The sequence below is a fragment of the Ranitomeya variabilis genome, chromosome 4 (assembly GCF_051348905.1).
Source record: "Ranitomeya variabilis isolate aRanVar5 chromosome 4, aRanVar5.hap1, whole genome shotgun sequence".
NCBI classification, from domain to species: domain Eukaryota; kingdom Metazoa; phylum Chordata; class Amphibia; order Anura; family Dendrobatidae; genus Ranitomeya; species Ranitomeya variabilis.
The window spans coordinates 462,582,629-462,654,717 of record NC_135235.1 but is presented as its reverse complement, the minus strand read 5'-3'; the positions used below and the strand labels follow the sequence as shown (position 1 = coordinate 462,654,717).

The window sequence follows — 72,089 nt, the reverse complement described above, 5'->3', positions numbered from 1 at the left end:
TCTTATGACTATTGCTGAAAAAAGGGGGGGTTATACTGGTCAATGATATTATTTTTGAAATGTCAGAAATTTGAGTTGTTTGGCTATTATTATCACTTTTAAGGGTACCTGTCACCTCATTTTTGAGCTACTGTATGAGCTGCGGCCACTGCCTTTCGGGGCTTTGCCATCACAACCAGAGGTGTGTTGCCATCACAACCAGAGGTCTTCTCGAGACCTCTATGGTCCCTGTGGTCGGCGCTCATGGCAAGCCTGCAATTCTGCTGCATAGAGTTGATCTGACCTCTATGTAGCAGAGGTGATCGAGTAGTGGATGTTTCTAGCCTCCTATGGAGGCTATTGAAGCATGCCAAAAAAATTTAAAAAATGTGTTTAAAAATATAGAAAAAAATAAAAATACAAAAGTTCAAATCACCCCCCTTTCCCCCAATCAAAATAAAACATTAAATTTTTTTTTAACCTACATATACTTGGTATCGCCACGTTCAGAATCTCCCGATCTATCAATAAGAAAAAAAGGATTACCCTGATCGCTAAACGGCGTAGGGAGAAAAAAAATCAAATAGCCAAAATTAAACCTTTTTGTTTGCCGCGACATTGCATTAAAATGCAATAATCGGCGATCAAAAGAACGTATCTGCACAAAAGTGGTATAATTAAAAACGTCAGCTTGGCACGCAAAAAATAAGCTTTCACCCGACCCCAGATCAGGAAAAATAGAGACGCTACCGGTATCAGAAAAAAGCGCAATTTTTTTTTTTTTTTTTTTTAGCAAACTTTGGAATTTTTTTTACCACTTAGATAAAAGAGAACCTAACATGTTTGGTGTCTATGAACTCGTAATGACCTGGAGAATCATAATGGCAGGTCAGTTTTAGCATTTAGTGAACCTAGCAAAAAACCCAAACAAAAAACAAGTGTCAGATTGCACTTTTTTTGCAATTTCATCACACTTGGATTTTTTTCCCCGTTTTCTGTTTCACAACATGGTAAAAGCAATGGTGTCGTTCAAAAGTACAACTCGTTTTGCAAAAAATAAGCCCTCACATGGCCATATTGACGGAAAATTTAAAAAGTTATGGCTCTGGAAAGAAGGGGAGCGAAGAACGAAAACAGCTCCGGGGGTTAAGGGGTTAAAGACGTACTGACAGCTGCAGTTTCTTTTGATATAATTGCATATTGGGCTGACTTGACATTGCAATTGATCGCTGTACTAAACTTGGTGATGTAGTTATGTACTGATGGTGGATCTGGTAATGTAGTCACCTATCAATAGTGGTTCTGGGGATGTAGTTGTGTACGAACGGTGGTTCTGGCAATGTAGTCATGTACCGATTGTGGTATTGACGATGTAGTCGTGTACCGAAGGTAGTCCTGGTGATGTAGTCGTGTACCAATTGTGGTACTGACGATGTAGTTGTGTATAGACGGTGGATCTGGCGATGTAGTCGTGTACTGACAGTTGTTCTGGTGATATAGTTGTGTACTGATGATGGTTCTGGTGATGTAGTCATGTACCAATGGTTGTTCTCGAGATGGAATTGTGAATTGATGTTGTTTCTTGTGATGTAGTCATGAACAGTGGCATGTAAAAGTTTGGGCACCCCTGGTCAAAATTACTGTTATTGTGAACAGTTAAGCAAGTTGAAGATGAAATGATTTCTAATAAGGACTAAAGTTAAAGATGACACATTTCCTTTGTATTTTAGACAAAAGAAATAAATATATATATAAAAAAATATATATGTATTGTATATATACAGTACAGACCAAAAGTTTGGACACACCTTTTCATTTACAGATTTTTCTGTATTTTCATGACTATGAAAATTGTACATTCACACTGAAGGCATCAAAACTATGAATTAACACATGTGGAATTATATACTTAACAAAAAAGTGTGAAACAACTGAAATTATGTCTTATGTTTTAGGTTCTTCAAAGTAGTCACCTTTTGCTTTTATGACTGCTTTGCACACTCTTGGCATTCTCTTGATGAGCTTCAAGAGGTAGTCACCAGGAATAGTTTTCAATTCACAGGTGTGCCCTGTCAGGTTTAATAAGTGGGATTTCTTGCCTTAAAAATGGGGTTGGGACAATCAGTTGTGTTGTGCAGAAGTCTGGTGGATACACAGCTGATAGTCTTACTGAATGGACTGTTAGAATTTGTATTATGGAAGAAAAAAGTAGCTAACTAAAGAAAAACGAGTGGTCATCATTACTTTAAGAAATGAAGGTCAGTCAGTCCGAAAAATTGGGCAAACTTTGAAAGTGTCCCCAAGTGCAGTGGCAAAAACCATCAAGCGCTACAAAGAAACTGTCTCACATGAGGACCGCCCCAGGAAAGGAAGACCAAGAGTCACCTCTGCTTCTGAGGATAAGTTTATCCGAATCACCAGCCTCAGAAATCGCAGGTTAACAGCAGCTCAGATTAGAGACCAGGTCAATGCCACACAGAGTTCTAGCAGCAGACACATCTCTACAACAACTGTTAAGAGGAGACTTTGTGCAGCAGGCCTTCATGGTAAAATAGCTGCTAGGAAACCACTGCTAAGGACAGGCAACAAGCAGAAGAGACTTGTTTGGGCTAAAGAACACAAGGTATGGACATTAGACCAGTGGAAATGTGTGCTTTGGTCTGATCAGTCCAAATTTGAGATCTTTGGTTCCAACCACCGTGTCTTTGTGCGATGCAGAAAAGGTGAATGGATGGACTCTACATGCCTGGTTCCCACCATGAAGCATGGAGGAGATGTGATGGTGTGGGGGTGCTTTGCTGGTGACACTGTTGGGGAGTTATTCAAAATTGAAGGCATACTGAACCAGCATGGCTACTGTCATGATTCTCAATGGCGAGAGAACATAGCCCAGCATATATGAGAACTAGCTCTTGGAAGATGGAAACTATACTGACCATGAACTAAACCTGCCGCACAACTAGAAGTGGCCGGGTAGCATGCCTACGTTTTTTATCCCTAGATGCCCAGCGCCAGCCGGAGAACTACCTAATCCTAGCAGAGGAAAAGACAGTCCTGGCTCACCTCTAGAGAAATTTTCCCAAAAGGCAGACAGAGGCCCCCACATATATTGGCGGTGATTTTAGATGAAATGACAAACGTAGTATGAAAATAGGTTTAGCAAAATCGAGGTCCGCTTACTAGATAGCATGAAGACAGAAAGGGCACTTTCATGGTCAGCAGAAAACCCTATCAAAACACCATCCAGAAATTACTTTAAGACTCTAGCATTAACTCATAACACCAGAGTGGCAATTTCCGCTCACAAGAGCTTTCCAGACACAGTAACGAAACAGCAGCTGTGAACAGGAACAAAATGCAAAAACACACAAGGACAAAAGTCCAACTTAGCTAGGAGTTGTCTAGTAGCAGGAACATGCACAGAAGGCTTCTGATTACATTGTTGACCGGCATGAAACTGACAGAGGAGCAAGGTTATATAGCGACTCCCACATCCTGATAGGAGCAGGTGAACAGAGGGGATGATGCACACAAGTACAATTCCACAAGTGGCCACCGGGGGAGCCCAGAATCCAATTTCACAACAGTACCCCCCCTCAAGGAGGGGGCACCGAACCCTCACCAGAACCACCAGGGCGATCAGGATGAGCCCTATGAAAGGCACGGACAAGATCGGAGGCATGAACATCAGAGGCAGTGACCCAAGAATTATCCTCCTGACCGTATCCCTTCCATTTGACCAGATACTGGAGTTTCCGTCTGGAAACACGAGAGTCCAAGATCTTTTCCACAACGTACTCCAACTCACCCTCAACCAACACCGGAGCAGGAGGCTCAACGGAAGGCACAGCCGGTACCTCATACCTGCGCAACAATGACCGATGAAAAACATTATGAATCGAAAAGGATGCAGGGAGGTCCAAACGGAAAGACACAGGGTTAAGAATCTCCAATATCTTGTACGGGCCGATGAACCGAGGCTTAAACTTAGGAGAAGAAACCCTCATAGGGACAAAACGAGAAGACAACCACACCAAGTCCCCAACACAAAGCCGAGGACCAACACGACGACGGCGGTTGGCAAAAAGCTGAGTCTTCTCCTGGGACAACTTCAAATTGTCCACCACCTGCCCCCAAATCTGATGCAACCTCTCCACCACAGCATCCACTCCAGGACAATCCGAAGATTCCACTTGACCGGAGGAAAATCGAGGATGAAACCCCGAATTACAGAAAAACGGGGACACCAAGGTGGCAGAGCTGGCCCGATTATTGAGGGCGAACTCCGCCAAAGGCAAAAAAGCAACCCAATCATCCTGATCCGCAGACACAAAACACCTCAAATATGTCTCCAAGGTCTGATTAGTCCGCTCGGTCTGGCCATTAGTCTGAGGATGGAAAGCAGACGAAAAAGACAAATCTATGCCCATCCTAGCACAGAATGCCCGCCAAAATCTAGACACGAATTGGGTCCCTCTGTCAGAAACGATATTCTCCGGAATACCATGCAAACGAACAACATTTTGAAAAAACAGAGGAACCAACTCGGAAGAAGAAGGCAACTTAGGCAAGGGAACCAGATGGACCATCTTAGAGAAACGGTCACACACCACCCAGATGACAGACATCTTCTGAGAAACAGGCAGATCCGAAATAAAATCCATCGAGATGTGCGTCCAAGGCCTCTTCGGGATAGGCAAGGGTAACAACAATCCACTAGCCCGAGAACAACAAGGCTTGGCCCGAGCACAAACGTCACAAGACTGCACAAAGCCTCGCACATCTCGTGACAGGGAAGGCCACCAGAAGGACCTTGCCACCAAATCCCTGGTACCAAAGATTCCAGGATGACCTGCCAACGCAGAATGAACCTCAGAGATGACTCTACTGGTCCAATCATCAGGAACAAACAGTCTACCAGGTGGGCAACGATCAGGTCTATCCGCCTGAAACACCTGCAAGGCCCGCCGCAGGTCTGGAGAAACGGCAGACAATATCACTCCATCTTTAAGGATACCTGTGGGCTCAGAATTACCAGGGGAGTCAGGCTCAAAACTCCTAGAAAGGGCATCCGCCTTAACATTCTTAGAACCCGGTAGGTAAGACACCACAAAATTAAACCGAGAGAAAAACAACGACCAGCGCGCCTGTCTAGGATTCAGGCGCCTGGCAGACTCAAGGTAAATTAAATTTTTGTGGTCAGTCAATACCACCACCTGATGTCTGGCCCCCTCAAGCCAGTGACGCCACTCCTCAAAAGCCCACTTCATGGCCAAAAGCTCCCGATTCCCAATATCATAATTCCGCTCGGCGGGCGAAAATTTACGGGAAAAAAAGGCACAAGGTCTCATCACGGAGCAGTCGGAACTTCTCTGCGACAACACCGCCCCAGCTCCGATTTCAGAAGCGTCGACCTCAACCTGAAAAGGAAGAGCAACATCAGGCTGACGCAACACTGGGGCGGAAGAAAAGCGGCGCTTGAGCTCCCGAAAGGCCTCCACAGCATCAGGGGACCAATCAGCAACATCAGCACCCTTCTTAGTCAAATCAGTCAATGGTTTTACAACATCAGAAAAACCAGCAATAAATCGACGATAAAAGTTAGCAAAGCCCAAAAATTTCTGAAGACTCTTAAGAGAAGAGGGTTGCGTCCAATCACCAATAGCCTGAACCTTGACAGGATCCATCTCGATGGAAGAGGGGGAAAAAATGTATCCCAAGAAGGAAATCTTTTGAACCCCAAAAACACACTTAGAACCCTTCACACACAAGGAATTAGACCGCAAAACCTGAAAAACCCTCCTGACCTGCTGGACATGAGAGTCCCAGTCATCCGAAAAAATCAGAATATCATCCAGATACACAATCATAAATTTATCCAAATAATCGCGGAAAATGTCATGCATAAAGGACTGGAAGACTGAAGGGGCATTTGAAAGACCAAAAGGCATCACCAAATACTCAAAATGGCCCTCGGGCGTATTAAATGCGGTTTTCCACTCATCCCCCTGCTTGATTCGCACCAAATTATACGCCCCACGGAGATCAATCTTAGAGAACCACTTGGCCCCCTTTATACGAGCAAACAAATCAGTAAGCAGTGGTAACGGATATTGATATTTAACCGTGATTTTATTCAAAAGTCGATAATCAATACACGGCCTCAAAGAGCCGTCTTTCTTAGACACAAAGAAAAAACCGGCTCCTAAGGGAGATGACGAAGGACGAATATGTCCCTTTTCCAAGGACTCCTTTATATATTCTCGCATAGCCGCGTGTTCAGGCACAGACAGATTAAATAAACGACCCTTAGGGTATTTACTACCCGGGATCAAGTCTATGGCACAATCGCACTCCCGGTGCGGAGGTAGTGAACCAACCTTGGGTTCTTCAAAAACGTCACGAAAGTCAGACAAGAATTCAGGAATCTCAGAGGGAATAGATGATGAAGAACAAATCAGGGTCACAGATAGAATAAACTTAGACTGTAAAGTGCTAATTGAAACAGACTTGTCAGGCTTCTTAGTACGCTTAAAGCATGCTGATATAACATGAGTTGAATCACCACAATAGAAGCACAACCCATTTTTTCGTCTAAAATTCTGCCGCTCGCTTCTGGACAGAATTCTATCACATTGCATATTTTCTGGCGTTTTCTCAGTAGACACCGCCAAATGGTGCACAGGTTTGCGCTCCCGCAGACGCCTATCGATCTGAATAGCCATCGTCATGGACTCATTCAGACTCGCAGGCACAGGGAACCCCACCATAACATCCTTAATGGCATCAGAGAGACCTTCTCTGAAAATCGCCGCCAGGGCGCACTCATTCCACTGAGTAAGCACAGACCATTTGCGGAATTTTTGGCAGTATATTTCAGCTTCATCTTGCCCCTGAGACAAGGACATCAAGGCCTTTTCCGCCTGAAGCTCTAAATGAGGTTCCTCATAAAGCAACCCCAAGGCCAGAAAAAACGCATCCACATTGAGCAACGCAGGATCCCCTGGTGCCAATGCAAAAGCCCAGTCCTGAGGGTCGCCCCGGAGCAAGGAAATTACAATCCTGACCTGCTGTGCAGGGTCTCCGGCAGAGCGAGACTTCAGGGACAAAAACAATTTGCAATTATTTTTAAAATTTTGAAAGTGAGATCTATTCCCCGAGAAGAATTCAGGCAAAGGAATTCTAGGCTCAGACATAGGTGCATGAACAACAAAATCTTGCAAATTTTGTACCTTTGTGGCGAGATTATTCAAACCTGTAGCTACACTCTGAAGATCCATTTGAAACAGGTGAACACAGAGCCATTCAAGGATTAGAAGGAGAGAAAGAGAGGAAGGCTGCAGTATAGGCAGACTAGCAAGTGATTCAATTAAGAGCACACTCAGAACTAGAGGGAAAAAAAAAAAAAAAAAAAATTGTAGCAGACTTCTTTTTTCTCTCCTTTCTCAGCCAGTAATTTAACCCTTTTTTTTGGGCCGGTCAAACTGTCATGATTCTCAATGGCGAGAGAACATAGCCCAGCATATATGAGAACTAGCTCTTGGAAGATGGAAACTATACTGACCATGAACTAAACCTGCCGCACAACTAGAAGTGGCCGGGTAGCATGCCTACGTTTTTTATCCCTAGATGCCCAGCGCCAGCCGGAGAACTACCTAATCCTAGCAGAGGAAAAGACAGTCCTGGCTCACCTCTAGAGAAATTTTCCCAAAAGGCAGACAGAGGCCCCCACATATATTGGCGGTGATTTTAGATGAAATGACAAACGTAGTATGAAAATAGGTTTAGCAAAATCGAGGTCCGCTTACTAGATAGCATGAAGACAGAAAGGGCACTTTCATGGTCAGCAGAAAACCCTATCAAAACACCATCCAGAAATTACTTTAAGACTCTAGCATTAACTCATAACACCAGAGTGGCAATTTCCGCTCACAAGAGCTTTCCAGACACAGTAACGAAACAGCAGCTGTGAACAGGAACAAAATGCAAAAACACACAAGGACAAAAGTCCAACTTAGCTAGGAGTTGTCTAGTAGCAGGAACATGCACAGAAGGCTTCTGATTACATTGTTGACCGGCATGAAACTGACAGAGGAGCAAGGTTATATAGCAACTCCCACATCCTGATAGGAGCAGGTGAACAGAGGGGATGATGCACACAAGTACAATTCCACAAGTGGCCACCGGGGGAGCCCAGAATCCAATTTCACAACAGGCTACCACAGCATCTTGCAGCGGCATGCTATTCCATCCGGTTTGCGTTTAGTTGTACTATCATTTATTTTTCAACAGGACAATGATCCCAAACACACCTCCAGGCTGTATAAGGGCTATTTGACCAAGAAGAAGAGGGATGGGGTGCTACGCCAGATGACCTGGCCTCCACAGTCACCAGACCTGAACCCAATCCAGATGGTTTGGGGTGAGCTGGACCGCAGAGTGAAGGCAAAAGGGCCAACAAGTGCTAAGCATCTCTGGGAACTCCTTAAAGATTGTTGGAAGACTATTCTCGATGACTAGCTCATCAAGAGAATGCCAGGAGTGTGTGCAAAGCAAAAAAAGCAAAAGGTGGCTACTTTGAACATCCTAGAATATAAGACATAATTTCAGTTGTTTCACACTTTTTTGTTAAGTACACAATTCCACATGTGCTAATTCATAGTTTTGATGCCTTCAGTGTGAATGTACAAATTTCATAGTCATGAAAATACAGAAAAATCTTTAAATGAGAAGGTGTGTCCAAACTTTTGGTCTGTACTGTATATATATATATATATATATATATATATATATATATATATATATATATATATATATATATACATATATATATATACATACACTGCTCAAAAAAGTAAAGGGAACACTTAAACAACAGAATATAACTCCAAGTAAAATCAAACTTCTGTGAAATCAAACTGTTCACTTAGGAAGCAACACTGTTTGACAATCAATTTTTTCAACTTTTGAATGTTGGTTATGCTTTCACACTTGTGGTAGCATGAGACGGACTCTATAACCCGCACAAGTGGCTGAGGTAGTGCAGCTCATCCAGGATGGCACATCAATGCGAGCTGTAGCAAGAAGGTTTGCTATTTCTGTCAGCGGAGTGTCCAGAGGCTGGAGGCGCTACCAGGAGACAGGCCAGTACACCAGGAAACGTGGAAGGACCGTAGGAGGACAACAACCTAGCAGCAGGACTGCTACCTCTGCCTTTGTGCAAGGAGGAACAGGAGGAGCACTGCCAGAGCCCTGCAAAATGACCTCCAGAAGGCCACAAATGTGCATGTGTCTGCACAAACGGTTAGAAACCGACTCCATGAGGATGGTCTGAGTGCCCGACGTCCACCGATGGGGGTTGTGCTCACAGCCCAGGCAGGTCATGCAGGCACGTGGAGGTCACACACACTACTGAGCATCATTTCCTTGTCTTGAGGCATTTCCACTGAAGTTGGATCAGCCTGTAACTTCATTTTCCTTTTTGATTTTGAGCATCATTCCAACTCCAGACCTCTGTGGGATATAAGTTGTGATTTACGTTGATAATTTTTAGGTGTTATTGTTCTCAACACATTCCACTATGTAATGAATAAAGATTCGCATCTGAAATATTTAATTTTATTTAATAATTAGTGTTCCCTTTATTTTTTTGAACAGAGTGTGTGTGTATATGTGTGTATATATATATATATATATATATATATATATATATATATATATATATATATATACACACCTCTTTTACATTTTAACAATTACTAAAGAGGGAAATGGGCTGATGTAAAAGGCACCATGCATGGTTAGTACCTAGTACCACCCCTTTTTTAACATACCGTATATACTCATGTATAAGTCGAGATTTTCAGCACATATTTTTGTGCTGAAAACACCCCCCTCGGCTTATATACAAGTCATTGTCCAGAAAGCCAGAGGGGGAGGGGAGCAGCAACAGCAGCAGCTGGAGCCGGAGGCTGTGACATCATACTCACCCTCCTTGTGCCGTTGCTGAACATCCATGCATCTCCGTTGTTCAGTTGTGGCAGCTCTTCCTGTGCTGTGCGGTCACGTGGTACTGCTCATTAAGGTAATGAATATAAATGTGTCTCTACGCCCATATGTGTGGAGCGCATATTCATTACCTTAATGAGCGGTACCACAAGACCGCTCAGCTCTGTAAGAGCTGCCGCATTGGGACAATGGAGATGCAGGGATGTGCAGCGATGGCGCGAGGAGGGTGAGAATGACGGGGAGGATGGGGGGAGCCGAGTCGAGCCATGCATACATGGATGGGACGGGGAGCCCAGTAATGCATACAAAGATGGGACGGGGGAGCCAAGCCATGCATACAACGATGGGACGGGAGAGCTATGAATACAACAGGGGGAGCCACACAGACCAGGATAGGAAGAGGGGAGCCACACAGAGCAGGACAGGACAGGGGGAGCCACACAGAGTAGGACAGGGATGAGGGGTCAATGCATACCCGGCTTATACTCACGTCGATAAGATTACCCAGTTTTCCGTGGCAAAATTAGGTGACTCGGCTTATACTCGGGTCGGCTTATACTTGAGTATATACGGTATCACAGCTTGCAAATGCATTATATAGCCAGCCAAGAGACTTCAATTTTTGTTTGAGAGATTTTCATCCATTCTTCCTTGGAAAATTCTTCCAGCAACACAACCCCAAAGATTGATTTACCCCCATGCTTAACTCCTTTACCTCCATGCTTAACGCCTTTACGCCCGAGAGTGGTTTGCACATTAATGAACAGGTCAATTTTTACAATTCTGACCACTGTCACTTTATGAGGTAATAGCTCTGTAAAGCTTCAACAGATCCCAGTGATTCTGAGACTGTTTTTTTCACGACATATTGTACTTCATAATAGTGGTAAAATTTCTTCGGAATAATTTGCATTTATTTGTGAAAAAAATGGAAATTTGGCCAAAATTCGGAACATATCACAATTTTCAAACTTTGAATTTTCATGCCCTTAACCCCTTAATCCCGTATGACGTACTATCCCGTCAAGGTGACCTGGGACTTAATTTCCGGTGACGGGATAGTACGTCATACGCGATCGGCCGCGCTCACGGGGGGAGCGCGGCCGATCGCGGCCGGGTGTCAGCTGCCTATCGCAGCTGACATCCGGCACTATGTGCCAGGAGCGGTCACGGACCGCCCCCGGCACATTAACCCCCGGCACACCGCGATCAAACATGATCGCAGTGTACCGGCGGTACAGGGAAGCATCGCGCAGGGAGGGGGCTCCCTGCGGGCTTCCCTGAGACCCCCGGAGCAACGCGATGTGATCGCGTTGCTCCGAGGGTCTCCTACCTTCTTCCTCCCTGCAGGTCCCGGATCCAAGATGGCCGTGGCATCCGGGTCCTGCAGGGAGGGAGGTGGCTTACCGAGTGTCTGCTCAGAGCAGACACTTGGTAAGCCTGCAGCCCTGCACAGCAGATCGTCGATCTGACAGAGTGCTGTGCACACTGTCAGATCAATGATCTGTAATGTCCCCCCCTGGGACAAAGTAAAAAAGTAAAAAAAAATGTTTTCCACATGTGTAAAAAAAAAAAAAAAAAAAATCCTAAATAAATAATAAAAAAAATCTATATATTATTCCCATAAATACATTTCTTTATCTAAATAAAAAAACCAAAACAATAAAAGTACACATATTTAGTATCGCCGCGTCCGTAACGACCCAACCTATAAAACTGCCCCACTAGTTAACCCCTTCAGTAAACACCGTAAGAGAAAAAAAAAAAAACGAGGCAAAAAACAACGCTTTATTACCATACCGCCGAACAAAAAGAGGAAAAACACGCGATCAAAAAGACAGATATAAATAATCATGGTACCGCTGAAAACGTCATCTTGTCCCGCAAAATACGAGCCACCATATAGCAAAAAAATAAAAAAGTTATAGTCCTGAGAATAAAGCGATACCAAAATAATTATTTTTTCTATAAAATAGTTTTTATCGTATAAAAGCGCCAAAACATAAAAAAATGATATAAATGAAGTATCGCTGTAATCGTACTGACCCGTCGAATAAAACTGCTTTATCCATTTTACCAAACGCGGAACGGTATAAACGCCTCTCCCAAAAGAAATTCATGAATAGCAGGTTTTTGGTCATTCTGCCTCACAAAAATCGGAATAAAAAGTGATCAAAAACGGTCACGTGTCCGAAAATGTTACCAATAAAAACGTCAACTCGTCCCGCAAAAAACAAGACCTCACATGACTCTGTGGAGCAAAATGAGGAAAAATTATAGGTCTCAAAATGTGGAGACGCAAAAACTTTTTTGCTATAAAAAGCGTCGCTGGTTTCACACTTGCGTTTTTGTCTGCAGCGTTTTTTGCACAAAAAAACGCATGCGTTTTTTCCCTATATTTAACATTGAAAACGCATGCGTTTTTTTTGTACGCGTTTGGTCGCGTTTTCAAACGCATGCGTTTTTTTTCTGCATGTGTTCATTTTCAGAAATACAGCCTGCAGTATTTTCTTGCGTTTTTAAGCACATGCGTTTGTTTGCGTTAAAAACGCATGCGTTTTTATCGAAAAAAAAACAGAAAACACACTGAAAAGCCACCCACCACCATCAAGGTGATAAAGGGATCCAAACCCTAACCCTAAAGGTACCGTCACACTAGGCGATATCGCCAGCAATCCGTGACGTTGCAGCGACCTGGATGGCGATATCGCTGTATTTGACACGCAGCAGCGATCTGGATCCCGCTGTGAAATTGCTGGTCGCTGCTAGAAGGTCTGCACATTATTTGGTCGCTAGGTCGCCGTGTATCGCCGTGTTTGACAGCAAAAGCGACGATACCAGCGATATTTTACACTGGTAACCAGGGTAAACATCGGGTTACTAAGCGCAGGGCCGCGCTTAGTAACCCAATGTTTACCCTGGTTACCAGCGTAAAAGTTAAAAAAACAAACAGTACATACTCACCTGCGCGTCCCCCAGCCTCTGCTTCCTGACACTAAAGCGCCGGCCCTAAACTGAAAGTGAAAGCAACAGCGGTGACGTCACCGCTCTGCTGTTAGGGCCGGAGCTCAGTCAGCGTCAGGATGCAGAGGCTGGGGGACGCGCAGGTGAGCATGTACTGTTTGTTTTTTTAACTTTTACGCTGGTAACCAGGGTAAACATCGGGTTACTAAGCGCGGCCCTGCGCTTAGCAACCCGATGTTTACCCTGGTTACCCGGGGACCTCGGCATCGCTGGTCGCTGGAGAGCGGTCTGTGTGACAGCTCTCCAGCGACCACACAGCGACGCTGCAGCAATCGGCATTGCTGTCGCTATCGCTGCAGCGTCGCTTAGTGTGACGGTACCTTAACTCTACACCTAACCTCACCCCTAACCGTTTAATGAACATTTTCTGACAGTCATAGTGCCACGTATTTCAGTGCCACGTATTTCAGTGCCACGTATTTCAGTGCCACGTATTTCAGTGCCACGTATTTCAGTCACGTTTAGGGTTAGGGTTAGGGGTAGGGTTAGGGCTAGGGTTGGAGGTAAAGTTAGGGTTAGGGTTGGGGCTAAAGTTAGGGTTGGGGCTAAAGTTAGGGTTAGGGTTTGGATTACATTTACGGTTTGGATTAGGGTTGGGATTAGAATTATGGGTGTGTCAGGGCTAGGGGTGTGGTTAGGGTTACCGTTGGGATTAGGGTTAGGGGTGTGTTTGGGTTAGGGTTTCAGGTAGAATTGGGAAGTTTCCACTGTCCAGGCACATCAGGGGCTCTCCAAACGGGACGTGGCGTCCAATCTCAATTCCAGCCAATTCTGCGTTGAAAAAGTAAAACAGTGCTCCTTCCCTTCCGAGCTCTCCCGTGCGCCCAAAAAGGGGTTTACCCCAACATATGGGTTATCAGCGTACTCGGGACAAATTGAACAACAACTTCTGGGGTCCAAGTTCTCTTGTTATCCTTGGGAAAATAAAAATTTGGGGGGCTAAAAATCATTTTTGTGGGAAAAAAAAGATGTTTTATTTTCACGGCTCTGCGTTATAAACTGTAGTGAAACACTTGGGGGTTCAAAGTTCTCACAACACATCTAGATAAGTTCCTTGGGAGGTCTAGTTTCCAATATGGGGTCACTTGTGGGGGGTTTGTACTTTTTGGGTACATCAGGGGCTCTGCAAATGCAACGTGACGCCTGCAGACCAATCCATTTAAGGCTGCATTCCAAATGGCGCTCCTTCCCTTCCGAGCTCTGTCATGCGCCCAAACAGTGGTTCCCCCCCACATATGGGGTATCAGCGTACTCAGGACAAATTGGAAAACAAATTTTGGGGTCCAATTTATTCTGTTACCCTTGTAAAAATACAAAGCTGGGGGCTAAAAAATCATTTTTGAGAAAAAGAAGAAAAAAATTATTTTCACGGCTCTGCGTTATAATCTGTAGTGAAACACTTGGGGGTTCAAAGCTCTCAAAACACATCTAGATAAGTTCCTGAGGGGGTCTACTTTCCAAAATGGTGTCACTTGTGGGGGGTTTCAATGTTTAGGCACATCAGGGGCTCTCCAAACGCAACATGGCGTCCCATCTCAATTCCAGTCAATTTTGCATTGAAAAGTCAAATGGCGCTCCTTCCCTTCCAAGCTCTGCCATGCGCCCAAACAATGGTTTACACCCACATATGGGGTATCAGCGTACTCAGGACAAATTGCACAACATTTTTTGGGGTCCAATTTCTTCTCTTACCCTTGGGAAAATAAAAAATTGGGGGCGAAAAGATCACTTTTGTGAAAAAATATGATTTTTTATTTTTACAGCTCTGCATTATAAACTTCTGTGAAGCACTTGGTGGGTCAAAGTGCTCACCACACATCTAGATAAGTTCCTTAGGGGGTCTACTTTCCAAAATGATGTCACTTGTAGGGAGTTTCAATGTTTAGGCACATCAGGGGCTCTCCAAACGCAACATGGCGTCCCATCTCAATTCCAGTCAATTTTGCATTGAAAAGTCAAATGGCGCTCCTTCCCTTCCAAGCTCTGCCATGCGCCCAAACAATGGTTTACACCCACATATTGGGTATCAGCGTACTCAGGACAAATTGCACAACAGTTTTTTGGGTCCAATTTCTTCTCTTACCCTTGGGAAAATAAAAAATTGGGGGCGAAAAGATCATTTTTGTGAAAAAATATGATTTTTTATTTTTACGGCTCTGCATTATAAACTTCTGTGAAGCACTTGGTGGGTCAAAGTGCTCACCACACATCTAGATAAGTTCCTTAGGGGGTCTACTTTCCAAAATGGTGTCACTTGTAGGGGGTTTCAATGTTTAGGCACATCAGGGGCTCTCCAAACGCAACATGGCGTCCCATCTCAATTCCAGTCAATTTTGCATTGAAAAGTCAAATGGCGCTCCTTTCCTTCCGAGCTCTGCCATGCGCCCAAACAGTGGTTTACCCCCACATATGGGGTATCAGCGTACTCAGGACAAATTGTAAAACAACTTTGGGGGTCCATTTTCTCCTGTTACCCTTGGTAAAATAAAACAAATTGGAGCTGAAATAAATTTTGTGTGAAAAAAAGTTAAATGTTCATTTTTATTTAAACATTCCAAAAATTCCTGTGAAACACCTGAAGGGTTAATAAACTTCTTGAATGTGGTTTTGAGCACCTTGAGGGGTGCAGTTTTTAGAATGGTGTCACACTTGGGTATTTTCTATCATATAGACCCCTCAAAATGACTTCAAATGAGATGTGGTCCCTAAAAAAAAATGGTGTTGTAAAAATGAGAAATTGCTGGTCAACTTTTAACCCTTATAACTCCGTCACAAAAAAAAATTTTGGTTCCAAAATTGTACTGATGTAAAGTAGACATGTGGGAAATGTTACTTATTAAGTATTTTGTGTGACATATGTCTGTGATTTAAGGGCATAAAAATTCAAAGTTGGAAAATTGTGAAATTTTCAAAATTTTCGCCAAATTTCCATTTTTTTCACAAATAAACGCAAGTTATATCGAATAAATTTTACCACTAACATGAAGTACAATATATCACGAGAAAACAATGTCAGAATCGCCAAGATCCGTCAAAGCGTTCCAGAGTTATAGCCTCATAAAGGGACAGTGGTCAGAATTGTAAAAATTGACCCGGTCATTAACGTGCAAACCACCCTCGGGGCTTAAGGGGTTAAATTACAAAGATATGTCACACAAAATAGTTAATAAAAACATTTCACACACGACTACTTTACATCAGGACAATTTTGGAACTAAAATGTTCATTTTGTTAGGAAGTCATAAAGGTTAAAAGTTGACGAGCGATTTCTCACTTTTCCAACAAAATTTACAAAAAATTTTTTTTTCAGAGACCACATCACATTTGAAGTCATTTTGTGGGGTCTATTTGAAAGAAAATACCCCAAAGTGACACCATTCTGCACCCCTCAAGGAGCTCAAAACAACATTCAAGAAGTTTACTAACTCTGCATGTGCTTAACAGGAATTTTTTTGAAAAAAAAAACGAACATTCAACTTCTTTCACAAAAAATTAAATTCAGGTCCAATTTTTTATTATTACAAGGGTAACAGAAAAATGGACTCCAAAATGTGTTGCGTAATTTCTCCTGAGCATGTTGATACCCCATTTGAGGGAGAAAACCACTGCTTGGGCACACGGCAGAGATCAAAAGGGAAAGAGTGCCATTTGACTTTTTGAATGCAAAATTTGGTGGATGCCATGTCGCATTTGGAGAGCCTTTGATGTGCCTAAACAGTGAAAATCCCCAAAAAGTGACACCATTTTGGAAACTAGACCCCTTTTGGGAACTGATCTAGATGTGTGGTGAGCACATTGAACTCTCAGGTGCTTCACAGAAGTTTATAACGTTGAGCCGTAAAAGTAAAAAAAATCAAATTTTTCTCACAGATATGTTTTAGCACAAAATATTGCATTTTCATAAGGGTAACAGGACAAATTGCACCATACAATTTGTTACGCAATTTCTCCTGAGTACGCCAATATCTCATATGTGGGGGAACACTACTTTTGATGCACAGTGCAAAGCTCAGAAGGGAAGAGGCACCATATTAGATTTTGCCGGAATGGTATGAGGGTGCCATGGTACATTGGCAGAGCCCCTGAGGTGCCAGAACAACAGAAACCCCCTTTATGTCAACTCATTTTAGAAACTACGCTCCCAAATGAATTCATCTAGGGGTGCAGTGATCGTATCAACACCTCATGTGCCTCACAGAATTTTATGCCACTGAGCGGTGAAGAAAGAATAAAGTACATGTTTACCACTAAAATGTTGTTTTAGCCCCAAGTTTTTAATTTTTCTGAGGGCTAATAGGAATTTTTTTTACAACAAACTGAGGTCCATCTTTTCCTGACTGTGCCAATTCCCTACATGTAATCATGAAATATTTTTCAGGCCCAGTGCAGGCTCAGAAGGCAAAAAGTACCAGATTTTACTGTTATGGTTTGCAGGTGCCATGAACCACTGGGAGAGCCCATAAGGTGCCAAAACAGCAGAGATCCCCATAAGTGACCCCATTTCACAAACTACACCTCTCAATGAATTAATCTAGGGGTGCAGTGATCATATTGACACCATGGGTATGTCTCGAAATGTTATCCCATTGGGCAGTGAAGAAAAAATAACTACCGTACATACTTGAGTACAAGCCGAGATTTTCAGCCCAAAAAAATGGGCTGAAAGTGCCCTTCTCGGCTTATACTCGAGTCATGGTCTGTGGGTGAGGGGGAGCGATGACGGTCACATACTCACCTGCTCCTGTATGTCCCATGGTCTCCCATGAACTGTATGGAGCATTATATGTGGCACATTGTTATATGGAGCATCTAATGGGGCCATAATGAACTGTATGCAGCATTACATGTGGCACATTTTTATATGGAGGATCTTATGGGGCCATAATGAACTGTATGGAGCATTACATGTGGCACATTGTTATATGGAGCATCTTATGGGGCCATAATGAACTGTATGGAGCATTATATGTGGCACATTGTTATATGGACCATCTATGGGGCCATAATGAACAGTATGGAGCATTACATGTGGCACATTTTTATATGGAGGATCTTATGGGGCCATAATGAACTGTATGGAGCATTACATGTGGCACATTGTTATATGGAGCATCTTATGGGGCCATAATGAACTGTATGGAGCATTATATGTGGCACATTGTTATATGGACCATCTATGGGGCCATAATGAACAGTATGGAGCATTATATGTGGCACATTTTTATATGGAGCATCTTATGGGGCCATAATGAACTGTATGCAGCATTACATGTGGCACATTGTTATATGGAGCATTGTATGGGGCCATAATGAACTGTATGGAGCATTATATGTGGCACATTGTTATATGGAGCATCTATGGGGCCATAATGAACTGCATGGAGCATTACATGTGGCACATTGTTATATGGAGCATCTATGGGGCCATAATGAACTGTATGGAGCATTATATGTGGCACATTGTTATATGGAGCATCTTATGGGGCCATAATGAACTGCATGGAGCATTACATGTGGCACATTGTTATATGGAGCATCTTATGGGGCCATAATGAACAGTATAGAGCATTATATGTGTCACATTGTTATATGGAGCATCTTATGGGGCCATAATAATCTGTATGGAGCATTATATGTGGCACATTGTTATATGGAGCATCTATGAGGCCATAATGAACTGTATGGAGCATTACATGTGGCACATTGTTATATGGAACATCTATAGGGCCATAATGAACTGCATGGAGCATTACATGTGGCACTTTGTTATATGGAGCATCTTATGGGACCATAATGAACTGTATGCAGCATTACATGTGGCACATTATTATTATTATTATTATTATTATTATTATTTATTGTTATAGCGTCATTTAGTCCATGGCGCTTTACATGTAAGGAGGGGTATACATAATAAAAACAAGTACAATAATCTTGAACAATACAAGTCATAACTAGTACAGGAGGAGAGAGGACCCTACCCGCGAAGGCTCACAATCTACAAGGGATGGGTGAGAATACAGTAGGCGAGGATAGAGCTGGTCATGCAGCGGTTTGGTCGATCGGTGGTTACTGTAGGTTGTAGGCTTGTCAGAAGAGGTGGGTCTTCAGGCTCTTTTTGAAGGTTTTGATGGTAGGCGATAGTCTGAGGTGTTGTGGTAGAGGGTTCCAGAGTAGGGGTGATACACGAGAGAAATCTTGTATACGATTGTGGGAAGAGGAGATAAGAGGGGAGTAGAGAAGGAGATCTTGTGAGGATCGGATGTTGCGTGTAGGAAAGTACCGGGAGACAAGGTCACAGATGTAAGGAGGAGACAGGTTGTGGATGGCTTTGTACGTCATGGTTAGGATTTTGTACTGGAGTCTCTGGGCAATGGGGAGCCAGTGAAGGGATTGACAGAGCGGAGAGGCCAGGGAATAGCGGGGGGACAGGTGGATTAGTCGGGCAGCAGAGTTTAGAATAGATTGGAGGGGTGCAAGAGTGTTAGAGGGGAGGCCACAGAGCAGGAGGTTGCAGTAGTCAAGGCGAGAGATGATGAGGGCATGGACTAGGGTTTTTGCAGATTCTTGGTTGAGAAATGTACGGATTCGCGAAATATTTTTGAGTTGAAGTTGGCAGGAAGTGGAAAGGGCTTGGATATGTGGATTGAAGGAGAGATCAGCGTCAAGGATTACCCCGAGGCAGCGAGCTTGTGGGACTGGGGAGAGTGTGCAGCCATTTACTGTAATGGATAGGTTCGTTGGGGGGGTCGCATGAGATGGGGGAAAGATGATAAATTCTGTTTTGTCCATGTTAAGTTTCAGAAATCTAGCAGAGAAGAAGGATGAAATAGTGGACAGACATTGAGGGATTCTGGTTAGTAGGGAGGTGATATCTGGTCCAGAGATGTAGATCTGTGTGTCATCAGCATAGAGGTGATACTGAAAGCCATGAGATTCTATCAGCTGTCCCAGGCCAAAGGTGTAAATGGAGAAGAGCAGGGGCCCTAGGACTGAACCTTGTGGGACTCCGACAGATAGGGAGCGAGGTGAGGAGGTGGTGTGTGAGTGGGAGACGCTGAATGTCCGGTCTGTTAGGTATGATGAGATCCAGGATAGGGCCAAGTCTGTGATGCCAAGGGATGAGAGGGTCTGTAATAATAGGGAATGGTCCACTGTGTCAAAGGCAGCCGACAGGTCGAGGAGGAGAAGGATAGAGTAGTGTCACTTGCTCTTGGCGATTAAGAGGTCGTTGGTGACCTTAGTTAGGGCAGTTTCAGTGGAATGGTGTGACCGGAAGCCAGATTGTAAGCGGTCAAAGAGGGAGCAAGAAGAGAGATGGGAGGACAGTTCAAGGTAGACGTGTTGTTCCCGTAGTTTGGAGGCATAGGGGAGAAGTGATATAGGGCGATAGCTAGATACAGAGGATGGGTCAAGAGAAGGCTTTTTGAAGATAGATGTGATGGAGGCATGTTTAAAGCTTGAGGGGAAAACACCAGTTGTTAGTGATAGGTTGAAGAGATGGGTTAGGGTTGGGATGAAGACTGTGGTGAGGTTTGGGATGAAATGGGATGAGAGCGGGTCAAGTGCACAGGTGGTGAGATGCGATCCATTGGCACATTGTTATATGGAGCATCTTATGGGGCCATAATGAACTGTATGGAGCATTATATGTGGCACATTGTTATATGGAGCATCTATGGGGCCATAATGAACTGCATGGAGCATTACATGTGGCACATTGTTATATGGAGCATCTATGGGGCCATAATGAACTGTATGGAGCATTATATGTGGCAAATTGTTATATGGAGTATCTTATGGGGCCATAATGAACTGCATGGAGCATTATATGTGTCACATTGTTATATGGAGCATCTATGGGGCCATAATGAACTGCATGGAGCATTACATGTGGCACATTGTTATACGGAGCATCTATGGGGCCATAATGAACTGTATGGAGCATTACATGTGGCACATTGTTATATGGAGCATCTATGGGGCCATAATGAACTGTATTGAGCATTATATGTGGCACATTGTTATATGGAGCATCTTATGGGGCCATAAAGAACTATATGGAGCATTACATGTGGCACATTGTTATATGGAGCATCTATGGGGCCATAGTGAACTGTATGGAGCATTACATATGGCACATTGTTATATGGAGCATCTATGGGGCCATAATAAACTGCATGGAGCATTACATATGGACATTGTTATATGGAGCATCTTATGGGGCCGTAATGAACTGTACGGAGCATTACCTGTAGCACAGCGTTATATGGAGCATCTTATGGGGCCATAATGAACTGCATGGAGCATTACATGTGGCACATTGTTATATGGAGCATCTATGGGGCCATAATGAACTGTATGGAGCATTATATGTGGCACATTGTTATATGGAGCATCTATGGGGCCATAATGATCTGCATGGAGCATTATATGTGGCACATTGTTATTATATGGAGCATCTTATGGGGCCATAATGAACTGTATAGAGCGTTATATGTGGCACATTGTTACATGGAGCATCTATGGGGCCATAATGAACTGTATGGAGCATTATATGTGGCACATTGTTATATGGAGCATCTATTAGGCCATAGAGAACTGCATGGAGCATAACATGTGGCATTTTTATATGGAGCATCTTATGGGGCCATAAAGAACTGTATGGAGCATTATATGGGACACATTGTTATATGGAGCATCTTATTGGGCCATAATGAACTGTATGGAGCATTATATGTGGCACATTGTTATATGGAGCATCTTCTGGGGCCAAAATGAACTGTATGGAGCATTACATGTGGCACATTGTTATACGGAGCATCTATGGGGCCATAATGAACTGTATGGAGCATTACATGTGGCACATTGTTATATGGAGCATCTATTAGGCCATAGAGAACTGCATGGAGCATTACATGTGACATTTTTATATGGAGCATCTTATGGGGCCATAAAGAACTGTATGGAGCATTATATGGGGCACATTGTTATATGGAGCATCTATGGGGCCATAATGAACTGTATGGAGCATTATATGTGGCACATTGTTATATGGAGCATCTATGGGGCCATAATGAACTGTATGGAGCATTACATGTGGCACATTGTTATATGGAGCATCTATGGGGCCATAATGATCTGCATGGAGCATTATATGTGGCACATTGTTATATGGAGCATCTATGGGGCCATAATGATCTGCATGGAGCATTATATGTGGCACATTGTTATTATATGGAGCATCTTATGGGGCCATAATGAACTGTATGGAGCATTATATGTGGCACATTGTTATATGGAGCATCTTATGGGGCCAAAATGAACTGTATGGAGCATTATATGTGGCACATTTTTATATGGAGCATCTTATGGGGCCATAATCAGCATTTGAGCAGCATTATATGGGCCAAATATCTATATGGAGCATCTTATGGGGCAATAATCAGCATTTGTGCAGCATTTTATGGGGCATATTTTAATATGGAGCATCTTATGGGGCCATAATAAACTGTATGGAGCATTATCTGTGGCACATTTTTATATGGAGCATCTTATGGGGCCATAATCAGCATTTGAGCAGCATTATATGGGCCAAATATCTATATGGAGCATCTTATGGGGCCATAATAAGCATTTGTGCAGCATCTTATGGTGCCCATCATACATTTTATGGAGCATTATATGGGGTGTATTTTGAATGGAGCATCTTATGGGGTGTATTTTGTATGGAGCATCTTATGAGGCCTATCATGAACCGTATGGAGCATTATATGAGGCTCTTGATTCAATAAGGATATTCAAAAACACTTAACCTACTGATGTCTCAATTAATTTTATTTTTATTGGTATCTATTTTCATTTTTGACATTTACCGGTAGCTGCTGCATTTTCCACCCTAGGCTTATACTCGAGTCAATATGTTTTCCCAGTTTTTTGTTGCAAAATTAGGGGGTTGGCTTATACTCTGGTCGGCTTATACTCGAGTAAATAAGGTACATTTTTACACCAAAAATTTAGCTTTAGCCCCAGATTTTATATTTTCACACAAGAAGTGGGTAAAAATGGCACCAAAATTTGTCTCACAATTTCTACTGAACGTGGCAATACCTCATATGTGGCTGTACAGTGCTACTTAGCCATAGACTCGGCAGGAACGGATTGCTATTTGCCTCTTGGAACGCAAATCTTTCTAGAACAGTTTCCGGACTCCATATACAGAGCCACTAATTGCTAGAAGAGCAGAATACCCCAAGTGACAGCCTGAATACATGTGGGGATCCCTAACAAACAGGCAATCCCCACATGTATTCAGGCTGTGAAGCAGCCGCAAATCATGCAGCTGCAGAGACTCAAACCTAATCTCCGAGCGTGCCATAAATACATGAAGACCACCTGGGCATGCTCGGAAAACCCGAGTAAAGAGCACACTCGCTCATCACTAGTCCCCGGTCAAATAGGCCCAGGGCACATGGACGGATCATTTCGTCTAATGTCAGAAAAGGGTTGATGGTTGGCAATATGTTCTTTTCCTGAAATTCTGTGCTCTTTTTCCTCCACACATACCTTTGATCATTGTGGACAAAAAGTTCTACTTTAACCTCATCAGTCCACAGGATTTGTTTCCAAAATGCATCAGGCTTGGTTAAATGTACTTTAGCACACTTATTATACTGAATTTTATGTTGAGGACACAAGCTAGGTTTTCTTCTGATGAATCTTCCATAAAACATATTTGTGCAGGTGTCTCTGAAAAGTAGAACAATATACCACAACTCCACAGTCTGCTAAATCTTTCTGAAGGTCTTTTCCAGCCAAGCGGGCAATCTGATTTGCTTTTCTAGCAATCCTACAAGCAACTCTCACTGAAATTTTGCTTGGGCTTTCAGACCTTATGTTGATCTCCACTGTTCCTGTTAGCTGCCATTTCTTAATTACATTTCGAACTGAGGAAAATTTGAAAATGCTGTGCTATCTTCTTATAGCCTTCTCCTCTTTTGTGACCCTTCACCATTTTCATTTTAAAAGTGCTAGGCAGCTGTCCAGAAGAACCAATGGCTGCTGGGTTTTTTTGGCACAAGGTTAGAGGAGGCTGGGTTTTTATTACGCTGGGAGGTTTGCACCACCTGGCTTTTCCTAACGATGATAGTGAACAAGCCATAACCCTAACAGGCTAACTAAGGTCAAAAACCTTGGTCAAAATTATCTGAGCACACAAATCTCAAAAATACAAAAGGAAATGTGTTATCTTTAACCTTAAGCCTTTTAAAGATCATTTCATCTTCAACTTGCTTAACTGATTACAATAACAGTAATTTTGACCAGGGTTGCACAAACTTTTAGATGCCACTGTAGATGTGGCAGTATTTAATTTATTAGACTTGATAGTAGATCATTATAGGGTCAGTGTGCCAGACAAAAAAATATAGCCATCTGAATGAGGCCATGTCAGCTGAACAAGTATTTGACTAAACCCCCCATACAATATAGAACAAATCTCACCCAATTCTCCCATACACAGGAGCAGAATTGGCCAACAGTCTAACGACTCCTAATTTTCACTTAATATTACATGTTGTGGGAGATCAGGATCCATCAGTTTGAATTTTAGATCCCAACCTTTTTCTTATTCAGAGTCAGGTGTGACATTGGAAAAAGGTAGGAGAGGGGGAATATTCAGCTCACCAAGTGTGGATTATTTAAACCTCCATCGAATGTATGCGGTGCGCGGACTCCAGACCAGCAGCTGGGCAACAGACAAAGAAAAAAAAAAGGAGGATGTTCCAGTATCCGCCTTGATAAGTAAAATTAAAACATGACTTTACAATCTGATGTAAATACTATACGCGTGCACATATCCGTTGAGTCTCAAAGCCAGATTGTAAAGGGTCAAGAAGAGAGTTCGGAAAGATAGTAGATTTAAAGGTGTTGTCCACTACTTGGACAGCCCCTTCTCCTTCCTCATGTTTGACCCTGTTAAAATAGAAACAACTAAACTAACCTCCGGTGCCAACACCGTTCCAGTGGTGTCAGCACTCACTCGAGGCTCACGTGAGGTTATGTCATGTGAGCCCTGGGCCCAATGAGTGCCAGCTTTACTGTCCTCGCCTTCGGACGTATTAAACATCAACAGGAAGGCAGGGCTGTGGCTGCTCTCTGACTTCCTCTTGAAGCGAGACTGGTCCAATGGCAGGGAAAGTGATGCCAGCGCTGACTGGATGCAGGGCTCACATGACATAGCCAGATGCCGAAACCGCTGGAAAGGCGCTGGCACCGGAGGTTTAGATGTTTTATTTTAATGGGACCAAACCCCTTTAAGTGAGAGTAGATTTAGTGGTCTCAGAGTTTAGAGATTAAGGGGCGATTAGAACCTAGTCTGTAACTAGCACCACAGGATGTGTCCATATTTTTATTATTCGCATTTTCTTTTTAATTTATGAGATTATCACAGCATACTGTAGGTTAAATCTCGGGAAATGTTACCTCACCTAGAGTTCAGGAGAATATTTATTGCTTTAAATGACAGGAATATAAATGTAGTTTTTCCAAAACACTTTATGTTGACAACATTCCTTAGATGAGAGGAATATATACTGCTGACCTCGGGCACGTTAAGGAAGCCGAATAGAAGCCTCAGGAAAGAAGCAACCAAGCAAATACAGGCAAGTTTCTATGGGAAAAGAGGCCACAGCAAGAAGAGAAGCCCGCAGAGCAGGCCTGGGCCAAGAATTTAAGGTGAGAGCCTTCAGTATATTTGTGGGGGCTTGTCTCTCAGGAACTTTCCACTCATGTTACTTAAAAATGTTACTTAAAAAGTTATTACGGTAAGTCAAAATTTTTACCTTATTGTTAGAGTTATATTACCCCTAATAATCTTTGCCTTTTTGAGAGAATTATAGCTAGGAACAATTCTAAATTCACCAAATCCTCCTACTGAAATTCAGCCTGAATACAGGCACCAAGAATGTACTCCTCACCGGCCTGGAGCCCCCTCATCTTGATGCTGTGCAATCAGTTAAAGGGGTTGTGCCACGAGTAGTGATGAGCGAGTGTACTCGTTGCTCGGGTTTTCCCGAGCACGCTTGGGTGGTCTCCGAGTATTTCTGACTGCTCAGAGATTTAGTTTTCCTTGCCGCAGGTGCATGGTTTAGGGCTGCTAGACAGCTTGATTACATGTGGGAATTCCCTAGCAACCAGGCAACCCTCACATGTACTCAGGCTGGCTAGAAGCTGTAAATCATTCAGCTGAATCAATAAAAACACTATAAGAACACTAACAAATACTCGGGGATCACCCGAGCGTGCTCGGGAAAACCCGAGCAACGAGTATACTCGCTCATCACTAGCCACGAGCAAAACTACTTTTTAATCCACAGATCATGGAATAAAAATTGCAAAATTGATTGTGTTTAAAATGTTCCTGTGCCGAGATAATCTTATAAATGTATTTACAATTAATCAATTCACAAAGGATAGGATTACACATTGGTGTACACCACTGGTAAGTTATGGATGAAGTACAGAAAAATAAAAAAAGATAATGTGTAATTAAAATGTAACTTTTATTCCATATTTTTGACTATTGTCCTCAAAGTATTCATGATTCTGACCCTCAATACTGCATGTTGTACCAACTCAGGCGTTATTCCACTGCTAATCGCACAAGTGCGGGTTCAATTAGATGAGTGCTGCACTGTCAAAATTGCGGACAAAATTATAACTGCAATTTTTACGTATGCATTAAATTATGCATCTAATATAAGACACTGCAACAAATAATTTATCATCTAAAGATTTTTACAGTGATCATGCCCTCTATTACACCAATAACAATAACTGTACCTCTACCTATTCACCAGGGATCCTGACACAATTGTCATTGGAGCAATTTGACTAATACTTTATGGGGACAATAGTCAAAAGTCCTTTGAATTGATATCTAATCTACCACAGTTATTCACTATCAGGAATCGGTGGGTCACATTTAAATCTTTGTGACCCAATATACATCCTCATTGGATGTATGTACTGAAATTTCATATACTATTAATTTTAACATATGCAATTAAAGTTACATTTTAATTACATTCTTTTTTCTTTTTCTCTACTTTATCCATAATTGTATAAATGTACCTGTTATGTACTGTGAGAACAGGATTTATATTTATTATTATTATTTATTTATATAGCACCATTAATTCCATGGTGCTGTACATGAGAAAAGGGGTTACATACAGGGTTATAGATATCGTTAACAGTAAACAAATTTACAATGACAGACTGGTATGGAAGGGAGAGGACCCTGTCCTTGCGGACTTATATTCTTCAGGATAATGGGGAAGAGACAGGAGGTCGGGGTGCTGCAGCACTGGTGGTGGTGAGGCGGCAACTCTGGTGGTGGTGAGGCGGCAGCTCGGGTGGTTGGTGAGGCAGCAGCTCGGGTGGTTGGTGAGGCAGCAGCTCGGGTGGTTGGGGAGGCGGCAGCTCTGGCGGTGGCGATGCGGCTGCTCGGGTGGTTGGTTACGTGGCAGCAGCTCGGGTGGTTGGTGAGGCGGCAGCTTGGGTAGTTGGTGAGGCGGCAGAATGGTTATTGCAGTCTGTAGGCTTTCCTGAAGAGATGGGTTTTCAGGTTCCGTCTGAAGGATCCGAGGGTGGTGGATAATCGGACATGTCGAGGCGTGGAATTCCAGAGGATGGGGGATATTCGGGAGAAATCTTGGAGGCGGTTGTGTAAGGAACGAATAAGTGTGGAGGAGAGTAAGAGATCTTGGGAGGACCGAAGATTACGTGAGGGAAGATAATGGGAGACTAGTTCAGAGACATAGGGAGGGGACAGGTTGTGGATGGCTTTGTAGATCAGTGTTAGTAGTTTGAACTGGATTCGTTGGGGAAGTGGGAGCCAGTGGAGGGATTTGCCGAGGGGAGAAGCAGGGGAGTAGCAAGGAGAGTGGTGGATTAGCCGAGCAGCAGAGTTGAGGACAGACTGGAGTGGTGCAAGGGAGTTAGCGGGGAGGGCACAGAGGGTGTTGCAGTAATCGAGGCGGGAGATGATGAGGGCATGCACAAGAGTTTTAGTGGATTGTGGGCTGAGGAAGGGACGGATTCTGGCAATATTTTTGAGTTGGAGGCGACAGGAGGTGGCAAGAGTTTGGACGTGCGGTTTGAAGGACAGGGCAGAGTCGAGAGTTACCCCGAGGCAGATTTCAGGTGCGGTGGAGAGCGTGATGCCGTTTACCATAATAGATAGATCAGGTAGGGGGGATACGCGAGATGGGGGAAGATGATGAGTTTTGGTTTTGCCTAAATTGAGTTTTAGGAAGCGAGAGTTGAAGGAGGAGGATATGGCTGACAGACACTCCGGGATTCTGGACATCATAGAGGCGACATCTGAGCCAGAGAGGTAGATCTGAGTGTCGTCCGCATATAGGTGGTACTGGAAACCATGGGACTTTATGAGTTGTCCTAGGTCAAGGGTATAGATGGAAAAAAGTAGGAGCCCTAGGACAGAGCCTTGAGGGACTCCAACAAAGAGAGGGTCGGATGAGGAGGTAGTGTGAGAGTGGGAAACGCTAAATGTGCGGTTGGAAAGTTATGAGGCAATCCAGGACAGGGCAGGGCCTTTGATGTCGAGGGAAGAAAGAATCTGTATCAGTAGGCAGTGGTCGACTGTGTCGAAAGCAGAGGACAGGTTGAGGAGGAGGATGGAGAACCGTCTGATAGATTTGGCTGCAGACCTCTGGTTGTCATGTCAGCCCTGCAATCGTGATGGGTGTGGTTTGTAATTCGCTTCTGGCACGCTTATGTTAAATGCTGCTGTCAGAGGTTGACACCGACATTTAACATATAAACAGCCACGGCTGGATTGTGATTCCACCTGTGGCTGTTAGGGGCACATGACAACTGATGAGATCAGCTGTCAGTTGCTAGAAAAGACATGGGGTCTGCATTAAAGGGGAATACACAACCTATGATGTACCTAAATGCTGTAAAGGGGTTAACATGAAACATTTAAAAATAAAAAAATAAAAAATCACTCGCCCTGTTCTAGACTTCAGTACTAGTTGCATGAAGCTCGAGACAGGTCACGGCAGAGCAGCATCCTGTTGGTATTGTGAACCTAAATTTGTCTGTTCAGTCAATTCCTCCATGTTCAGTTAAGAGAAATTCACATTCACGAAGCCTAACAGCACGCTGCTCTGACAGCCAGTCTTGAAATCTGGAGCTGGGTGTGAGTGATGGTAGCTGCCATCTTGGAACCCTGACAGTGCAGGAGATGAATAATCGTTTTGCTAATTGAAGGTATTTGGAAAGCTATTTTTAAACTGTTTATTTTAGCACATTTCTCAGAGAACCAACCCCTCCACCACCCTTTAAAGTAAATCTAGTAACCAATTTGGATTACTAATCAACAAAGACCTTTGTACTTTACACTGCTCCAATTCAAAAGGGATGTTGGGAAAGACCCTTGTGGATTAGCCTTCCCAAACTGGTTAATGGACCTTCATACATTAATGACCCAATTATTAGCTAGGGATTGCCCCTGACCATAAGTAAAATGTATGCAACTTTAGTGGAAGCTGCAATGATTTGGATAGTGACTTGTATTTTGTAAATTAATTTTTTGATTTATGTGGATCCATGATCTAACTTCCTCTGCCAACGTATATGTGTCTGATGTAATGTGGGTAGATTCCTATAAACTGTAACTCCATAGGAACTGAGGAATGACAGACTTGTTTTATCTTAGCAAAGTAATCCTTATCGCATGTATCCCTTACTTAGCCATCAACACTAGAATATTTTTTTTTTGGGGGGGTCATATAAAATCTTATGCTCCTACATATGGCCCATGGAAGTTCTCAAGTAGGTTTGTGTTAGATCCCTTGCATTTTTTTTTTGTTTGTAATCAATTAGGATTCCATGGAAACTGGATTATTTATTGTGAGCCATAAGCACAATATTGCTTGACAGTTAAGCTAGGAACTCTTCCAATTAATGCATTCAAGAAAAACAGTCCTGACACGGCCTATAAATGTGGAAGGAAAGAAATGTATGCAGAAAGAAACTAAAATAAGGATAAATATAAATCCTGCTCTCAGTCACAATTCCAGCCAAAGTGCTCATCTACAGCCTCCCCCAGATATACGTTCTCCTCCCCTAATGGAAGAAACCGGTCTTCCTACAACGCTTCACCAGATTCTCTGGATCGATCTGTCTGTCACACCATCGGATGGACATACAGGCAACAACAAGCAAAGAAACTATACTGGTACCACATTCATGCGCTGGGCAGAGTTGGCATCCAACAGTTGGTCATAGTAGATCTAATTTATCTAGTCCACATATTTATTTGCCGTAACGTTGAGGAATAGCGATTCTAATCCTGCTGATACTTGATCTCTTGCTTGAACTAGTCTGGTACTCCTCTTGGGACTCCAATAGCGTCAATGTACATATAAGGGTAGGAATACTGGTGTCTCTGGTTTTCTGTTGCATATTCGTGGATCTTGTCTGTATTTGAAGTCACAATCTGGAGTGGTATCAGGAATTTAACAATAACACATGTACCCTCCTGTCCCATTGGCAGTCCAGGATAAAAGTCACCATTTCCGGACATCCACCACAAGTCAGCCCTAGCTATTGTCTGATTCAGGAGGGCATGGCCTCGTACCAAGTTATTGGTGGTGGTGGGACTGCAATACGAGGAACTTAAGTGCGTTAGGTCAATGGTACCTGTTAAACTCTGGAAACGTGTAATTTTTGGGATGCATGCTTACTCCATTGACCTTTTTGTTTTAAGGGTTTATTAGGAAGGCCACCAGGAACAAGTCTTTGGAAGTATTAGGTTGCAGAGTCTTGTCTGATTTAGAATAGGCTGGTCCCTGATATCTTTAAGATGAAAGTGTCTTAATCGGTCAGTGTCCCCTGGGATATTGATATCCATCACATATAGTCCTGTATCTGTAACAGAGGGGTTCTCTATGGTGAAGCTTAAGGGAAGATGGTTGTCAAGTTCAAGTATGACAGAACCGTACTGTACTGTGTAAGGAGGCTTCTACACTCTGTCTATTTTATCAGCGTTTTGTAAGTGCGATAACGTAAGAAGACCGCCTATCATGCTGCATCTGGAGCTACTGTGGAAAATACAACCCTAGCCTAGGGACTGACCCAACTAACACCTCATATGGGCTGAGGCCTGTCTTTTTTTAGTATACCTGATTGAGAAGAGTGCAAGTGGCAAGAATTCTGTCCATGGTCTGCCCGTCTCAAACCTGGCTTTCTGGATTTTCAGTTTCAGGGTCCCATTAAATCTACTTTGTGGATGGTACACAGCATGAAGACTGTTCCACTCCCGGGGTGGACATTATTTCCTGCATCACTTCTCCAGTAAAGTGGGTGCCTCTGTTACTCTCTATGGTCTCGGGCACCCAGTATCTGCAAACGACTTCTGAGATTAGTCACTTCGCTGTAGCCTTGGCGCAGGCTTTACACATGGGGTACTCTACTGCCCATTCTGAGAAGAGGTCGACACACACAAGTACATTCTTAGGCACTTAAATGTAGTCTTCCCAAAGGTGCTGGAATGGGTACAGGGGCCTCATTGTGTGTCTCATAGGCATCTTGGTTGCACATCCCACGATGTTGAGTACACAGGTCAGACAGGCTTGGACGTGTTTGACTGCAATGACACTGAACCCAGGAGTATACCAATGGCGGTGGGCAAAGTTGCTCTCACTTTCCTTTGTTTTTTCTAAGTCTGTTACACAAAGGCATTCCTGAGCCCCCTTATCTGATCATGGACTCCATCTTGGAAGGAAAGAAACTAAAATGAAGTTAAGAATATAAAGAAGATAAATATTGAAGACAAATATCTTGAATGGTATAAGTTGAATGGAGCAGTCAGATATGACATCACTTGAAGTGACAGTGTATTGTCAGAAATATGCCAGAAATCGGCCAGACTGTAAGATTGATCACTGTATTCTAATTTTACTTGCTTTTCTTTTCTTCCCCTGCTACTTAACCATACTCACATTTGCCCTCACTGTTTTCTCTCCACTAATCCTCACTCTCCTTCGCTAACCCCTCACCCCTGCACTCAAACCAAATAACTATCTCTCCCACCCCCCCACTTCACCCGCAGACCTGCTCCACAACCTAAAATATCAGCTACTAACATAATATAAGCAGTTAAACACAGACTTCAAATAAGTGCGCCTGAATCTAGGAGGCTGTAACACCCCCCCCCCCCCCCCAATACTTGTCACTGCAGATCTGCTAGGGGTGCTGCCTCCTAAGGGAGTAATTATTTTTTTTTTGTGAAATTTCACTTTTGCAATTTCACCACACGTGGAATTTTTTTAACCCACATTTTCTAGTACACTATGGTAAAATTAATGGTGTTGTTCAAAAGTACAACTAGGCCTCCAAGAGACAAGTCCTCACATGACCATATTGATGGGACAGAGGAGGAGGAAAAACAAAAAAAAAAAAAAGTTGTGGCTCTGGGAAGGGGAGTGACCCAAGGACGTGAAGGGGTTAAACGGGCATTTATTTTATTTATGCACATTTCTCAGAGAACCCCTTTAACGATCCAAAAGTTAACCATGACCTGCCACTTACTATGTGGAAGGGAGCAGTGTTGGACAACCCCTCTTCTCTTTACATGTGGGTTGATAAATATCAGTTTTGTCATGGCAAGGCCTGATGGTGCATTCATACGGCCAGGGATTGAAATTGGTTGAATCCACTTTTGTAGCTTGAATGTAGTTCATGAACTTGTGAAGGATGGGCAATCCATGCAGATCGTTAAAGGTTTGTCATTCATAGACCACTTCAATATTGTGGCGTGCTTGTCTCATTAAGAAGCCTGAAGATGATCAATTCAGTCACACAAGCTTGGACCTACCACGAATCTGAGAGCTCCATTACCATTCACATGCTTGTCCACAATGAGGCGGACACCCAAACATTATCCAGGGTGGTCTTTTAGGGCCTGTGGAGTACTCATGGCCAGCCCCTGCAGACTATAGGCACCATGAATACTCCATGCCAGAGGTAGTCATCATGGGTGTGAGTTTTTTTTCCAGGTCAATTTAAGATATATGTCAAAACTGCATTTTAAAAAGAAATTGTTACTTTTCTACACTGGGGGGAAAAAAAAAAAAAAAAAAAAAAATAAATTATAAATTTCACTTTGCATAAACATGTAATGGGAATCCCCCCCCCCCCCCCTCTGATAAATGCAAGAAAAAAAAAAATCCAAATTGCTTACTTTTTTTCAGAAGAAATTTTCAAAACCAGACAAGTTTCAGAAAACAAAATTTAATTAACGTTTGCTACATCCTGATTTGTAAAAAAAATAAAAAATAAAATTGTAAGTGCAAAAGCAGTGACATTGTGACATACAGCCAAGACATCCATGCTATCTTACAAGGGAAATGTTAAGTCACTGACTGTTAGGCCACAAATCTGATAAACCCGTTGACAATCATCTACTTTGAAACTAAATCAGTTTGAAGAAAAATAGTGAATAGTATTTCAGTGCCAACAACCACCCTGAGACAATGACCCGTTCATAAGAGACATGCAAGCGATTCATGCCAAGGATACAAGAGTTTGGTCAAGTTACTGAAACTTGTAGCACTGTTAAACACAGACTTCAAATAAGTGCTCCTGGATCTAGGAGGCTGTAACAACCCCCCAAAAAAATATGTATAATTTTTTTTTTTTTTTTTTTTTTTTTTTTTTTAATTGTGCAGTCTTAGCAGCAATGGTCAGGCTTTAGAAAGGCTCATTGTTAATAAAGCGGCTGAAGACAATAAAGGCAGAGCTGGGTTTGTCCGTTGGCACCATATGACCGGCTCCCTGGAGGAAGAGAAAGACAGATTTTAAGTTACAGAATATGACAAGATCTACATTGTTACGGTAATGGATAGATAAAATGTCATAAGGCTTCAAGAAATGGTGCTAGTCACCATCTGCAAATCCTAAAGGTACCGTCACATTAAGCGACGCTGCAGCGATAACGACAACGATGCCGATCGCTGCAGCGTCGCTGTTTGATCGCTGGAGAGCTGTCACACAGACCGCTCTCCAGCGATCAACGATGCCGAGGTCCCCTGGTAACCAGGGTAAACATCGGGTAACTAAGCGCAGGGCCGCGCTTAGTAACCCGATGTTTACCCTGGTTACCAGCGTAAAATGTAAAAAAAACAAACAGCACATACTTACATTCACGTCCCCCCCTGCGTCCACTTCCTGACTGACTGAGCGCCGTACAGTGAGAGCAGAGCGGTGACGTCACCGCTGTGCTGCTTTCACTTTCACTTTGCGGCGCTGAGTCAGAGGAGGAAGCAGACTGCAGGGGACGCAATGTGAGTATGTGCTGTTTGTTTTTTTTACATTTTACGCTGGTAACCAGGGTAAACATCGGGTTACTAAGCGCGGCCCCGCGCTTAGTTACCCGATGTTTACCCTGGTTACCAGTGTAAAATATCGCTGGTATCGTTGCATTTGGTGTCAAACACAACGATACACGCCGGTCTGACGACCAAATAAAGTTCTGGACTTTATTCAGCGACCAGCGACATCACAGCAGGATCCTGATCGCTGCTGCGTGTCAAACTAAACGATATCGCTAGCGAGGACGCTGCAACGTCACGGATCGCTAGCGATATCGTTATAAAGTCGTTTAGTGTGACGGTACCTTAAGGCTTTAATGAACAAAGCTGCAAGCAATGTTAAAGGTGAAAGACTACCCATTTAAATGGGTTACACGATTCTCACAGCTACTAGTTTTATATTCTTTAGATATGCTGTAAAGTCAAGAAATACCTCTTAAGTGTCATTAGAGAGTTTGTAGCTACATTGGCGAAACTGAAAGCCTCTTAAACCAAAGGTTAGTCATACCTTGATTGTCAGGAAGGTCAAGTTGGAAAATTCCTTCACAAATCCTCCGATCTGCTGCTGGCCTCCATCTGTATAAAACCATGGCCGGCGCTGTACCTGCAGCTAAAAAGCCAGCAGAAGAGCTGTGTCACCCAGGAGTTTTTGCACCACAAACAAACAGCATACAGCATGCAGTATTCTGTTTATGGCAGTCTGTAGTCTGACAACATGCGAAATGCCCAGCAGATAAGAATACTGTGTTACAATATGGTAGTTCTAAAATAAGTGAGGGATCAGCATCAAGATCTACAGACTGCAAGCATGGAGGTTGAAATAAAAGCACTGAACCAAAAAAAAACAAAAAAACAAAACAAAAACACATTATATACTGATGACAGGCAACATATCTGAAGGCAATGCAATGATGTCAGGATAGTCTACATCAGTGACAAGCATTTACCTTCTGCTGCAGAGAATCCACAAACCACTGATCACCCAGGAAGTTGCAGGCCATGTCCACATCACCATTATACACCAGAATACGATATTTCTAAGAAGAGCAAGATGTCAGAGAAACATACCAATAATAAAACTCACATTCAAACTTCGGATCAGAGTCCTACATAACCCAGGACCATGATCGGCTTTATGCAGCCTCCTGACACTGGTATGCTCTGTTGCCGCACTTACCATGGTACTCAGTAGCTTCAAGTAATGGTCAGCCATTGTCTCATACACACGGCCATAAGTTCGGTATACATCAAAACTGCAGAAGCAACAGAAACACATGTCATAGAAGGCTATATAGACCACTGCCTCCTGCCAAAGCCAGGTTTTGTCCCCCTTCAACAAAAACAGCTGACATTTGAATGGTCTTGGTCAGCAAGTAGTAAATTAGAATTTATTTTTTTTTCCCCCCCTCTCTATTTGCTGCATATGAGGAACGTAACACTAATGGAATCCGCAGCGTGTGCGCAAGCCCTTGCGGAATTTTCCGCAGCGGAATTGATAAATCCGCAGTGCAAAACCGCTGCGGTTTTTACTGCAGATTTATTGCGGTTTCTAGTGCAGTTTCCGCTGCGGGTTTACACCTGCAGTTTTCTATTGGAGCAGGTGTAAACCCGCACAAAGAATTGACATGCTGCGGAATATAAACCGCTGCGTTTCTGCGCGTTTTTTTCCGCAGCATGTGCACTGCAGATTTCGTTTCCCATAGGTTTACAGTGTACTGTAAACTTATGGGAAACGAGGCGGACCCGCAGTGTGTGCAAATACCCTAAAGGTGTGGTTTTGGTGCAGAAAGGTCTGCTGTGAATGCTTACCATGTGCACGTACTCTTACAATGTTATAAGGCTTTATTGTTCACCCAAGTCAGGGATGGGGAACCTCAGGCCCCAGGGCCATTTATGGCCCCCGATGACCTTTTATCAGGCCCCCGAGCAGATTCTCAGGGACCACATTCTTGGGCACGGAGGTGTATTTTGATTGCTACCAGTTCATTAATTTCTTCTTGCTCTGTTAGCACACACATACGCAGTGTTCACTACTGAACCCTGAAGGGCATGAAATAAAAGATTACGTCCTGACACCAGGGCCAGGATGTACTTTGTGGGCGGAGTTTGTACGGCCCCCAAAGGATGGTAGAAATATCCAAATGGCCCTTGGTAGGGGGGAAAAAAAACAAAAAAAAAAAAAAACGGCATTTCCCCACCCCTGACCTAAGTGATCACGAATGTTTGTGGCGTTCTTACCTGCAGACCTCCCATTTATTGACCTCAGGAGAAACATGTAGGGCATTCCTCACAAAGGGGTTATTCAGGAAGTTGCTGGAAGCCGTAGTGTTCACACATGGTGGGTCCAATTTAACAGGCTTATCCATGCCAGACAGAAGAACCAGCTTCTACATCAGAGAAGCTCAGTGAGACCTTACATCCTGATATCCGTACCCTACATGTCTAGTAAATACAGCGGCTGAATAACTCGGCTATGCAAGCCAAAACTAGGACTGGAACCTACACAGAAATTGTGAGCTTCCAGATGTTGGACCCACTCCCAAATTCTGTCAGGTTAAAGCTTCCACTAAGAGACTGTCTTTTTTACTGGGTCATCTAAGAGCAGCATAGTTTATGGGACAGATGCAAATTCCAGTGATGTGTCACTTATTAGGCTGCATTCTGTAGATTTGATTTCTAGATCACTAGAGGACTATTAACCTGCTGCCATGTAGTCCTTTCTATTGATAATTGTATAAACCCGCCCCACCACAGAAAGCTGCCAATCAGTGGTGTGGGGCGGGGTTAGAGAGCTCAGAATTGAGAGAAATTGTAGATCTACAGCAGATAAAACGGTGATTTTAGCAAAATTGCAGCAAGCAGCCCAGTAAGTGATACAGACCCTTGGGATTTTTCCCTTACATTATGCTAATGAGAATGTGATAGCCCAAAGGTAGCCCCATGGCAATCGTGTCCCAGCCTCCTGCAGATAAGCAGAAATCTGAGTTAGAAGATTAATTAGTTCAGGCATGGGCAGATCTACTACCGCCGACTCTAGGAAACCTAAGCGACTCAGAAACACGAAGAGGAATAAGTAACAATGCGTTTCTCTATAGTAAACATACAATGCACTTACTTTCTCAAAGTGCACATGCAATTTTGGTGAAATGAATCCAGGGAAATGAACAGCTATGTGATCACCTTTATCCCTGAGATAAAAGGAGAAAAGATTAGGAAATCATCATCATCTAAAGTCAGGTGTAATAGGTTATTTGTAAGCTTCCCCCATCTGGAATACAAAGGCTTAGAGTCTAGGGTAGTAAGACGCCAAGTCCTTTTATCCAGATAAACCAGTAGTAGCTAGCTTCAAGTCACAAAACAGTCATTTCTCAGGAGGGGAAGGGGCATATAGTAGAGCTATTCACATCTCTAGAATGTGCAGTGTATAAGGGCAGCCCAACTGTTCTGTCACTAGGGAAGGGGACAGTGATGAGCAAACGTGTCCAGATAACGTCTGAGCATCTGAGAGTGCTCACATATTATGTCAGGGTGCCTGCAGCTGTCAGACAGGCAATCCCACAAGTGTTGAGGCTGTCCATCATTCGCTCATCACTACTGGTGGGGGTTTCAGCGAGCACAATCTGGTCTGCCTGGGAGCTCTACACTGCACGCTGAAGCCTCCGACACCACAACTTCTCCCGGCAGTAAACAAGCAAGCTCTGCTGATCTGAGCATGCATGCTTACTAGTTGTTTAGGTGAGCTAATTGCTCAAAATTGTCAGCTACAAGTATGATCTTTTGAAATGTCTACACTTCACATCAGCAAATAAGAAAGTAGTCACTGTAAGTGCATACCTATCAGGGACACTACTTACTGGATCTCCCCTGGTGCTCCGCCAGCACAGTTCTCATACAAGTTATAGATGTTTAGACCGGTGCTGTACACATCATGCATGGCTTCTTGTACCTGCACACAATTATACGCAGTAATGGTCAGATACAGCAAAACCACATTGTGGAAGAATTAGTCAAACTAAAAGAAAAAGTCACTTCCTCTTGACAAACCAAGCTCTTCACAGCCACAATGATGGTGCTTACCCGCAGGGAGCATTCAGTGTCAGGGTTGTTGTAGAACTGACAAGTTCCCTCTTTACAGCACAATTTCTGCAGTTCCTTCCAGAGGCTGCAAGAAACAGAACAAGATGTAACGGAAGGCTGATATTACAGCTCCTCAGGTGCCAGATTACTGTTTGCAGACAGTGGTTGGTGTGGGGTGAGCCAGAAAATACAGTCAGAAGACCCTTGAAATAGACAGGTCAAACGCCCTCTCCAGAGAGGTAAACGCTCCCTAGGATTAGAAAAGGGTGGCTGCTTTCTTTTAGTAACAGCACAACCCCTGACTGAGTTGTGCACCATATTGCAGCGCAGCAAAGGGAGCAACTCTAGATTAGGGCAGCCGAACACCGACTCTTCTGCAGCAAGAACATGCAAGTTTGACTACACAAAACAAAACAAAAAAAAAAAAAAAAAAACACACAAAAAACAAACACGCCAAGTTATGGAAAATTATATATATATTTTTAGGATAGTAATTAAAGAAGCTCAATATCGACACTTACACGCTACCCAGGATTCCATGGTAATAGGCAAAGAAAACCAGGGAATTGTCATTGCTCTCGTAGCTACTCAGCCCATTGCCCACAGCAATTCCCTACAGACAGGGGGGGGGGAATTTTTTTTAGAATAATGTACCATAAATCCACCTTAGTTGTATGCATTTGATGAAGGCAACAGGTTACAAGTCATATGCAGGATTGTCAGTATTCTGCATGTTCCCCAGGCTGCGTCACTATATGCATGGGGAGCATATGCCTTACATGTTTCCAGGATCCAGCACCCACTGTACTAGGATAGTCAGCTAGTCTGTACAGATCCATAACACATCATGGCAGATCTGCGTAAGGAACACTTCATAGTCTACCCCTACTGACAGCCCTTACCTTGAGATTTATACTGGAGTCTTGGGAAACCTCCAAAGCCAGTGATGGGACGTAGACACCTCCGTAGCTCTCTCCTGTGATGTAAAGGCTATTTTTACTATATTCTGGGAAGAGTCTGTAAAATTCCTTCAAGGCTAGATAGTTATTAGAGGCAACCTGTGAAGCAAAAGAAACTTATCAGGACAAGCAAGCAGGTAAAGAGAAATTCATACATGATCCAAAATACCTGGTAATGGTTTCTTATACATTACTAAGCGCGCTGCAATCTGGGTCCTTGCAAGATAAGGAGCCCAACTCTAGGAATAAAAAGGACTGCAGCATATTGAGCACCAAGTTTTTCATGCACCTTTGTGTCTTGCCATCTCTATTGGCCCCTTTGTGCCTATAGCTTCACATAGCTGAATGGCGGTGGGCGGGAAGGCTTATTCTTACATTGCTAAAGCTACAGTTCCCAGCAGCAGTCTCTTCTGAGGTGCTGCAGATCTGTCTGGAGTTCTCACCAAGCTAATCTGCAGAATTTCCAGTATGCTCCTGTACAATTCTCTGCCTGACCAATTTATTTTCTGCCACCTATAGCAATATAGCTAACCACCCCCCCCCCCCCCCTTTGTCAGCTGAAAACTATGCAATTCTCCTACTCTAAGAAAAAAAAAAAAAAAGCCTATTTCTAGAACATATGAGTTGTTCACATGTCTTCAAGTGATGTAATGAGGCCAGACGATCTATTGCAATGTGTAAAGGTAAGCTACAAATCCTGCATAGGAGATTCAATAAATCTGATGAAACGGCATTGTCAGGGTAGGAGCATGGAGTAGCTGGGAGTTATGCACAAGACACTTTGCAAGTACCATCTCTGAACTCTGATCAAACTTCATGATTATGTTTATTTTGAACGACATCTTTTGTAAGGATTTGCACTGATCACTTTAATGCACTGTCACTTTGAGCATTTGAATCAAAGTCCTGTGATGTTCAGTGGCAATTCATTAATCCACATTGAAACACCTGCACTATGCACTTTATATTTCATTGTGGATGAGTAGCCCGCTACCTGCATATTCAGATAGCATTAACACATCACTGGATTGCTTCATGTGAGTGCCAAATCTTTCATTAGAACTTATAATGGAATATTATTTGTGCATACTAGTATACCGTATGTACTCTAGTGTAAGCCGAGATTTTGAGCCCATTTTTTTTTTTAGGCTGAAAGTGCCCCCCTTGACTTTTACTCGAGTCAACGTTCCGGGGGGGGGGTGTTCAATTCTTTTGGGGAGCGGCGGCTGTGACATGCTCACCTGCTCCTGGCGCGGTCCATGCATCTCTGACTGATGGTCTCCGGGCGCTGACGGATACTTCCAGCATTGAGTGGTCACATGGTACCGCTCATTACAGTAATGCATATGGGCGCGACTCCACTCCCATAGGAGGAGCATGACCGGTGACTGCTCAACTGCTGGAAGCACCCAGAGAAGACCATCAGGGAAGCTGCCAGGGACCGCGCTGGGAGCAGGTGAGTATAATGGGGAGGGCGAGCAGCATTGCGCGATATTTACCTGTCCTCGTTCCACCGCTGGACAGGCGAATATTGCAAGTGACGGGGGCCTGAGCGACGAGAGGTGAGCATGTCTTTTTTTTTTTTTTTTTTAAATCACAGCATATGGGGCAAATATCTCTATGGAGCATCTTATACGGCCCATAATCAGGATTTGTGCAGCATTATATGGGGCATCTTATGAGGCCCATCATAAACTGTATGGAGCATTATATGGGGCTCCTGATTCTATATGGATATTCAGACACTTAACCTACTGATGCCTCAATTTTACTTTTATTGGTATCTATTTTTATAATTTACTGGTAGCTGCTGCATTTCCCACCCTAGGCTTATACTCGAGTCATTAAGTTATCCCAGATTTTTGTGGCAAAATTAGGGGTCTCAACTTATACGGTAATTACTTTATGATTTACTCCCATGCTCATGTGTCTCCATGTTCCATAAGCTTGATACATTTCATCCTGGTTTTCTCTCTTTTTATAAACCAATTAAACATTTGTATTTTATCTTTACACATTGCAATATCGTCTGGCCTCATTACATCACTTGAGGACGTGTGTACATACTTTGCTCATTAGGTAGCATAGTCACCCAACATGTCACTTGACCAGTGACTGGCTGCTGTGGTCAAGCACATTAGATGATTAAAGTGCCCTAGTGAACAGCAGTTGGCACTGGAAAGAAAAATGCAACCATTTTTCTTCTCAATATAACACCTGAGATTGCTGAAGTGGTTACAAAGCCTCTGAAAGGCCATGAACACCCCAAGTGTGAAGCTGTGCTTTTTTTTGTCAAAGTTTGGAATGGATTTTTTTTGTAACAGACAAGACATCCTGAGGATTGATTAGCAGTAATCACGAAGGGCAGCATTAATTAAAAGCCATTTAAGTTGATTGACATGCAGTGTGACATTTCTGCAAATTTCACAAGGATGATTCAGATCAGACAATGCACACAATAACGTTCCAAAACCGGTGTGTAAACAAGGCCTGAAAGATACTACAGTTGAATATAAAAGCAAACATGGTGGAAACCGTTATTTCTGTGGCTATTCCACTTTTGCAGAGGGTTTTACTACCTCGGTATCATTGGTCTTGTAGTCCTTGTTATCAGCATAGGAGAAGCCCACACCAGCTGGAGCCTCAAGATACAAGACATTTGCAATCTAGAGAAAAATAGAAATCGCATGCTTAAAAGCAATAAAAAAAAAAAAATATATATACACTCTATCTCTATATATCTCCAGACAGCCCATAATTACCAAGTTCCAAGAGTAGGAGTTATATTCCAGTGTTGTTCCATCGGGTTGGATCTGAGCATGGAAGGAAAAAGAAACCAAGTGTAAGACACAGGTAAGGAGAGTATAGAAGGCTAGCACTCGACTGTAGCGGATGTGACGGTGCAAGTGAACGGAACCAATGGTCCCATCAATCATAGAAGTTCATAGTCACTGCACTCGTACTATGAAGGAGGCTTGATTCAAGTGAAAAAGTTTTCACTTGAATCAAGCCTCCTTCATAGTACGAGTGCAGGGATTATGAACTTCTAAGACACAGGTAAGGTAATGAAATGGGAAACTAGGATACATCCTAAGGTGATGACATACGAGGAAGGGGCCATGTTCGGTCAACAATCCATCCAGCGAGCTACAGCCAGGACCACCATTCAGCCACAGGACCAGCGGGCTAGAGCTGGGATTCTTCTGTGCCTCGACAAACCTTAAGAAATAGTAAGAGGATGGAGGAGGAAGTGATCAAATAAGTTTGCAGATTCTGCCATTCCCTCCCAGAATTTGGCAGATCTCATACATTATTCAAAACTTGGCCATAGCAATGTGTTAAAAGGAACCAGCCATCAGCTTTGACAATCCCAAAAAGCAACACAGGGGATCTCTATACATCAGCATTAATAAAGAATCTTATAAAAAGGCAGCTCTCCAGCCGACAAGTGTGACAGCCTTGATTACCATATTTGTGAGGAACTCTGACTTCGGTCACCTCCTGTATCAGCCAAGACAGGAGGAGTGACAACACCTGATGAAGAACCGCCCAGTTGACTCAGTAATTTGCATACGGTGGTAGGTTTATTAATGATGCAATGGCAGTCTAGCCCCCAATGTAGCTGTTATATTGGTTTAGCTTGTCACAACTAGTAACAAGTGCTCTTTAAGGATTTCAAAGAAGCTACAGATTAATGGTGCTATATAAAAGAGTAAGAAATAAATAAACAGGAGGAGAACTGACAATATACTCACCAGTAGTGGAGATGCTTTCCTCCTGGCACATTTAAATAGCCCGAAAATTGGCGGAAGGACGGCTGCTTCTTAAGCCCCGGGAGGTAGGTGATCTCATCTGAAGAAGGTGCACCATCTACCAGCAGAGCTCCCAGGAGCACAGAGCAAAGTATGGACAGATGCATCTAGGAGGGGACAGAAGGGGTCAGTCACAGGCCATGAATTCGTGTACTGTGCCCCCACAAACTGGCCATCACTTAAAGGGATGTGCTCCAATACCAGACAGCCATTGTACAGAAGTAGTGCCGATCTGAGGGGCGCATCCGGTGCAGCTACTGCTGGACAAGCCTGTACACAAATACTGAACGGTTGTTCTTGCCAGAATTAGGGTCAGCGTCAGATCTTACTCTAACACAGACATCTTGGTGTTAAGCCGTCTGGCCCTCCATATAAATCAGGAGCCAGCCTGATCCTGGAATATGTAGGCGGGCGAGTACTTCATACAGATCACTGGATGGCCATGATGGTGCAGGGGTAACAGGAAGGACGACCCCAGGGCTCGGCATCACAGAGCGGGTGGGAAGGGAACAGGTCACCAGTGTAGGGAGCTCGGCTGCATGGAAGAACACTGGATAGGAGACATATCCCCCTCCAGGAGAAAAACGGACGACACAGACCATTGTAGAAGACAGACATCCGAGCCCTTACAGGCAGACACTGGCTGTGGAACACCAGCACCATCCTGACAAAGGAAGGGTCAGCCACAGGAATGCCAGGACCCCCACCATAGGGCACCATTGCTCTATAGGGCACCATTGCTCTATAGGGCACCATTGCTCTATAGGGCACCATTGCTCTATAGGGCACCATTGCTCTATAGGGCACCATTGCTCTATAGGGCAGGAGCCCACACCCCACATGATGGGACAGGGCACACAATGGCGCCACCTTCCTCCCCACGGGTGGTCAGCGTCAGGTGCCGGACAGGGAGCGCCGCCAGCACTGCAGTCACACAGGCCGCTCACCTGGCGCCAGGACAACCACTGACAGACTACCCCAACACCTCGGGCGGGTAACAGAGAGCAATAGCTCGCACTACATAGCGGGCAGACCCCCAAGCCCCTAATCGCCTAACTCCCCCTGTAATGCTGCCCCCCACCACCGCACGTCGGCCATTACCTTCCTCCTCCCGGTCCTCTCCCCGGTCAGCGATCACTTCCTCCTTCCTCTTCCCAGTATTTGTACTTCTTCTCCCACTTCGTGGCGCTCATGTGACCCGGGTCATGTGATCTCACCACGTGACAGGGAGTCAGGCGCTTCAACATTGAAAGAAGTACGGTTCCCAAGATGCTTCGCGCAGTTGGCATGTCTGTGTGTGCTGCGGCAGAGGTGCGGGCTGAGGGCTCAGTGACAGTCAGACAGTGTGTGCCGTGTCCCAGGGATAGCTCCCTGTATTGCTGCATCACACATGGCGGGAAGTCATGCTATGGGAGATTCCAGCTGTGATTAACCCATTATAGCACCAAACTGTGTTCCTCTGCTATTACTCCTGGAAATGTATGAAACCAATGGCTAACTTCATTGCACAAAATGGCCTCCTGCACAGCCTGACAGGAATAATACTCTTCATTATTCATATGTGTCCAAGAGGAGTAAGGGTATGTTTCCACGTTCAGGAAACGCTGCGTTTTTGACGCTGCGTTTTTCCGCAGCGTCAAAAACGCAGCGTCCAGATGTTACAGCATAGTGGATGGGATTTCATGAAATCCAAACTCCACTATGCGTTAAAAAACGCATGCGTTTTTGCCGCGAAAACGCATGTGTGGTGCGTTTTTTCGAAACACAGCATGTTGCTACTATGAGCAAAACACGCAGGTACACCGCAGGTGACCTGCCAGTGACCTCAGGTGCAGTTTTGGTCAGGATTTTACCTGCATAAAATCCTGACCAAAGCCTGAAGCAAAACTGAACGTGGAAACATACAGGAATAGCACAGGGAAGGTGTAGGAACACAAGTTTCCTTGGAAATGGACGTTTGTCTTGAAACAGAGATTACCTCGAACCAAGCCGGAGCCTTCCTAGCTGTCCTGAGTCCGCTTAGAGCACACAGGCCGGACTGATGGCAGGATGGGAGCCTAAATCAGCACTGGGGGGCATTAATGAGGGACCGTGAGCCATCAGAACGTCCCATGGGGGCTTAGACAAGTGATCATCGTTTTGCCAATTTTCTACGCCCCTCAATAACAATAAAAAGTAAGGTCCCAACTATGTAATGTGATTTACACCATAGCCTGGCAGAATCTATTGTGTACCAGCTCATGGCACGTGGCTGCCCAAGATGTTGCCCAGGCGTGCCCCTCTTACCAACACTGCCCCCTATACATTGGTAGGTATCAGTCAGTGAGGATGCAGGGCATTGCTCCACTGTGTATACTGGGAACGTTTCTCAATGGCTTTACCCAATGTAGGTTACAAACCAGTTGTGAACAGAGGCTAAGGCTACTTTCACACTGGCGTTTTTTGTCCTCCATCGCTATGCGTCGTTTTGGTCAAAAAACGCATCCTGCAAAAGTGCTTGCAGGATGCGTTTTTTCTCCATAGACTAACATTGGCGACGCATTGACACACGTCGCAACCGTCGTGCGACGGTTGCGTCGTGTTGTGGCGGACCGCCGGCAGCAAAAAACGTTTTTTGGTACGTCGGGAACGTCTTTTCCGACCGCGCATGCGCGGCCGGAACTCCGCCCCCCTCCTCCCGCACCTCACAATGGGGCAGCGGATGCGTGGAAAAAGAGCATCCGCTGCCCCCGTTGTGCGGCGCAAACAACGCTAGCGTCTGTACGTCGGCCAGACGCACTGCGACAGGCCAAGTACGACGCTAGTGTGAAAGTAGCCTAAGGCTAGGTTCACATTGCGTTAGTGGGTGATCGCTAACGGACAGCGTTGCACGGCGAAAATGTCGCAATTAACGCTGTGCAAGGGGTCCGTTAACGCACCCATTGACAGCAATGTAAATTTCGCCTGCAGCGCATCACTAGCGCGTGCCTTTTTCGGCTCGCGCTAGTGATGTGCCGTTCTTCTGTGACGCGCCTCGGACGCTGCTTGCAGCGTCTGCGGCGCGCCCGAGGTCCGTTCCCCGCTCTCGCAGATCGGGGATCTGCGAGAGCGGGGACGTTAACGCGACCCCTGAACGCGGCCCCTAAATAAACATTGCGTTAGCGCAATCCGCTAGCGCTAAACGGATTACCTAACGCAATGTGAACCTAACCTAAGGCTGAGGTCACACTTGCGAGTGCAATGCGAGAAACTCGCATCAATACCCGACACTCGGGCCCGGACTGTGCGGCTGCATGTATTTCTATGCAGCTGAACGCTCCGGTCCCCAGTGCCGGCGGCAGTGCCAGGTATTGATGCAAGAGACGTGCGAGTTTCTCTCATTGCACTTGCAAGTGTGACCCCAGCCTAAGGCTGCATTCACCCCAATTGCAGGGAGCTAAACAAGCACTGACAACTCTATGCAAGTCATTTCGGCACTCGATTACAAGGCTGATGACCAATAATGGTTAATATGATGCTTCTGTCCCCATACAGTATCGGTTTCTCAGTAGCACATCTGTTTACACTGGACAAATTACTTTTATGCCTGCATAAGCGATCCAGTCACTCAATGGAGGCGCTCGATATTGCTTGTTTGTGTGGTGATTGCTGGGCTCTTTATACTGGCCAGTAATTGGGGAGCGAGTTTTCCTATGAACTTCTTTTGCTGATTGCTGGCTCGCTAAAAGGGCCATTAGGGTGTGTTCACACATTCTGGGGACCGACCCCCCACCAGTATTCTCATTATGGGTCCGCTAGAGGAAAATGTAGGCTGTGTTCACACTGTGTATTGAGGCGCACAAATCTGATGAGTTTTTCAAGCAGAAATCACTTCAGGAGACTCCTTTTTGGAGGAGGAGTTTTTGGGTATGTGCAACATCATCGGCGGCTTCACCGTCGGCTGAAATATGTTGTGTGCACGAACCCTGTGGAGCAGTTTTTCTTTTCCTGAAGAAGTTTTGGAGGTTTTCTTGTAACCTTTGCAGTGCCTAATTTGGAGTCAATAAGGATTTGCCTCAAAGAAGTTTCATGCACTTTTTCTTCCAAGGAATTTTCCAAAACCACTTAGGGTATGTGTACACGTTCAGGAAAATTCTGCTGCAAATCCTGCTGTGTTGGCAGAAAAAATAAAAACTGCACAAAATACGTGCATTTTTGTCAAGTTTTTTTTTACATGGGTTTTTGTTGCAGATTTTGCCCTGCTCATTAGTACGGGTGAAATCTGCAACCAAAACGCTGAAAGAATTGACATGCTGCAGATGTAAAGGAAAAAATAAGCAATGTGGGCAGGAAACTTCAGGAATCTCATTCACTTTGCTGGCATCGGGAAATCCTTCAGGTTTCGTGACAAAACTGCACAGAAGAAAACATGATAAAAATGTATCGTGTGCACAGACCCTTAGCAAAAACACTTGATAAAAGTGTTTGGTTTTTACCTCAGTATTTGTCAGCCAAAACCAGGAGTGGGTGATAAATCCAGAAGTGGTGATGTGTTTCTATACTTCTCCTCTGACTGTTCCACTCCTGGTTATGGAATATAAGAAGGAATATATGCACAGTAATGTCATTTTGATCTAGCCGTGCACTGTGTTCATTTTAGAGGGCATTTTTGTGCCGCTTTTCAGGTGGATTCTGGGCGGAATCTGCTTGAAAAAGACGTTGTGTGCATCGAAGTAGATTTCTCATAGTCATGAATAGAAAACGTTTTTGAGGAACATTTTGGAGAAGGTAGTCTAAGAAAAACTGTAAAAAAAAGTGTGACCATAGTCTTACCCCCAAAAAAACTTTCCCATGATTTTTAGGGCTCTGCTGTAGTGTTAGTAGTGGCGGAGTAGCTAAACTTGTACATAGAGCAGATGTCGGAGGTGGCAGACTGCTTACTGCACAAGATAGCCGGTTTCAGCAATCCTACTGATGAAGTCCACACTACTTCTTGTAATAAGAGATAGCATAGGTGTTGGGCAGCTCCACGTCCCCTAAATGGCTCTCCACCACTCAGCGGCAGCTGTCTCAGGACAAGTCGTAGCCTTTTTAAAAATAGCCTCAGGCTGCATGTCATCTGAGCTCTGTGCTAGAGCAATGGCCGTGCTGGGCCAGCCATTTACATGCTTCCACGCTATCCATGGGACAAACGTTCGTATCGACCCTTCGGCCACTCAAGCTACCAGAGTAGAAAGCTTTGCTAATGGCATCTGCTTCAGTCAAGACCCACTGGCACCTGGGCAGCTGTTTTTGGTGGAAATTGAAGAAAAAGAATTGGGCTGGTGTGGTCACCTAAGAGTTGGGCTTATGGCCCGAGATCCTCGCAGCTTGGACTTAGTGCCAGAATATTCACTACCAGACCTTGTAAACCAGGGGGATAGCTGGGTATTTGCCATCACTCGGAACCACAACAGGGTGACGCCAGATGAAGACGAGGACATGTCCAGGTTGGGAAAAGACCTCGCAGATCCTTATCTGAAAGTGGGCAAGTTTAAAATTCCTCGAGACAAACTGATAGCCCGTAGTAGGCCTGGTCGCTTCAGTCATATCCTGGATGATTTATACAAGACCAATATTCTGCCACCCACTGCTCGGAGAAGCCGGATCGGGGTGCTGTATGAGCCACAGGCAGATGGCACTGGTCATATGCACATCATCATTAACGGAGAAGACATGGGTGCCAGCGCTCGTGGGCTTCCAGCATCTCAACCATTATATGCTGTGATCGATGTCTTTGCCTCCACCAAGAGCGTCCGGGTGATCCAGTTAGAATATGGATGTATGTATCACATTCAGCCGTCTGCTGTGGGTACAGGGTTCTGTAATCTAGGGGTGGGGCGAGATTTCCAAATAAGACATAGCAGTTCTCCCGCAGATATTCCTCTACTTCCTCACATAGTCCTTACACTTAGCAAGCTGTCGCTATCTATCTATAGTCTACTCTTCTCTCCCGATCTGGGATGACGGGTGGAGACATCATTTAGTATTTCATCAGTCGTGTAATTTTAGGAATGACAAACCTGCCCTAGATTTCTAAATGACTGAGATTTATTACTTAACTTGTCATGTAAGAAAGCTATGTAATGTATAATCACACCTCTTTCCTTTAGCTAGGGGTCCCATCAAGCCCCCATCAGCAGTAGCTGTTTTTTTGCGGTTGCTGTTCTTACTAGAATTTTGGGTTAACATATTGTAAAATCATACTACCTGTTTTAGAAATTAAACTGGCAGATGATGCTGATACTATTGCATTCGAAAATTAAGCAGATGTGGCACTCACCCCAATGTTGCTGAATCAGTGTCCTTTATTCGCTTTATGCGGCATTAGACATTTATGGAGAGGCGGCAGGTGAAGGTGAGGGGTGCCTGCCTCCCCGCACCCCTCACCTTCACCTGCCGCCTCTCCATAAATGTCTAATGCCGCATAAAGCGAATAAAGGACACTGATTTCAGCAACATTGGGGTGAGTGCCACATCTGCTTAATTTTTGCAATACCTGAGATTCTACTTTCCTGATATATGTAGAGCACCGCCCTTTGATGCATCGACAAAGCTTTGTGTTTTAAGTCTTTGCGAAAATCCATCCTCTATTGTTGCAGCCTGTGAAGACTATTCTTTACCTGGTGCCACTCAGTTCTGAATCTGTTTTTTGGTGTGTATTGCATTCGAAAGGCGGATGCTGTTGAGAGGGATACAGATCATTTCGCTCTCAATGTGGACGCCAGGCAGCTTCAGAACGCTATTAAGGCCGGTTTCACACGTCAGTGGCTCCGGTACGTGTGGTGACAGTTTTCTCACGTACCGGAGACACTGACTCACGTAGACACATTAAAATCAATGTGTCTCTGCATATGTCAGCGTGTTTTCACGGACCGTGTGTCCGTTTGAAAACCACGGAGGCATGTCAGTGTTCGTGGGAGCGCACGTCTCACACGGACCCATTAAAGTCAATGGGTCCGTGTAAAACACGTACTGCACACGGATGCTGTCCGTGTGCCGTCCGTGTGCCGTGCAGGAGACAGCGCTACAGTAAGCGCTGTCCCCCCAGCTTGTGGTGCTGAAGCTGCCACTCATTTCTTCTCTCCAGCAGTGTTCGCTGGAGAGAAGGAATGATAAATAATTTTTTTATTTTTTTTGCGGTTGAAATAAAATACCCTGTAACCAACCCCCTCCCACCCCCTGTGCGCCCACCCGCTGGAAATAAAATACTCACTTAGCTCCCTTGCTGCGTCCTCTCAGCGCCTCAGCTTGTCCTGTATGAGCGGTCACATGGTGCCGCTCATTAGTGATGAATATGCGGCTCCACCTCCAATAAGGGTGGAGCCGCATATTCATCACTGTAATGAGCGGCACGTGACCGCTCATACAGGACAAGCTGCGGCGCTGAGAGGACGCATCGAGGGAGCTGGGTATTTTATTTCCAGCGGGTGGGCGCACAGGGGGTGGGAGGGGATTGGTTAGAGGGTACTTTATTTCAACCAAAAAAAAACAAAAAAACAATGATTTTTCATTCCTTCTCTCCAGCGAACACTGCTGGAGAGAAGAAATGAATGGCGGCTTCAGCACCCAAAGCAGGGGACAGCGGTTACTGTAGCGCTGTCTCCTGCACGGTCCGTGTGGTACCCAGTTGGCACACGGGCGGCACACGGCTGCCGCACGTGTGCCACACTGATGTGCCACGTGAGCTCACGGACACGAATAAGTCTGGTACCGATTTTTCCGGTACCGGAATTATCTGGACGTGTGAGACTGGCCTAACCTGCAGGTTAAACCCACATCTGCAGGCTAATAGCGTTTTGTACGTCAGGTTTCCTTTAGAGGAACCTGTCATGTTGAAAATAGTGTCTGATCTGCAGGCAGGATGTTATAGAGCAGGAGGAGCTGATCAGATATACATTTTTATGGAAAAAAATGCAATAAAAGTTGTATTTTAATCGTTGAAATCCGGGTGTTTGAATTCAAGTCCAGTGGGTGGTCCTATTCAGTGACTGAAAGTGTTCCCTGTATGACTGTGAATGCAGAGATAGCTGTTAATCACCTGTAGGACCGCCCACTGGACTCATACATGCAAACACCAGGATTTCAGAGAATAAAACACAAGTTATACTGAATCTTTTCCCACAACCCTATATATCAAACTGCCCAGCTTCTATTTCTCTACAGTATCTCCTTCATGCCATCTTTGACTACGTGTGCCCTAATGTGCATGTCCGGTTATGTGGAGCAGAAGACATAAGATATTCCAATCTGGCACCCACAGCTGTTCGCGTCCTGGTGGGCATGTGCGCTCCTCCTTAGCGTACCTCTGACCCCACTGCCCTGGATCATCCTGTTACACACTTACGCTCTGGTTGATTCTAGTCGTCCCTTTGTATTGCATTCACCTTTTTTGAATTATGCTCCGATCCTCTCATTGTTGATGTTTTTTTTCAGAATTATATTTCACCTTTGATTAAGACCACTGCTTTATAAACCACTGTTATCCACCAGAATATTGCTTGACAAAGGCTTAGCTAGTTGGGAGCTGAACATTGTCATTTTTGGACATGGACTAATAAAATGTAATTCTTATTATTGGACCGTTGGAGTATTGCCTAATAACCTAGACATGATCTCTTTATCTCAGTTCCCTCCCTGCAGACCCTGTGCCGCTTAGTGATCCAGAAGCATGTGGTCCATAGACTGGCAATCGATTGGCTAGATTTACCGCAACTACTAAAGAATTTCTGCAAGTATGAGTGATGAACCCAAAGGCTGTCTTTTAGGAAACACATGACTTCACAGCATTTAGAATTGACACGCCAAGAAAAAATGGGCGACACTGTCATACATACTAAGGCGAACCATGGGGGAATGTGCTAAGAAAATAATTTGCTCAAAATCCATCAGTATGAGGCATCCTAAGCATACAGAGGACCTTCCTCTGTGGACCACCTAGAGCAGCCAAAGAAAAGTGGTGTATATTACTGGAAGATGGCCGACTACAAACGATACCCCAGACGGCTAACCTGAGAATTTCCTACTGAAACCAGATCCATGAACACTAATGCTAACTCTCATCACTTGTGGACTGTCGGACAAGGGCAGAAAAGAGCCCCTGTGCCAGAATAATGTGTGGGCCCTTTTGCAGTTCAATAGCTTCTCATGATGCACAATTCCACATTGTTTTGGAGGTGAACCTCTTGGGCCCTTATGCGGCTGCACCAATGATATGTTGCCGCCGGCTACTACTACAGAGCCAAGCAGCTCATAGTCTAGTCACCCTGAGCAGTCTCTTAGGACTTGTGCTCCACAGTTGACACCAGTAGTTAAAGGCCAAAGCTTTTAATAAAGGTTCATTCAGACAAGTGTATAATATGGACATTTGCTGTTTGAGTAAAACTCTGACAACACAATAACTAATGTAATTTGAAGGGAATCTGTACGTAGGTTTTTTGCTATCTAATCTGAGAGCAGTATACTGTAGGGACAGAGACCCTGATTCTAGTGATGTATCACTTAGTTTACTTGGTGCAACCGTTGTGACACAATCAGAGTTCTTAGATGTAGCAGAGCTCAGAAAGCTAATTCCGCCCACACCAGCCTCTCTATGTACATTGTGTAATGACAGTGAGCTGCTTATCACAGGAGGGGGCGTGGTGGGACAACTGCACCAGTCCTGGCATATTTTGCTGATAAAACCTTTAGTGTAAATAAACAACAGCACACAGTTTGATAGGTGATACATTATTGAAATCTGTGTTTTAACCCCTTCCTTATGTTGTCCTAGTTTACATAGCAAAAACCTGCAGACAGATTCCCTTTAATATGTTCTGATGACATTTTTTTCAAACATTGAGTTGCCTATAAAAGCCAAAAAAAGGTCACATCCTATTTTTACAGATACGTTGCCATTATTAACCAAGGAAATTGTATTTGATCATATACACTTATATTATTTTTTCTTATATAGCAGAATATTTCTTCTATTCTACAGACATCATCATTACTGAGGCTGCAGAGGGAACCCGATACCTGGAGCTCTCCCGATAATCAGCTGTTCCGAGTCGCAGCTGCATGTGTCACGGCTGTGTACCAGTCACAGCACATGCATGGAGATCCTGTGTTGTGATTGTCACACAGCCGCGACACCTGCAGCTGCGGCGCCAGACACCTGATTATTATTATTCATTTTTATAGCACCATTTATTCCATGGCACTTTACATGTGAAAAAAGGGGCACACATAGACAAGTACAATAAACATGAGCAATACAAGGGACACACAAGTACAGGAGAGAGGACCCTGCCCGCGAGGGCTTACAGTCTACAGGGGATGGGTGAGGATACACTAGGAGAGGGCAGAGCTGGTCGTGCGGTGGTTCAGAAGGTTGAGGATCACTGCAGGCTGTAGGCTTGTCGGAAGAGGTGAGTCTTCAGGTTCCTTTTGAAGGTTTCCGTGGAGTGCTTCGGGCATCGAGGTTCCCGATGCAACTTCTTCGGTAAGTGTTATAGCTTGCCGAATAAGGTGGGAGCCGACGATGTTCGCTCATCTCTGTGACCATAGCCTTAACCCCTTCCCGACATGTGCCGTACTAGTACTGCTCTGCGGGAACTGAGTTCCCACGAACCGCAGTACTAGTACGGCGGCACAATCGCGCGGCCTCACGCTGAGCGCCGCAGCAATCGCGTGCGGGTGTCAGCTGTATATGACAGCTGACACCCCGCAGCATTTAACCCCTCTGATGCCGCTGTCAGTAGTGACAGCGACATAGAGGGGCATCATGCAGGGACGGGGGCTCTCTGCGCTCTCCCACCGGAACAACGCAACGCGATCGGGTTGTTCCGGTGTTCTGGAAGGAGTCCCCGGATCCAAGATGGCCGCAGGGCTCCTTCCGGGTCCTGAAGTAAGGTGGCTAGCCTCCTGCACTGCCTGTCAGATCGCTGATCTGACACAGTGCTATGCAAAGTGTCAGATCAGCGATCTGATCTAATATAGTCATGTCCCACCCTGGGACAATGGTAGAAAGTAAAAAAAAAAAAAAAAAAAAATAGAATGTCTAAAAAAAAAAAATCACCCCCCCCCAAAAAAAAATAAAATATTTCCCAATAAATGCATTTATTTATGTAAATAAAAAAAAACAATAAAAGTACACAGATTTGGTATCGCCGCGTCTGTAACGACCCGCTCTATAAAACTATCCCACTAGTTAACCCCTTCAGTGAACACCGCAAAAAATAAAAAACGAGGCAAAAAACAACGCTTTATTATCATACCGGCAAACAAAAAGTAGAATAACACGCGATCAAAAAGACGGATATAAATAAACATGGTACCGCTGAAAACGTCATCTTGTCCCGCAATAAAAAAGCCGCCATACAGCATCATCAGCAAAAAAATAAAAAAGTTATAGCTCTCAGAATAATCGATGCAAAAACAATTATTTTTTTTATATAAAATAGTTCTTTTATTGTGTAAAAGCGCCAAAACATAAAAAAATGATATAAATGAGGTATCGCTGTAATCGTACTGACCTGAAGAATACAGCTTCCTTATCAATTTTACCACACGTGGAACGGTATAAACGCCCCCCCCTAAAAGAAATTCAGGAATTGATGGTTTTTGTTCATTCTGACTCCCAAAAATCAGAATAAAAAGCGATCAAAAAATGTCATGTGCCCGAAAATGGTACCAATAAAAACGTCAACTCGTCCCGCAAAAAAACAAGGCCTCACATGACTCTGTGGGCCAAAATAGGGATAAATTATAGCTCTCAAAATGTGGTGATGCAAAAACTATTTTTTGCAATAAAAAGCGTCTTTTAGTGTGTGACGGCTGCCAATCATAAAAATCTGCCAAAAAAAGCTATAAAAGTAAATCAAACCCCCCCCATCATCCCCTTAGTTAGGGAAAAATAATAAAATTTTAAAAAATGTATTTATTTCCATTTTCCCATTAGGGTTAGCGTTGCGGCTAAAGTTAGGGTTGGGGTTAGGGCTAGGGTTGGGGTTAAGGTTTGGGTTAGGGTTGGGGCTAAAGTTAGGGTTGGGGCTAAAGTTAGGGTTAGGGTTGGGGCTAAAGTTAGGGTTTGGATTACATTTACGGTTGGGTTTAGGGTTGGGATTAGGGTTAGGTGTGTGGTTAGGGTTATGGTTGGGATTAGGGGTGTTTGGGTTAGGGGTTCAGTTAGAATTGGGGGTTTCCACTGTTTAGGCACATCAGGGGCTCTCCAAGCGCGACATGGCGTCCGATCTCAATTCCAGCCAATTCTGCGTTGAAAAACTAAAACAGTGCTCCCTCCCTTCCGAGCTCTCTTGTGCGCCCAAACAGGGGTTTACCCCCACATATGGAGTATCAGCGTACTCAGGACAAATTGGAGGACAAATTTTGGAGTGCAATTTCTCCTGTTACCCTTGGGAAAATACAAAACCGGGGGCTAAAAAATAATTTTTGTGGAAAAAAAAAAAGATTTTTTATTTTCACGGCTTTGCGTTATAAACTGTAGTGAAACACTTGGGGGTTCAAAGTTCTCACAACACATCTAGATAAGTTCCTTGGGGGGTCTAGTTTCCAATATAGGGTCACTTGTGGGGGGTTTCTACTGTTTAGGTACATCAGGGGCTCTGCAAATGCAATGTGACGCCTGCAGACCAATCCATCTAAGTCTGCATTCCAAACGTCGCTCATTCCCTTATGAGCCCCCACATATGGGGTATCAGCGTACTCAGGACAAATTGGACAACTTTTGGGGTCCAATTTCTCCTGTTACCCTTGGGGAAAAAAATGCAGGCTAAAAGATCATTTTGTGGAAAGAAAAAATGATTTTTCACGGCTCTACATTCTAAACTTTAGTGACACAATTGGGGGTTAAAAGTGCTCACCACACAGCTAGATAAGTTCCTTAGGGGTCTTCTTTCCAAAATGGGGTCACTTGTGGGGGGTTTCCACTGTTTAGGCACATCAGGGGCTCTCCAAACGCGACATGGTGTCCGATCTCAATTCCAGCAAATTTTGCATTGAAAAGTCAAATGGCGCTCCTTCCCTTCCGAGCTCTGCCATGTGCCCAAACAATGGTTTACCCCAACATATGGGGTATCGGCGTATTGAGGACAAATTGTACAACGACTTTTGTGGTCCAATTTCTCCTGTTACCCTGGGTAAAATAAAACAAATTGGATCTGAATTAAAAATTTTGTGAAAAAAAGTTAAATGTTCAATTTTTTTTAAACATTCCAAAAATTCCTGTGAAACACCTGAAGGGTTAATAAACTTTTTGAATGTGGTTTTGAGTACCTTGAGGGGTGCAGTTTTTAGAATGGTGTCACTTTTGGGCATTTTCTGTCATATAGACCCCTCAAAGTCACTTCAAGTGTGAGGTGGTACCTAAAAAAAATGGTTTTGCAAATTTTGTTGTAAAAATGAGAAATCGCTGGTCAACCTTTAACCCTTATAACTTCCTAATGAAAAAAATTATGTTTCCAGAATTGTGGTAATGTAAAGCAGACATGTGGGTAATGTTATTTATTAACTATTTTGTATGATATGACTCTCTAAATTAAGGGCATAAAAATTAAAAAATTGCTAAATTTTCAAAATTTTTGCCAAATTTCCATTTTTTCACAAATAAAAGGAAGTCAAATCGAAGAAATTTTACCACTATCATAAAGTACAATATGTCAGGAGAAAACAGTCTCAGAATCACCAGGATCCGTTCAAGCATTTCAGAGTTATGACCTCATAAAGTGACAGTGGTCAGAATTGAAAAAAATGGCCTGGTCAGGAAGTTGAAAACAGGCTTCAGGGTGAAGGGGTTAAAGTAAGGCATACTGTGATATTATTTTAGTGCAATGGTCAGTGTGCTGTTTGGTACCCATTTTGCACACAGACGTTTAATACGATCATTTGAATGAGCTCTTAAACAGAGCTCTCTGTGCAACTATAGAAAAAAACGTTGCAGTTTTATTTGGGCGCATAGTGTCTTTGGTCAGCTAGAGAGGCTCACAGGACAAGCCTTAGGGAGGTAACTACTGGACCCGAAGAAACCAGTTCATCATTTACATTTTAAATCACTTTTCTGTATTTGTCTGATGGTATTTGTTGACGTTGTTTGCTTTAAATCCTTCAAAGTGGGGCACATGGTTCATGAATTTTGTGTACAAAAAAAAAAGCCCTTTATATGTGTTTTACCTTTTTGAACCATTCTTTTAAAATTAGAAGTTGGTGCAGATAAAAAACAGGCTAAAAAAAGACCAAAAAAAGGTGCAAATGCAATAATGAATCATGATTTAGTCTCTAGACCACCGTAGATATTAAATAAGGTCATCCTGGACTTAGGATAGGTCATCAGATCAGGAAGGAGCTGAGCCCATATCTTTTCTGGCACATATCAGCTGTTTTGAACAGCTGATATGTGCCTCTAACACCCGCGGAAGGAATCATGATCCACCCGCGGCTGTTATCTAGTTAAATGCCACTGTCAATCTCTGACAGTGGCATATAACTTGCACTTGCGGCAGGCGTGCTGGAAATCTCGTCCATCGGCACCCGTGTCACATGACCGGTGGTCACTGGTGGGTTGGCATAACAACCAGAGGTCTCCAGCAGACCTCTATAGTTGTTACTGCTGGATTGCTATAAGCGCTGCCCAATGGTCGGTGCTCATAGCAAGTGAGCAATTCTGCTACATACAGGCAATCTGATCATCGCTCGTATGTAGCAGAGCCGATCGGATTCTGGCAGCTTCTAGTCTCCCATGGAGACTATTGAGGCATGCCAAAAGGGAAAAAAAAGTTTTCAAAAATATAAAAAATGTTTAAAAAATATATAAGGCTATATACACAGAAATTTCCTGAACAAAACCGGACATTTTCTGCAAGAAATCTGCATGCGGATTTTTTGAGTTTTTTTCGCATACTTCTTTTTGTGGATTTTTTGTGTTTTTTTACCGGAGGTTCAGGGATGCAATAATATAGTGAAATATCCGCAAAAAATCTGCAAAATTAATGAACATGCTGCGTTTTTTTCACGGAAAAAAACGCTACATATGCACAAAAATTGAGGAATGCATTCTAAATGATGGGATGCATATGTATGTGTATTTTAAGCGTTTCTATGGCGAAAAATCCAGACCGTGTGCACACAGCCTAACAGTTCAAATCACCCCCCATTCAAAATAAACAATAAAAATAAATCAAACATACACATATTTGGTATCGCCGTGTTCAGAATCGCACGATCTATCAATATAAAAAATTATCCTGATCGCTAAACAGCGTAACGAGAAAAAAAGTCAAAACACCAGAATTACGTATTTTTGGTCGCCACAACATTGCATTAAAATGCAGTAATGGGCAATCAAAAGAACGTATCTGCACCAAAATGGTATCTTTAAAAATGACAGCTCCGCACGCAAAGAATAAGCCCTCACCCAATCCCAAATCACGAAAAATGGCGACCCTACGGGTATAGAAGAATTACGCAATTTTTTATTTTTACAAACTTTGGAATTTTTTTTCACCACTTAAAAATGACCTAGACATGTTTGCAGTCTATGAACTCGTAATGACCTGGAGAATCATAATGACAGGTCAGTTTTAGCATTTAGTGAACCTAGTAAAAAAGCAAAACTAAAAACAATTGTGGAATTCCACTTTTTTTGCAATTTCACCACACTTGGAATTTTTTTCTCGTTTACCAGTACATGATATGGTAAAACCAATGGTGTTATTCAAAAGTACAACTCGTCTCGCAAAATAAACAAGCCCTCACATGGCCATTTTGACAGAAAAATAAAACAGTTATGGCTCTGGGAAGAAAAAACGAAAACACAAAAATGAAAATACCTCCGGGGCTAAGGGGTTAAATCAGAAAGTTATGTCACACAAAATAGTTAATAAATAACATTTCCCACATGTCTTCTTTACATCAGCAAAATTTTTTAAACAATTTTTAGGAAGTTATAAGGGTTGAAATTTGACCCAAAGATTTCTAATTTTTTCAACAAAATTTACAAAACCATTTTTTAGGGACCACAGCACATTTGAAGTGACTTTGAGGAGTCTATATGACAGAAAATACCCAAAAGTGACACCATTCTAAAAATTGAATCCATCAAGGTGCTAAAAACCACAGGGTTTTTTAACCCTTCAGGTGCTTCATAGGAATTTTTAGAATGTGGAAGGAAGAAATGAATATTTAACATTTTTTCACAAAAAATTTACTTTAGACTCATTTTTTTAAATTTACACATGGGTAACAGGAAAAAGTGGACCCTGAAATTTGTTTTGGAATTTCTCTTGAGCATGCTGATAACTAGAGTTGAGCGACTTTTACTTTTTTAGGATCGAGTCCAGTTTCGCGAAACCCGACTTTCTCAAAAGTCGGGTAGAGTGAAATTGGCTGATTATTGCGAAAAGTCGGGGATCCGACTGAAACACGAAACCCAATGCAAGTCAATGGGGAAGCAAAGTCGGCAGTGAGTGGAGGACAGGAAAACACCTACAGTGCCCATTTTAATGCCAAAAACATCAATTCTTGTTACTTAAGCTTGTCAATCTTAATTTACCTTATAATAATAGTTAGGCATTGAAAACTGGGGGTCATTTGGCTAAAGTTGGGGGGGGGGGGTAGGGCTGGCTCAAGTTTTTTGTGGGCCCAGGAAACGCAGACTACGTCACGGCGGTGGAGCAGGGAGAGGTAAGTATTTCAACTTTGCAAGTGCTGTGATCCTGAGCAAGCAGGGAGGGCACACTCATTCGCATTTGCACTGGCACAGGGCCCCTCAAAGTACGGCGGTGTGTTTGACGGGGGGGCGCCTCCCACCGGCAGAGACACTTTTGCGTACTATGAGGGGCCCTGTGCCAGTGACATTGCCAATGAGTACCCCCCCACCTGATGAAGGAAACTGCACTTTCATCTGCACCTTCCTTTGTCCCCGTGTAAGGTGGTATAGTATGCGGGAAGGGGAACCAGACTTTCAGCAGGGTCAGATTCTGGCTGTGTAGAGTGCAAGGGGAATGTAGTGGTCTGGGTCAATGTACCAGCAGACTCATCTAGCAGTGGCTGGGCAATGGGCAGGATGAGGAGGAAACACAGTTATAGGCAAAAAGAAAAAAGTAGGCTACATGCAGTTCAAAATAGGTAACAGGACTAAACAGGCGGCATTGCTTTGTTCAGTGGAGGAGAAAAGCAAGGAGCGGCACACAACGTTAGTAGGGCCCAACCAAACAAGTAGGCCAAATGCAGTTTCATATTTTCTGCAGGCCGAAAGCCTGAAAATTGAAGCTCAGCTTTGTTCAGTGGAGGAGAAAAGCAAGGAGCGGCAGACACCGTTAGTAGGGCCCAACCAAACAAGTAGGCCAAATGCCGTTTAATATCTGATATAGCCTGAAAATTGAAGCTCAGCTGTGTTCAGGGGAGGAGAACACCAAGCAGCGGCAGACACCGTTAGTAGGCCCAACCAAACAAGTAGGCCAAATGCAGTTTAATATCTGATATAGCCTGAAAATTGAAGCTCAGCTGTGTTCAGTGGAGAACACCAAGCAGCAGCAGACACCGTTAGTAGGGCCCAACCAAACAAGTAGGCCAAATGCAGTTTAATATCTGATATAGCCTGAAAATTGAAGCTCAGCTGTGTTCAGGGGAGGAGAACACCAAGCAGCGGCAGACACCGTTAGTAGGCCCAACCAAACAAGTAGGCCAAATGCAGTTTAATATCTGATATAGCCTGAAAATTGAAGCTCAGCTGTGTTCAGTGGAGAACACCAAGCAGCAGCAGACACCGTTAGTAGGGCCCAACCAAACAAGTAGGCCAAATGCAGTTTAATATCTGATATAGCCTGAAAATTGAAGCTCAGTTGTGTTCAGTGGAGTAGAACACCAAGCAGCGGCAGACACCGTAAGTAGGCAAGATGCAGTTTAAAATTGCTTACAGGGGTACACAGGCGGCATTGGTTAGTTCAGTGGAGGTCAACAGTAAGGAGTGGCGAAGACAGACTTAGTAGGCCTAAAATAAAAAAGTAGGCTCAATGCAGTTTAAAATTGCTTACAGGGGTACACAGGCGGCATTGGATAGTTCAGTGGAAGTCAACTGTAAGGAGTGGCGCAGATATACACAGGTAGTAGGCCTAAAATAAAAAAGTAGGCTCAATGCAGTTTAAAATTGTTTACAGGGGTTCACAGGCGGCATTGGATAGTTCAGTGGAGGTCAACTGTAAGGAGTGGCGCAGACAGACTTAGTAGGCCTGAAATAAAAAAGTAGGCTCAATGCAGTTTAAAATTGCTTACAGGGGTACACAGGTGGCATAACGTTGTTCAGCGGAGGACGATTGTAAGGACTGGCACAGACAGACTTAGTAGGCCTTAAATAAAAAAGTAGGCTCAATGCAGTTTAAAATTGCTTACAGGGGTACACAGGCGGCATTGAATAGTTCAGTGGAGATCAACTGTAAGGAGTGGCGCAGATAGACACATGTAGTAGGCCTAAAATAAAAAAAGTAGGCTCAATGCAGTTTAAAATTGGTTACAGGGGTACACAGGCGGCATTGGATAGTTCGGTGGAGGTCAGCTGTAAGGAGTGGCGCAGATAGACTTAGTAGGCCTGAAATAAAAAAGTAGGCTCAATGCAGTTTAAAATTGCTTACAGGGGTACACAGGCGGCATTGGTTAGTTCAGTGGAGGTCAACTGTAAGGAGTGGCGCACACAGACTTAGTAGGCCTGAAATAAAAAAGTAGGCTCAATGCAGTTTAAAATTGTTTACAGGGGTACACAGGCGGCATAGCGTTGTTCAGCGGAGGACGATTGTAAGGACTGGCACAGACAGACTTAGTAGGCCTTAAATAAAAAAGTAGGCTCAATGAAGTTCAAAACGGGTTACAGGAGTGAATTGGCGGCATAGCGTTGTTCAGCGGAGGACAATTGTAAGGAGTGGCAGACACAGTTAGTAGGCCCAAAAAAGTAAGTAGGATAAATGCAGTTCAAAATTGGTAACAGCAGTAAACTGGCGGTATAGCTTTGTTCAGTGGAGGGAGAACAACTGTAAGGAGTGGCTGACACAGTTAGTAGGCCAAAATAATAAAGTGATTTAAATGTCTGCCCAAAAAATTTTCAAAAATAAAATGGTGGCATAGCTACATACAGGGGTGGGCTCCTCTGCTGAGTAGCAGACAGTGGTAGTTGGCGCTAAGTATTAAATGGTCTAAATGGAGGCCAGGGCCCCTGTATATTTTAACTATCATCTATCATTTCAACAAATTTGTATTGGCAGTGCCATTGAAGGATTTATCAGCACAGACTACACTGTGGTGGAGCAGGGAGAGGCAAGTATTGCAAGTGGTAGAGCACTGTTCGACCGGGGGAGAACACTCTCTCGTGGGTGGCAGTACTGGCACAGGGCCTCTCATATTACGACGGTGTGTCTGACGTTGGTTGTGCACCACCACCGTCAGAGACACTTCATTGTACTATGAGGGACCCTGTGCCAGTGCCGTCGCCCAAGAGTGGGCACACCCACCTATCCAGGCAAACGACACTCGCACGGGTGCTTGCGCTAGGTGGTGACCACGGCCCTGTGGGGGGAGTCAGCCCATTTAGGGAGGTATAAAAATGGCCTATGGTGGACATTCAGCAGCTGCAAATGGAGGAATTGGAGCAGTCAGTAAGAGGAGGTCAAAAGCAAAACATTTTTCAGGCAAGCTACGTGTCAGCAGGGGAAGGTGGGGCAAAATAATTTGAAATCCATGATTGGTTCATTTTAATCAAGGTTAGATCATCAACATTTTGGGTAGCCAGACGAGTCCTTTTTTCGGCCAGTATTGAACCAGCAGCACTGAACACTCTTTCTGATAGCACACTAGCAGCTGGGCAAGCGAGCTCCTGTAATGCATATTCTGCCAATTCAGGCCAGGTGTCTATTTTAGATGCCCAATAATCAAAGGGGAATGACCTGTGAGGGAGAACATTGATAAGGGAGGAAAAATAGTTCGTAACCATACTGGACAAATGTTGTCTCCTGTCACTTTGAATTGATGCAGCAGTGCCTGTCGTGTCTGCGGTCATTGCGAAATCACTCCACAACCTGGTCATAATACCCCTCTGTCCAATGCCACTTCTGATTTGAGCACCTCTAACACCTCTGCCATGTTGCCCCCTGCAGCTCGTGTGAGAACCATCACCGCCGCTGTGTGCTGGGAATGCCTGAACCAAACGGTCTACAAGAGTTGCTTGTTTGGTAGCCAATATTTGCTCAAGGTTCTCATGTGGCATGATATTTTGTAATTTCCCTTTGTAGCGTGGATCCAGGAGGCAGGCCAACCAGTAATCGTCATCGGTCATCATTTTTATAATGCGGGGGTCCCTTTTTAGGATACGCAAGGCATAAGCAGCCATGTGGGCCAATGTTCCAGGTGTCAATTCACTGCTTGTGCAGGGCTGAGGAGCACTTTCTTGCAAATCAACATCACTTGTCTCCCGCAAAAACCCTGTACCTGACCTTGCAACGCCACCAGTTTCTATTGCCCCCTGAGAAGCATCCTCCTCCCATAAATATTCATCCCCATCATCCTCCTCCTCTTCGGCCGCTACCTCGTCCAGGAGAGTTCCCTGAGCAGACAATGGCTGACTGTCATCAAGGCTTCCCTCATCCTCGGCTGCAGACGCCTGCTCCTTAATGTGCGTCAAACTTTGCATCAGCAGACGCATTAGTGGGATGCTCATGCTTATGATGGCGTCGTCTGCACTTACCAGCCGTGTGCATTCCTCAAAACACTGAAGGACTTGACAGAGGTCTTGTAGCTTCGACCACTGCACACCTGACAACTCCATGTCTGCCATCCAACTGCCTGCCCGTGCATGTGTATCCTCCCACAAATACATTACAGCATGCCTCTGTTCGCACAGCCTCTGAAGCATGTGCAGTGTGGAGTTCCACCTTGTTGCAACGTCGATTATTAGGCGGTGCTGGGGAAGCTTCAGCGATCGCTGATGGTTCTGCATACGGCTGGAGTGTATGGGCGACCGGCGGATGTGCGAGCAAAGTCTTCGCACCTTCAGGAGCAGGGCTGGTAACCCCGGATAACTTTTTAGGAAGCACTGCACCACCAGGTTCAAGGTGTGAGCCAGGCAAGGTATGTGTTTCAGTTCTGAAAGGGCTATGACAGCCATAAAATTCCTTCCGTTATCAATGACTACCTTGCCTGCCTCAAGATGTACACTGTCCAGCCATGACTGAGTTTCTTGCTGCAAGAACTCGGCCAGAACTTCCGCGGTGTGTCTGTTGTCGCCCAAACACTTCATTTCCAACACAGCCTGCTGACGCTTACCACTAGCTGTTCCATAATGGGACACCTCGTGTGCAACACTGGCAGCTGCGGATGGAGTGGTTGTGTGACTGCGCTCTGTGGACGAGCTTTCGCTTCTGCTGGAGGAGGAGGAGGAGGAGGGGTGGCAAACGCCTACAGCCAACTGTTTCCTAGACCGTGGGCTAGGCAGAACTGTCCCACTATGGCTGTCCCCTGTGGACCCTGCATCCACCACATTAACCCAGTGTGCCGTGATGGACAAGTAACGTCCCTGGCCATGCCTACTGGTCAATGCATCTGTTGTGAGGTGCACCTTTCTACTGACTGATTGCCTGGACAATGCGGTCTTTGACATGCTGGTGGAGGGCTGGGATGGCTTTTCTCGCAAAGAAGTGTCGACTGGGTAGGTCATAGCGTGGTACTGCGTAGGCCATCAGGGCTTTGAAAGCGCTTTCAACCAACCGGTAGGGCATCATCTCTAACGAGATTAGTCTAGCAATGTGGGCGTTCAAACCCTGTGTACGCGGATGTGAGGATGAGTACTTCCTTTTCCTAGCGAGAGTCTCTTGTAGGGTGAGCTGGACTGGAGAGCTGCATATGGTGGAACTAGCGGGGGTTGTGGTGGACATGGCAGATTGAGAGAGGGTTGGTGATGGTATTCTTGATGTTGGCCTAAATACAGTGTTTCCTACCAAGAACCTGGTGATTCCCTGACTGCTTTGGCCTTGCGACGATACCTCCGCATTTGCTGCAGGTTGTGTCCTAAACGGTGGGCTTACACTGAGGGAAGCAATGTAGCGTTGCTGACTACCTTCATTCCGAGCAGGTGCACCAACGTTACGGGACGTTTGGTAGTTAGTCCAGGCTTGCAAGTGCATGCTGGTTAAATGTCTACGCATGCACGTTGTATTTAAATTTTTGACATTCTGCCCTCTGCTAAAGGTCTTTGAGCATTTCTTACAGATAACTTTGCACTGATCATTCGGATCTTGGATAAAAAATTGACACACTGCACTCTTCCTACTATCGAATACCTTTTCAGGCATTGCACGCTGTGCTACTTTCACCGGATGGCCACGCTGTCCTAAAACTGTTTTTGTTTTTGACACACGTTTTTGGCCTGATACGGGCCTGCCAGATGACAGCTGTTGCGATGTTGATGCCTGCTGCGGTTTATCCTCCTCCGCTTCTGAGCTACTGCCAGCGGCACCCTGTTCCCCCAATGGCTGCCAATCTGGGTCAACAACTGGGTCATCTATCACCTCCTCTTCAATGTCCTGTGCACCTTCCACTGTGTCACCGTGTAAGGTGCTATAGCGGTCGGGACGGGGCACCATAGTCTCATCAGGGTCAGGTTCTGGCTCAGTACACTGCGAGGTCAATGTTGTGATCTGAGTCAATGGAACAGCATAATAATCTAGCTGTGGCTGTGCATCTGTGCACTCCATGTCCGATTCATCTTGTAAAGGGCTGTGAACTATTTCCCTTTCTAACCCTGGCACGGTATGTGTAAAGAGCTCCATGGAGTAAACTGTAGTGTCGCCTGACGCATCCTTCACTTTTGCTTTGGGTGAAGGACACAAGGAATTGACATGTTCCTGACCGTGAGCATCCACTGACGACTCGCTGCTTTTAAATTTGGAACTTTCGGAAGAGGAGGCGAAAGAGCTAGAGGCTGAGTCAGCAAGGAAAGCCAAAGCTTTTTCCTGCTGCTCTGGCTTTAAAAGCGGTTTTCCTACTCCCAGAAAAGGAAGCCTTCGAGGCCTTGTGTAGCCAGACGATAACGCTGGCTCAACAACTCGAGCCTTAGGTGCTATTTTGCTTTTCCCACTACCACCAGATGCTCCACCACCACCACCATCATTAACAGCTGGCAATAACCGCCCATGGCCTCTTCCACCAGACTTCCTCATTCTTGGGAAAATGTAACCAAACTAACAACCGTTATATGGTACTGTAAAACAAGGTAGAAGGTGTATGTAAACTTGTTGAGAATTTAAATCTCCCTTTTTATGTGTGGGAGACTACTGCAAAAATCAAGCCCATTGTATTACACTACACAGTGTACGTGGCAGAAAGGGGCTGGCAGATATACGACAAACAGAACTGACCGCAGATGCACTTAGCGGCAATTTAAATCTCCCTTTTTATGTGTGGGAGACTACTGCAAAAATCAGGCCCACTGTATTACACTACACAGTGTACGTGGCAGAAAGGGGCTGGCAGATATAAGACAAACAGAACTGACGCAGATGCACTTAGCGGCAATTTAAATCTCCCTTTTTATGTGTGGGAGACTACTGCAAAAATCAGGCCCACTGTATTACACTACACAGTGTACGTGGCAGAAAGGGGCTGGCAGATATACGACAAACAGAACTGACGCAGATGCACTTAGGGGCAATTTAAATCTCCTTTTTATGTGTGGGAGACTACTGCTTAGGGGCAATTTAAATCTCCCTTTTTATGTGTGGTAGACTACTGCAAAAATCAGGCACACTGTATTACACTACACAGTGTACGTGACAGAAAGTGGCTGGAAGATATATAAAAAAAAGGGACTGTACTACAATAACAATCTCCCTACAATGATCTCAGGAAAAGTATGGCAGCCAGCAATAAAAAGGACTGCTGCACACAAAAGTGTGGACAAATAAACAATAGAACTGTGCAGAAAGGAGCAACAGGATTTTTGCTTTTAAAAAAGCAGTTGGTTTGCACAGCGGCGTACAAACAGCAATGCAGCTATCAGGGAGCCTAAAGGCCCCGTCACACATAGCGATTTACCAATGATCACGACCAGCGATACGACCTGGCCGTGATCGTTGGTAAGTCGCTGTGTGGTCGCTGGGGAGCTGTCACACAGACAGCTCTCTCCAGCGACCAACGATCAGGGGAACGACTTCGGCATCGTTGAAACTGTCTTCAACGATGCCGAAGTCCCCCTGCAGCACCCGGGTAACCAGGGTAAACATCGGGTTACTAAGCGCAGCGCCGCGCTTAGTAACCCGATGTTTACCCTGGTTACCAAAAAAAACAAACAGTACATACTCACCATCTGATGTCCGTCAGGTCCCTTGCCGTCTGCTTCCCGCTCTTACTGAGTGCCGCCGTACAGTGAGAGCAGAGCGCAGCGGTGACGTCACCGCTGTGCTGTACTTTCACTTTCACTTTGCGGCGCTCAGTCAGTGTGGGAAGCAGACGGCAAGGGACCTGACGGACATCAGATGGTGAGTATGTACTGTTTTTTTTTTTTTACGTAACCAGGGTAAACATCGGGTTACTAAGCGCGGCCCTGCGCTTAGTAACCCGATGTTTACCCTGGTTACCAGTGAAGACATCGCTGGATCGGTGTCACACACACCGATTCAGCGATGTCAGCGGGACCTCAACGACCAAAAAACGGCCCAGGCCATTCCTACACGACCAGCGATCTCACAGCAGGGGCCTGGTCGCTGCTACGTGTCACACATAGCGAGATCGCTACTGAGGTCGCTGTTGCGTCACAAAACTTGTGACTCAGCTGCGATCTCGCTAGCGATCTCGGTATGTGAGACGGGGCCTTAATAAGGTACAGAGCTGATGCACAGAAATCTAGCCTCCACTGTCCCTGCAAAGAAAAGGTGGTGTTGGACAGTGGAAATCGCCACAGCACAAGCGGTTTGGGGGTTAATCTTCCCTCCCTAAGTATATCCCTGCTTCTGACGAAGCTGCAGCAACCTCTCCCTATGCTCAGATCGGCAGAAGATGGCGGTCGGCGTGCACGCCCCTTTATAGCCCCTGTGACGCCGCAGAAAGCAAGCCAATCACTGTCATGCCCTTCTCTAAGATGGTGGGGGCCGAGACCTATGTCATCACGCTGCCCACACTCTGCGTCCTCCTTCATTGGATGAGAAATGGCACTGAAAGCGTCATACGAAACGTGACTTTGGCGCGAAGATCGCCGACAGCATGGCCAATCCCACACTGGGATCGGGTTTCACGAAATCCGACTTTGCCGAAAATCGGCAATTTTTGAAATTGTCCGATCCATTTCGCTCAACCCTACTGATAACCCATATATGGGGAAAAAACACTGTTTGGGCACACGGCAGGGCTTGGAATGGAATGAGCGCCATTTGAATGCAAAATTTCCTAGAATAATTAGCTGACGCCATGTCACGTTTGGAGAGCCCCTGATGTGCCTAAATCATGGAAACCCCCCACAAATGACACTATGTTGGAAATTAGACCCATCAGGGTTGGGTAGGGTATGCACAGACAATCAGTAATTGCTGCAGGTTTGACGCTGTGTACTTAGGGTAGAGGCCAGATGTTACAGCATAGTGGATGGGATTTCAAGAAATCCAATGTCCAGTAGAGACGGACATGCATTTATCTAAATGTGTGCTGAGCATCTTGAACCCCCAGGTGCTTCACAGAAGTTTATAACAGCCATGAAAATAAAAATCACATTTTCTTTTAGTCCCATATTTGTTATTTTCACAAGGGTAACAGGAAAAATGGATCCCAAAATTTGTTGTGCAATTTCTCCTGAGTACATATATACCCAGTGGAAACACCCCACAAGTTACCCCATTTTGGAAAATCGACCTCTCATCGTTAGCACCTTGAACCCCTAGGTGCTTCACAGAAGTTTATAATGTTAAGCTGTGAAAATAATCAAAATTTCTGCCAAAAAGTGTTGTTTTAGCCCCCAATTTTTTTTATTTTCACACATATTGGAGTTCACATTTTGCTGGACTGGTTTGAGGGGGCCATGTCACGTTGGCAGAGCCTCTGAGGTGCCAGAACAGCAGAACCCCCATAAGTGACCCCATTTTACAAACTACACCTCTCAATGAATTCATGTAGGAGTGCAGTGATCATGTTAACACCACAGGTGGGCCCAGAATTTGATCCCATTGGGCAGTGAAGAAAAAAGTAATTTCATTTTTACCACCAAAACTTTGCTTTAGCCCTAGATTTTACATTTTCACACTGGGAAATGGGTAACAATGGCACCAAAATGTGTCCCACAAGTTCTGGTGAATGTATAAATTCCCCCTATGTGGCTGTACAATAAGGCTTAGCCACACGGGTGAGACTCGGGAAGGACAGAGAGCTATTTGGCTATGTGCACACGTTGCGGATTGGTGTGCGGATTTTTCCGCACTGTTTTTGCAAAATCCGCAGGTTAACCGCACTGCAGATTACTCGTGGAATTACCGCGGTTTTACACCTGCGGATTCCTACTGAGGAGCAGGTGTAAACCACTGTGGAATCCGCACAAAGAATTGAATGTTGCAGAAAAAACACCGCTGCGTTTCCGCGCGTTTTTTTTCCGCAGCTTGTGCACTGCGGATTTTGTTTTCCATACGTTTACATGGTACTGTACAACACATGGAAAACTGCTGCAGATCTGCAGCGTCAAATCCGCTGCGGATCCGCAACGTGTGCACATAGCTTCAGCCTCCTGGAGCGCAGGTTTTCCTAGAATAGTTTGCAGCTCAATATACAGAGCCCCTAAGTGCTAGAAGAGCAGAATACCCCCTCAAGTGACCCCATTTTGGAAATTATACCGCTTTTGAGAATTTATCTACAGATGGAGTGAGGATTTTGACTCCATGGGTGTTTTCCAGAAACAAGCAGCAATGAATTTTGTTGAGTGAAAATTGCAAACTGCCGTTGTAGTGACCAGTACGTTATGCCCAGCATGAGCTTCTGTAGACATGTACCCGTAATTTAAGCTGGCTCTAATCACTACAGAAATGCCAAACATGTGGATGCTAAATGTGGTTTAGGCACACTGGGGCTCAGAAAAAAGGGGACATTTGGGAGTGCATAATTTGTTGAATTGCTTTTGGGGAGGGAGGGCGATGAGTAATTTAGCTCTTCCTTTACATGTGTATTTAGTGGTGTCCTAGGTGGTTTGAGGTGTTAATAGGGTGTTAGAATACTCTGCTGGTTCCCTTAGGGGTTTGAGGGACCGGGGTGTTTATAATCTCCCCAGAGCCACATATACTAACAGCCGATATGAGCTGATGAATGCCTGCAGTCTAATCTCTCTTTGTATCGGTATACAGACAGTTCCGACTTACATGACCCCTTGATTTATTTAGGGATAGTGCAAATGCACGCAGGGAGCGGAGATGACATCATGTTTTTATTCCGGCCGATGAGTTCCATACACCGGAAACCCTGCACAGATGACAGAATTCCGGATAGACCTATGCGTGTCACCGCTATGCGATGCGTTCCATGCACCGGAAGTGAAGGGGGGAAAGCGGATATGACGAAGGTCCTGAGACGTGGGAACTTTTAAATAAGAGCACCGCAAACTAGATGACAGAGCAGTGATTTGGTGCAAGAAAGGGCTATTTGACCCCTGCGTGTTGGAAAACTCTCCTGATGAATCATGTTTTTGAAGAAACGCATCGAGGTAACATTTGCACCATTACCTTACCCTGACTCAGACAGGGTTAGCACTGGACCCCCCGCAGAGGGTACCTGTCAGAGGGCGAGCACCCTGGAAACTGGTGAGAATGTTCCAATTTGATATATATGTATTGCGGTTTACATTTCTCTCCAGCAAGTAAGAGGAGGTATTTTATTTACCTTATACACACACTATATAGGGGTTTGCAAGCTTTGATATAAGCTGAAGGAAGCAACTTATTATTACCCAGTCATCCCATAAATTTACAAGGAAGTCAATGCCAAAACGTAAGAAAACAATATAAATTTTATTTCAGCAATAATAAACATAACATTTAAAATACATGTAGAAGGGAACACAGTCACAAAAAGGCTGCAAACACTGTATGTATCAAAAAAAGTCAGCACCTATCTTCATCCAATAAATTACAAATTTATATTAAATTAATACCTTAAGCTAGCCCAATATATAATAAATGAGTCCGCCACATGTCCATTCCTTATTCAATACAGATTTAGTTCAGCAAAGTGCATATAGTGTTTCTAAGTTATATAATGAGCTGCCATATATAGTAATAAATACATAAAGGAGCCAAGTGCTTATTAGAAAATATATAAATAATATAGGCAGATTCAATTATAAAGTTTATCATATATGAGCTGAATGCTTGTTGGAGTATATAGATAGGCAGATTCAGTTACAGAGTGTACCATATATAGGCCTAATGCTTATTAGAGCATATACATAAATGTATACCATGTATCAATGTATTTAATAGGTGCCATAAATTAACCTACACCGCTCCTATAAAAACCAGTAGATTTACTGTACTAAAGCACAACAAATTATAACCAATAAAAGTAAATCTGCAAAAGTGCAGAGTGCTTAATACATCGGTAAACAATAGAGCATGTGCACAAGTCAGAAAACGGCACACTAAAGTGCTAAGTGCTTGGCCTGCTAGTAAACAAAAAAGGCATGGTCTGTGCTCAAAGTGCGAGCAAAGAAAGGGCTAGAGGTGCCGACTGATACATAACCTGTGTGAGCAGCTTGAGCCCCGACGCGCGTTTCGCAACAGCTTCTTCCAGGTGGTGGTGTACAAGTTTTTTGGATGGTTGTGTATGCTTTACAA

General features: G+C 44.2%; 2 protein-coding genes across 2 annotated transcripts; one reads left to right on the top strand and one right to left on the bottom strand.

Moving 5' to 3' along the window:
• Positions 1-33,320: 33,320 nt before the first annotated feature.
• LOC143765230 (lysosomal protective protein-like) lies at positions 33,321-44,500 on the bottom strand. Its single transcript, XM_077251685.1, has 15 exons — positions 44,365-44,500; positions 43,207-43,370; positions 42,559-42,670; positions 42,214-42,264; positions 42,031-42,117; positions 39,395-39,550; positions 39,014-39,105; positions 38,493-38,577; positions 38,270-38,361; positions 37,531-37,603; positions 36,654-36,802; positions 35,593-35,668; positions 35,363-35,452; positions 34,924-35,025; positions 33,321-33,879 (listed from the first exon to the last, which is right to left on the bottom strand). Exons 2-15 carry the CDS (start codon positions 43,368-43,370, stop codon positions 33,796-33,798), a joined length of 1,413 nt encoding a protein of 470 aa, XP_077107800.1. The 5' UTR covers positions 44,365-44,500; the 3' UTR covers positions 33,321-33,795.
• A 3,833-nt stretch (positions 44,501-48,333) lies between these two features.
• On the top strand, positions 48,334-52,131 carry NEURL2 (neuralized E3 ubiquitin protein ligase 2). Its single transcript, XM_077251686.1, has 2 exons — positions 48,334-49,042; positions 51,890-52,131. The coding sequence occupies exons 1-2, from the start codon at positions 48,334-48,336 to the stop codon at positions 52,003-52,005; spliced, it is 825 nt and encodes a 274-aa protein (XP_077107801.1). The 3' UTR covers positions 52,006-52,131.
• The last annotated feature ends 19,958 nt before the right edge of the window (positions 52,132-72,089 follow it).

What these genes read in the sequence shown, in the direction of transcription:
- LOC143765230 (XM_077251685.1), bottom strand. Translation starts at nt 43,370, where the DNA reads ATGCATCTGTCCATACTTTGCTCTGTGCTCCTGGGAGCTCTGCTGGTA. An exon ending in ACTCCTACTCTTGGAACTTG is followed by an intron (nt 42,118 to 42,213) that starts GTAATTATGGGC and finishes ATTTTTCTCTAG; the next exon opens with ATTGCAAATGTCTTGTATCT. An exon ending in TGACCTTCCTGACAATCAAG is followed by an intron (nt 33,880 to 34,923) that starts GTATGACTAACC and finishes CTCTTCCTCCAG; the next exon opens with GGAGCCGGTCATATGGTGCC.
- NEURL2 (XM_077251686.1), top strand. Translation starts at nt 48,334, where the DNA reads ATGTCATCTGAGCTCTGTGCTAGAGCAATGGCCGTGCTGGGCCAGCCA. An exon ending in GATCCAGTTAGAATATGGAT is followed by an intron (nt 49,043 to 51,889) that starts GTATGTATCACA and finishes TCTTTATCTCAG; the next exon opens with TTCCCTCCCTGCAGACCCTG.